Consider the following 60948-nt stretch of genomic DNA (forward strand, 5'->3'; position numbering starts at 1 on the left):
AGGACAGCTTTGCACAAGAATCCCTGGCCTGACCCTGGCCTCAATCCCCTGCAGGAGATGGGCTGCAGAAGGGAGGTTAAACGGGTTTTGACAGATGTGTCAGTTCCAGCTGGTTGCCAAGGCTCTCTGGAGCTGTGTTGAGAAGGTTTCTGAGCTGTATCCCTCCAGGCTCAGCAGGAAGTGCTGTGATCAGTTAGCAACATCAGCCTTGAGCCCATCAGAGGTGGGCACAGTAACCCACCTCCAGATTTGCCACCCTCTCACCTCTCCTTGGCTTTCAGCACAGAGTAGAGATTAAATAAAGCTTTGCGAGTTCTTTGTTGATTACCAACAAGGTCAATGCAGAAGTCATTTGGAGTTTCCATCTACGGAGATGAGAAATATGAACACCTGCCTCTTTACTATGGTAATCTGCAAGAGCCAGAAAGGGAATGGGGAGAAGAGAATGGGAGAGAAGCACAGACCGAAAGTGAGAAGTGAGATGTCCATAAGAACCTTCTGGTGGTGTGGACTGAGACCTGGGACAAGGGCAGCCACATCTTTGGCCTCATCAGTCATCAGGAACCAGGAGTTTTCCAAGGCAAATTCCCCAGATAAATTTTGGCAAGGGCCCGGGCGCTGGCACCTTGTGCTGCAGGAGGCTGGGCCCAAGCCTTCTCTGCCCAGAAGACTCAGATATCCTCAGTGGGCCCAGGGCAGTGCAGTGGGCACAGAGGAGTCCTGGGTGGAGCTTCTCATGGGCTTCTGCCCTCACATGGCTTCTGTGGGGAGAGAATCTTGTGGGGACCAGAGCAGGCCGGGATGGGCAGGATGCTCCCTCTGGGCTGAGGAAATCTGGAAAGGACATGGGGGAGGCAGCCAGACACCATGTCTCCCCCCATGTCCTTACCGCCCTGTGGCTACCCAACAGTAAGGCCACGCAGGCAGGTTTTGCACAAGCTTCACAGTTGGGAAACACGCCTCTGGAAGGGGAACTTTGTCCTTCATCTGCCAGTTGCTGACACCTTGTACCCATCACTTGTCTGACTCCACCCAGGCCAGTAACCAGCTGTCCCACCCTTGCTCCTGTGGCTTTAGGGGAAGCTTGGTCTAGTGACAGTGACCTCTGGCCTGGAATTCATAGCACTCTGAGGTGTGAGGCTCAGTTTGACCACTTTCCTGCCATATGACAATGGGCGTGTCATTCAGTCACCATGGGCTCAGTTTACCTTCCTGTAAAATGTTGCTAATGATGGTACCCACATTGTAGGGGCTCTGTAGGGAGCTTGTGAGTGCTTGATATGTGTGGGCTGGAATTACTGTCCTTATTATGATTCTAATCTAAGACTGAGTTCATGCATTCTTCATCCTCTGTAGAGTCCATATTTCACCCAGACTCCCAGGGATCCCTTCTAAGACTGGTAGGCATGTAGGCTGGTGGAGGGCCCTGGAGCAGGGGACTTGAGATACTCTGATTCAAGGGCCTGAGACAGAGCAAGATGGGGAGGGCAGGGGCCCCCTGCAGCCCTGTGGATCCTGGACCCGCTGAGCTCTGGGCTGTGGGCAGAGTCGGCCATCCCAGGCCACCTATAATTACCTTCCGGCAGTACTCTGTGGCACTGGGTGGAGGTAGCAATTGTCAGGTTTTATTTTGATACCCAGACAGTGCCCTTGGGCAGCCCTGTACCAGCTGGCCACTACCAGACATGGACAAAGGTTGAGTTCTTTGAGGTTGACCTCTGAGTTCAAGGTTCAAGGGTGCAGGATATCATGGTCTCCACGGACCTACCTCTGCCAGGCACTGTAGGCAGAGACTGCTCTCAGGAGCCTGAGGCAGCTGGGAAAGCTGATGGGGAGAACTTCAGAGCCTCTTGGACACAGTGTGGAGCTGGAATGTGAAGCAGGCAGGAGGACCCAGGAGACCTGGAGTGGGCTCTCCATCCTCGTCTTCTTCCCCTCTGCCCCCTTCCTTTTTCCCCTCGTCACCCAGACCTTGTTCTTATGTGAGAAGGTGCTGCATGACTTCCACTGGAGTGGCTGGAGCAAAGGTGTCTCAAGGGCAAACCCTGAGCCTGAGCCTGAGTCCATGCACCTTTGCTTGGTCACTCCTGGCCCTTCTCTTACCCTCCCAGGGACCTTGCACACTCATGCTCTCCCACCCTGCTGCCCCGACCCTAGGCTCTCTCACACAAAAGAATGCATTCACATGCTGGCACACTCATTCATGTCCGGGACTGCCAAGGTGATGATGAAGGAAATGTTGACTTTCTCCCCCAAACTCTGCCATCCTGAAGAGGGGCGAAGGCAGGAGTTTGGGAGTCAGCCTTTAGGTGAGTAGAGAATGTCGTTTGCATCTGTGTGTTCATGGACACTCTCAGGCATTAGCATGGGTGGGCCTGCCCCCAAGATGCTTAATCATGTGCTGCTGCTCCCAACTGGGCTCCCTTTGGGCACATGCCCACTTACTGCATCTGAGTCCCAGGGCAGGGCTAGGTGTCTCTGGATCACCAGAGGGTTTTGCAGAGCAGGGCTTGCCAGGGGCATGGTGCAGTGCAGTGCTGAGAGCCCAGAGGCTCAGACAACCCCAGCCAGCTTGACCTCTGTGGATGTGGCACTTTTTGGCCTTTGCCACCTGAAGATCCCAGGGTGCTGGGGAAGCCAATACACGTGTAGTTGACAAATACTGTTGAGCATAATCTCTGGGCACAGGGGTGCCACCATTGGGAAGCCAGTTTTTACATCTGCCCACAGTGTAACTGGTCTCCACAGGGTGGGGGCCACGTGGGAGGTGGCACAGGAATTGATCAGGAGAGGGCATGGCCCTTAAGGGGGTGACCCCACAGCTCGATAAAGAACAAAGACATACAGGGTCTAACACTCAACCTTACAGACCCCAAGAAGGACACATGCCAGAGCAATGGTACCAGGAGGCCCAGAGACCTATAAGCAAAAGTTCCAGAATCTACAGTAAAGGAAACAGAAAGTCTTTGAAGTGGTCCAGGAGCCCCCTACACACACCCACATTCTCACCCATAAGTCTGCTGGTCAGAGTCCCTGAAACCCAATGTTAGGGCTGAACTGCCGAGCTCACAGAAGGGCAAAGATTGGTGAAGTTGCCCTGGTCTCCCACCCTTGCGTACCTTCTCCTGTGCGCAAACCTTGTGGTCAAGGAGTAGGCTGTAACCAGCCCCGGGCACTGCCTTGGGGAAGGAAGCTGGGTATGTGGGCAGGTGGAGCTCTTTGGCTCTGCCTCTCCACACCTGCACTGCCTGCCCGGTTGGCCCCAGGAAATCTAGGCAGCATTACTACAAATAATAAGGGCCATGCTTTCATTTATCTGTTCATTTAAAGCTACTTGTTGCAGTTTTTCCTGCCTCCAGGCCTTTGTTCTTGCTATTTCCTATGCCTAGAATGCCTGTCCTCCTGATCTTTTTCCCTCCAGTTTTTGCCTGGAAACAGCCCTTTCCAAGGCTTCATTTCTTCTCATCACAAGCCCAAATGCAGGCCCAGGCCTTTGCATGACATCCAAGTCCACTGAGAATGTGAACCCCCCGCTGGTCCCTGGGTTCCGCTGTGCACCCATGTTCCAGCCCCACAGGCTTATCTTGCTGTTCCCCTAGAATTGGCCTTGGAGAGTTCATTAGCTCCAAATCTTTGCTCAAACTGTTCCTTCTGCCTGGAATAACTTCTCTGCCTTCCCACCATTGGCCAAGAAGGAATTCCTTGTCCTTCCTGGCCCAGGCCAGGGGCACCTTTGCAGTGGAGGCCTTCCCTAGTTCCTTGGCTTTAGTATGGGATCTAGCACACAGTAAATGTTTGCAGGAAGAAAAGAACAATGAATTTCTATTTTTGGCTCTGTTGGAGTCTATGGCTGATAATCTGGGCAAGTCACTCAGCCTCTTGGGATCTTAGTCTCCCACATCTACAATGGTGAGTTAGGCAAGATGGTTTGGGCCTTACATTTTATGCAGAGCACTTCAGACCATGTAAGCTCCCTTGTCCTATCCCCAAACACGCCCTGATAATAACAAAGTTGGAATATACACCATAAATAGCAGTAATCTATTGAGAGCTCACTGTGACCCAGCCACTGCACTACACCTTCCTCTTGTCTACACTCTCCAAGTCTCTAAGGGGAGACAAGTAGTCTGGTTTATAGACAAGGGAGTTGAAGCCAGAGATGAGAGGTGACTTGCCCAAAGTCACACAGTTGAGTAGCTGAGTTCCCTACAAGAAGGCTAGCCCCAAGTGGCCCCAGGGGACTGCTGTCCTCAAGCCAGGGCCTCCTGAGATGACCACTGCCCTACAACACAGCCTGTAGGAACAGGCCTTTTGGCAGATACTCACTCCTGACTTTCAGGAAGCTCAGGCTCAGGGGCCTGGTCTGCCCTGCAGGCTGGGAACCCCACAGCCACATGGAGGAAAAGAGGGGGCCCCAGAGGGCAGGCACCCAGACATGTAGCAACAGGGAGGCTGCAACCCAGCATCTCTACCTAGATGACGAAATCAGGTGCCTGACCTCTCAAATCATGCTGGACTCTGCCCCCTCTATGACAGGTGCACAAGCCAAGGTCCAGGCTGCCATCTGGGCCCAGCCCAAGCAAGGTTTGCAAAACATCTGTCCATGTTCCAGTTTTTGGAGAAGTTGTCCTGACCATGTCCTGATTCACAAGCAGCCAAGCCAACTCCACCACAGTATCCATTCTCTGTCTAGGGACAAGTCCAGGGACCCCCTGCAGGACACATGAACAAGCCATCCTCTGGGCTCCTGCAGCAGTCTCCTCCAACAACATGTGGGGCCTCAGGGAGGGAAGCACCTAAGCCTCAGTGTCCTCATCTGCGGGATGAGGTCAGAATGCCTGCTCAACCCGGGTATAGGCAATTAAACAGCACTTAGGAGACTCTCGATGGTGACTGGGGAAGCTCTTGGCCAAGAGATAAAGGAAACAGTGTGTCTAGGTGTCAGCGCAGGACCTGACCCTGCCCGCCTCAGAGCAGCCCACTCCTGTACCTGCTCCCCTCGGACCCTCATGTATACCCAGGATGAGGGAACAATGGGATGGGGAAGGTAGTAACCCCCCTCCTTACCCTCACTCAGTCAGTTAATTTGCATGACCATGGAGACAGGGTCTCTTATCCCTTCCATTGTGTTTCAGAGAAGCTGAGCTACCTGAATGAGGTCACACAGCCAGTGAGACAGAGCTGAGAGGGGAGCCCTGTAGTCTGGGTCCCAAGCTTCATCCCTTGGTGCCCTGCCTCTGAAGCTACCAGATGTTTTTCCTGAAAGCCAGAAAGCTGCAGCCTCACACAGACCTGGGGGCCTGGCCCTGCCACCTGACCTGCCAAGTGGTCTTGGGCAATGGCCTCACCTCTCTGAGCCTCAATTTCCTTGCCTATAAATTAAGGCTTCCCTTACTTTTCAGGTTTCCCCCAGCATTAAATGAGAGGCTCACCCTGTCCCTGACAGGAGCCAGTAACATCCTAGTGATAACTTATTATGTACCATTCCGTCCCCTCCCTTGTGTAGCTAAAGCCGTGGAAGCCTGGAGGGCCAGGGGCCTGCCAGGATCTTGCAGCAAATAAGAGGGATGGCAGGGTGAAACTCTAGCTTCATGGTACTTACCCGGGCATCTTCTCAGGCATGTCCCCTGGGAACCTGTTAAGCCTTGACTCTGCCACAACCCCCACCCTGGACATAAACTCACTCACTTGTGTGTGTCAGGCACACCCCAGCCCAGTGTTTAGAACTTCTCTAGAAGTGTCACCTCATGCCTACCTCCCATCAGACAAGACCCAGGATGCCAGGCCAACTGTACCTGTTAGGCTTCCCTCCAAGCTGGGGCTCAGCTAGGGGACCTGGAGCAGTGAGGGAGCCTGAGGGCCCAGGAACCCAAGCTCTGGAAGCCCCAGGGGAAATAGGTGTGGGGGGCAGTTGGTGGTGCGAGCTCCTAGGTGAGGACCTACAGGGAGGTGGAACAGGAGACATTCTGAGGCCCCCTGGTTGTCTTCTGCCCTTGTTGCTTCCTGCCTACCCTGTTCAGAAACCTGAAGGCTGAGGTAGGGTATTGGGCTGGACAGGAACAGGTGAGGAGGCAGAAGGACCATTTCCCAAGCCCTGGGCCTGGGCGGTATTGTTCCCCAGGACAGAGGGCCCACTCTGCCCTGGGGTCTACCTAACCTGGCACATGGGCAGAGGGAAGCCTTGCTTCTGAGAAGAAGTGGTTACTAAACTCGGAGCTACCTGGAGACTAAGGAGTTAGCCAGGTGTGATGCTCCAAGCAAAGGGAACAGCATGGGCAAAGGCCCAGAGGTGAGAAATTATAGGATGTGGTCTGGTAGGAACTGAAAGAAGTTCTTCTCCCTGGAGCTGGAGGACTGGCCAGAGCAGGGGCTACGCCACACTGGGCATGATGGCCATGTACAGACTTCATCCTTTATCCTGAGAGACTGATGGTCAGCTTCGGAGCTGGGAAAGAGGTATCCCAGTGAGGTATCCAACTCTTTAGCATCTCTGGGCTGCAGTGGAAGAAGAAGAGTTGTCTGCGGCCACACATTAAATACACAAACACTAACAAAAACTGATGAGTGAAAAGAAGGTTTTAAGTAAATTTATGATTTTGTGTTGGTCCACATTCATAGCCACCCTGGGCCGCATGCAGCCTGCAGGCCACAGGTTGGACACCCCTGAAAGGACTGTGTTGCTGCCATGAAGAGAAAGAATTATTAGGGGTGAGGAGGTGAGGTCCTGAGCAGAGGAGACTGCAGATGGCCAGACAAGAAACACTAGTGGTGGCAGTGGGGACAAATGAATAAAGCCAAAATAGGGGGACTGGGGCACTGAGAGGACAAATAACTGTACAAGCTTCCACAGCCAACTGAGGCCTTGCTCAGGTGTGGGAAGTTGAACATGGGGGACAGGACAGAACACCGCCCAGTGTAGGTCTGCTTGGACCAGCCCAGTGGCTGGGAATCCTCCACCCAGCCTTGGAGCAACGCTTCTGCCTGAGGGAAAAAAAAGTTCATTTCTCTTCCTTCGTACCATGACTGTGCCCCCACAGCGCCTCCCACGGTGGCTGTGGTTGGGGGGTGGAGGTGTGAAAGCCTGGGCATGGTGGAGGCTTCCTTGGAGCCTTCTCCTCTAGATTCCAGTGGTTCCATATGGATGGTGTAGAAGGAGGAGGCTGGAGGAACAGTAGTGAAGACTTAGTGTGACTGGGCATTCCTGCCACCCCCTTCCCTCTTGTCACTCCCTCCTATACACACGAATGTGTATGTCCACCAGCTGGTACCTAGGTGCAAACACAGAAATCCAAAGTCAGATTCTGCAGAAAACTCCCACTGCAACCCCTATGGTCCAGTGCTCAAACTCATTCCCACTCCCCCCAGGTTCCCCTTCAACCTTCCAGCCTTCCCTCCAGAGAGGCACCCCCAAGGCTAGGAGTGGCCCCCACACAGAGTGGCCCTCCTACCCCAGAGGAAGGAGAAGCACGGTTGTACTGCAACATAATGGAACTAAAGCAGACATGGCATGAACATCCCAGGCTTCCAGGCTGTGAAACCCAAGGACCAGTTGAAAGTCCAGTTCATTTTCTTTACAAGGCCCCCAAGCAGGGCCCCACACCTGCACCTGGCAGCTCCTATGATCCTGGGCACAGTACCTAAAGCTGAGGCCTCAGTTTCAGTGCACATGTGGGTGAAGCCTATGCAGCTGGACTGAGTCCTCACCCCACCGGCCTAGAGTAGGGATGGAAAAATGTAAAAGAGGCCCCATGGAGAGCTTAGATTGTGTACCCAGTCCTTGACCCAAATGCTACACCCTATCCAGAAATTCCAGCCTTCTTCTTCCCCTCCTTCCACTGTCTTGGGATGACTGCCCCATACCCACAGGGCCTGAGGGGCTGGCCTGAGAACTGGCTGTGCTTCTGGCCCCAAGGGCTCACCATTCCTGCTCTCCAGCCCTGCCCAGCAGCCTGGCCACCTGCCTAGCTGCTGTGGCCATCTTGGCCACAGACTGTGGCTGCAGAAGCCTGTGGGCAGAGGCGGGGCCCAGGCGTGTGAAGGTGGTGGGGTGGGCAGTAGCTGAGGGTGAGACTCAGCTCCCTTGGGAGACTCCTCTCCTGTCAATCTCTGCCTTTGCCCATTGCAGGCTGCTAGACACTGGGGAGGAAGCATGTCTCAGCCAAGGGAGCTCACAGTCTGGGGCAGACAGACATGAGCAGCCCAGCTACCTGTTTTTAGTGCTGAACATAGGGTTGGGCCCACTGCACCTAATATTTCGATCCATCCTCAGAGCAGTCCCAAGGAGTGGGGATTTTACAGATGAGGAAAACTGAGGCTCAGAAAGGACTGGTTCTTGCTCAGGGTCACACAGCCAGTTAGTGTGGAGGCTCTTCCCATTCTGGAGCCTCTGTACCACGTGACTGGTGCCTCTGGAGAGACCCTGGGCAGTGTCTCTGGACAGTGTGAGTGGGGGTGGGTTGAGTCGAGGGGTGGATGGGCTTATAGGAAATAGAAGCCCCCCTCGTTTAGGGGAAGGCGTCTGGAAAGCTACCTGTACAAGGGGCCTTGTTAGATGGCTAAGAACTTGATGGAAATCCACTCCAGGAGCAAAGCTCAGCCTGAGCAGAGGCAAGAACTCGAAAAGCAGTGGATGGGATGATACGAGGTGGGTTGGCAGGGGTATCTCAGTGCCTCAGGGCCTCTCATATCTCTGGAGAACCTGGGATGGAGGGTGCTGGCTATGCTCAGGCTCTGCTGGTCCAACTGGCCAAACCACTTCTCTCCAGGCACTGCCCACAGCCCCTGCTCACAGCTCTGCCAAGAGTTGTTGGCAAACCCCAGGTGAAGCCTTAGTCAGGAGCCTACAATCCCCCCATTCTGGTTCCCTGGGGAAAAACGATTACAGGGTCCTGAGCCCCAGACTACGTTGCCATCTACTTCAGAAAGCCCGCCCTGATTGTGTCCCTCCAACAGAACAGCTTCTAAGATACATTAGTGCGGAGGGTAGGTGTGTTGGTGGAGATGAAATTAGTTGTGCAGTTATGGGAGATTTCTACTTTCCTGTGTAAACTTGTCTTTGTTTTCCTTATTTGCTCTGTTTTTCCTGAGAACAGTCAATGTGTGTCACTACTCTTCTAGGCTTCGGTAACTCTCCCCATCCAGCCCCACTGTCCTCATGGTTTTCTCAGAGGTTCCCAGCTACGGGGACAGGCTGTGGTGCCTCGGAAGACACTGACGCCCAGGACCTCGGTAGCGCCATTCATGAAATGGGCATGCGCAAGTCTCCCTGACTTTCTTGGACCAAGGGCACCGCCGGGAAGGGCGACGATAACGCCCGGCTGGACGCCCCAGCCCAGGTGCTGGAGCCAGTTCGCCCTCCAGGTGGCTGCCGAACCCCGGAATAGAGCTGGGCGTTTTATAGTCGGTCCTTCGTCACGGCGGGGGGGGGGGGAGCCCGNGGGGGGGGGGGTTGGGCGGGGCCTCCGCCCCCCCCCCCCGCAGTGGCGTGGTGGTGGGCGGGGCCACGGACCAGCCAGTACCGGAGTGCGGGACAGGGGACTGGGCAGGGATGGGGGTGTGTGTGCGACGTGGTGGCAGCTAGGGTGCTTGCGGTTCTCCCCCCTCTCCACGCCTGAAGAAGGGGCTGTCGTCCAGCTCAGCCCACCCCTCTCCCCCTGTTTTCCACGGGGCAAGCTGGGATTGTTGAGTTGCCGGCTCTGAAGGAAGACTGAGGCTTGCACAGGCGAGATGACGAGGGGGCTGGAGAGGCCCGCGGCCCTCCCGGCCCTGTGGGTGACTGAGCCCCTCAGTTCCCAGCTGCCAGACCTAGTGTGAGAGCTGGTAGGTCAATGAGAATGGAGGAAGTGCTGTTGCTCGGTGCTCCTCTGGGTCTGTGTGTGAGGGAATTGCTGTCCCTCAGTGACAGACCCTGACAATACAAGCCCCCAAACTGACCCCCCCTCACACTCCTTTGGGGGCAAGGGGCTTCAGAGGCAGAGGAGTAGGGGAGCCAGAAGAGGGAACTCACACTGTAGAACTGGGGCAGTCCAGAGCCCCAGCAAACCTCTGTGCCCTGCACTCCCAGAAAAAACCTTCCCTTTGTGTATTACAACTATTTCACAAGTTTCACCCAAACACAAATGTACTCAGGACAGAACCTGGGGACTGTTAGCTGGATTTCACCAACTCTTTGGTGGTTAACACCAGCATAGATTGAGCCTTTCGTCCAGTGCTTCATGAGCTTGAGCTCTTCCATCCCCTCAACAACTCACCAGGCCAGTATTACAGTTATCATCTCTACCTCACAGATGAGGAAGCTGAAACACAGTGAAGCCACAGGTCCAGGGCACAATCGGGATGTAAACCTGGACCCTGCAGCCCCCTGGCCCAACACTTCGCTACCATGTAGTACTGTCCCCAATGCCACTGCCCTTACTTGCCTCTGACCCAGCGCCTGAGGCTGAAATCGCTGCTCCTGACCACCTTGGTGGCCTGAGGCATGTCGGCAGGTTGGACTGTGTCCCAAGTGCCCATCTTCCCTGGTCTATCCCTCGTTAGACCCTCCAAGGCCCTGCCATCCCTGGTAGTTGCCTAGGTACACAATCCCTGCTGGCCTGGGCCCCCTACTTCTGAAACTTGAGCCTAGGAGATCCCCCCTGGGCCAGGACATTACTCTGGGTGTGATGGGGATGACGCTGGTAGTCGAAGCTTCTGGGACTGGGATGGTGATACAGAGAAGCAGAAACAGAACACGAGTGAGAGGAGAGAGGCTAAGACAAGGATCAACTCTTCACAGGCAACAAGTGGGAGACCCCCTCCTGCCTGTAGCTGGATGGATTTCAGGGACAGAGGGAGGTCCAGGCCTTGTCCAGTTTGTCTGGCTGTCCTTTGGAGGAGTCTGGGGGCCCCCAGGTTCATGGCCTCTGGGTGGGCTAGGGGTTCTAGAGGTCAGTTTGGCTGTATTCTGAAAAGCTCTCCAGAGAGCCTGAAGAGGAACAGCTCTGGTCGGATGCTAGGAGTAGGAGTCGGGACACTGCTCCGTGCTACCCTTGAGGGGCTCGTTTTCTTGGCTGCAAACTTGGAGGAGGAGGAGAAAGGGAAAGTCCCACTTCTGGGTGGCTGCTATGAATCCAGTTCTGCTCAGAGATTTACGTCCCATGTCACAAGAGGCTATCAAAGGCTCTTCCAAGGTTGACAGCCTGTGACTCAGCAAAGTGACCATACCTGTATCCCTGACCACTGTGAGCTGAGCCCTCACCAGGTGTTCACCCTGGGAGAACATTGTCTCATCTAACCCTTATTCACCCTTTGGCATGGGTCTGTTATCCGCCCGTTTCATGGATGAGGACTTAGGGTCAGAGACATGTGGTCACCTGCTCAGGTCATACAATTAGCATGTGACACAGCCAAAGTTTGCTCCTAGCCCTTAGCAGGCCCTTCTAAGATTGGGTCCAGGCAAGTTATGGAGGCACAGAGGCGAGCTTATCTGGACCCTGCACTGACCCACCAGTGTGGTACACAGGAGCAGCTCCAGAATGCTGTCGGGCCCAAGCTGAGCTTGGCCTGGATTCCTTGGACCCCACAAAAACCTATTCTCCCTGGGGCCCTTGGTCCAGGACCTGTCTCTGGAGGAAAGCCCATGTCCATCCCTTCTTTGCTCTGGCCACATTGTGGCTTGCATAAGCCTGATGGACAGGAAAGTGCTTCCTGGTGTCTAATCTCAATTGTTGCTCCTGAAATACCAGCCCCACTCTAAAGTAGTGGTTCTCAATAAGGGTGAATGTTGGTCCCCAGGGGACATTTGGCAGTGTCTGGAGACACTTTTATCTGTCACAGCTTGATGGAGGGAAGTGCTACCGGCATCTAGTGTAGCAGGTAGAGGCCAGAAGTGCTGCTAAACATCCTACAATGCACAGGACAGCTCCCACATCAAAGAATTATCTGGCCCAGAGGTCACAGGGCTGAGATTGAGAAACCCTAAAAGGAAACATGGCCTTTGGAGCCAGGCAGACCTTGGTTTCAATCCTGCCTCTGCCATTTACTAGCTGTATGCCCTTCACCAAGTGGCTTCACCTTCCTTGGTGACAGTCAATTTGCCATCCCCGAAAGTGGTGTGCTAATAGTGACCCTCATCTTAAGGGGACTGGAGGACTGAATAGATTGCACACATTCAGTATCCAGCACAGGGCCTGGCACTGGTGAAACTCCATCAGTGACAGCCATTAATCTTATTTCCCATTTTCCAAGGTAGATGGAGGGTATGAGAGGGAGCAAAGGTCTGCTACCCTGGAGCTCTCCACTAGTCAGCCCTCCCTCCAGTGCTGAGCCTATTGTTGATCCTGGGAGAGGCTTGGATTGGCCACTGTGGACCCAGAGGGAGCAGCCAGAAAGGAAATGTGATTCAAGGTGGGCAAAGATCACTTGAAGCTCACCTTGCTCACCCTTTCCAGGGATGCCATGGGGTGGGGGAGGCGGGGAGACCAGGACACAAAACGCACTAATGAATACACACAGAATAAGATCCCTTAGCTGAGGGAAGTTCCATGGATTCACGGCTGGGCTCAGGGAGGAGTAGCATTTTAGTGAGCACAACCCCAGACAGGAAGAGGTGTAGGGGAGGGAGGAATGGCATCCTAGTCCTGGAAACAGCATGGTCTGGTTGTAAGGAGTAAGGCATAAGACCTATTTCCCAAATGATAGTCCAGTGTGGTCAAAGGGGTCTAGTTTGCTAAAAAGAGCTTAACCTGATTGGGGGTGGGGGGGAGGACTGCATCAGGGCTAGCAACGTGGGCATTAACCATTTTCAAACTAGGTTCTCCTTCCCAGGTGTACCTGCTTCTCAGGGCACCACTGTCCCCCTCTCTCTGTGATGGGAAGAGTCTCTTTGCAGTCTAGACACTGCCTGCCAAGAATGCTCACACACTCACACACTTAAAACAGCATTTAGGGATCCACATCTCTGCCAGAGTTCTCAATCCCTGGGGGTCACACTGGACATCCCCACCCCCCATCCTCACAGTCCTGTAACCTACCCTTCTTACCAACCTAGGGCCCTCCCACCTAAACAATGTGATAGCCCTTCTGACCTTATCCAGTCTCTCCCTTCTCCTGCTCTTCTGCCTCATCCACGCACCCAGAAGCCCATTCCGCTGTAACCGCTGCCACAACCTTCTCGTTGAGAAGACCAGAGTCCTAGCCATGGCCTGTCTCAGCCGTGGCCCCCTTCATCAGCTCATGCCTCCTCAGGATTGTCCCCCCCCCACAATTTTCATCCCTCCGGCTTCAACTAAGAAGAGCTGTGTAGGCTCCCCTCATCCTCTAGGAGGCCTGGGACCTGGAACCAACTCTCTTCTTTGCCCTTGGAAAGTGACATTTTTTTGGAATGTAAAGCCAACGTCTGGGCTTTCTGAACTCTGGGAGCAGAGGAATGGACTCCCTGGGCCCCACTCCGAATTCAGACTTCAGCCCAGGAAATACTCAGAGAATGAATGAATGAATGAGTGAATGAGTTATGCCCGACAGCCAAGTTCCAAGTCTGGAAAGGATGCTAAGTTTAAGGCGCCTGCCAGGGGCGAGGGAGAGCTCTGGAAAGCCCAGCCAGGAAAGCGGAAGACTCGGGGGTTAGGGTAGAGGCTGCTCTCGAGTTTTCTGACCAGCAGTGGCAGACCAGCTCCCGCCCTAGAGTCTTCCCAGCTCGTCTACCGGCAGGGCTGAGACTAGTCGGCTTGGCGGCGGGCATCGAGCCCGGCTGTGTCCCGACTCCAGCCAACAGGAAGAAAAAGAGAGAGGCCAGACTAGGCGGGCCAGCTGGCCGGTGGGGAGTCCCAGGCGTAGGCGCCGGGATGTGGGGAACCCCAGCCGGCGCCTCCCGGCCTGGGTGGGTGAGGCTGAGGGTGGGGGCAGCGGCCCCCGTACTCCGGCCTCAGCGTCCTCTGTAAAATGGGCCCCCTTCAAAGGGTTGGTGCGCGCACTGATGGGGCGGGGAGGAGGACGCGAGGTGGCTGGGAGAGCAGGAAGGCCCAGACACTGTGACCCGCGTGCAGAGGAGGAGAAGCTGGACCCCAGCTCTGGGCGGGTGGAGGCGGGGCTTTCGGGGGGCAGGTCCTGAGCGGGGGCGGGGCCGGGGCCGGCACCTGGGTGAGGGTGCGCCGCCCCGCCCCTTTGCACTTCCGTGTGCCTCGGCGCGGGAGCGGGAGGTGGCTACCCTGGTGTCCCCCGAGCGACCACCAGCACCCGCCCGCCGCGCCTAGGCCCAGGAGATACTTCACCGGCCTCGAGGCCCATCCCGGTCGGGGTCCTCCAGACTCCCATCGGCGCGCACGCCCAGGAGCCGCGCCGGGAGCCAGACCCCGCGGCCGCGACCCCTGGTGCCTGGCCCGGCGCCTGGAGGTGAGTGAGGGTTGAGCCCCAACCTGGGATCCGGGCTACCCCCAGGGCGCGCCGCCCCTCCCTTCCCCCTCCCTCTCCGCTCCGGTTCCCGTTTTCGAAACTGAGAAACTGAGCCGCGGCCAGATAAAGTCCCGCCGCGCTCCAGGACCCACGGGTGCCTCCTTCCCCCCGTCTCTCTGTCTGCCCGCCCCTCCGTTCAACCGCAGAAGCCGAAGCCCTCTCGGCCGTCTGCTCCAGGACGCCCTACCCGCCAGAGTCCCAGCTCCTCCGAGCGTCCCCCCGTCTCTCCTAATTTCTGGGGCCCCCTCTCCGTCCATCTGTCCCTACCCCTCTGTGTTCCCCCGGCCGCCGATTCTTAGTTCCTATCTGTGGGTTCTTCGCCCTCCGCGTGCCCCATCGCCCCACCCCAAACCATCTCCCACCGCCCCCTAGATTCTGTTCTCCTGGAGTGGCGCCCCCCGCCCACGGTCACCGCCCCCAGCCTGTCCCTCCTCCTCTCTTTTCCCTCTGCAGGGCTCAGGCTAGGCCGCCCGCCGGGCCTCGCTCCCGTCCCAGAGTCCCTGCCTGGCTCGTGCGGCGCCTCCTCCTCGCTATATCTCCTTTCAGTCTTGGTGTCTCGGTCTCTCCATCTGTCCTCGGGTTGGGCGTGGCTCCAGTGCCCACCCTACCTTCCTGTTCTGCCCATCTGCTCCTCTGAGCCCCTTAGCCTGGTGGCCCCTTCCAGGACCCGTCTGCCCCAGACCTCTCCCCAATCTAGACACCACGCCCGTGGGGGCCCAGTCAGGTGAAGGAGCAGGTGGGGAGAGCCAGGGTGAAGAGGCAGTAGGTGGGTGTGGTCAGAACTTGTTCTGCTTCCCCAAATCCCACACAGAGCCCCCCACTTAAACCTATTTAGAAAGATTTACGGGGGGGGGAGGTGGAGGGTTGTCCCCTTCTCTGGCCCCTACCTTGAATGCATGGGTCATTCAAGGCATGGATCATGCCTTGAATGCATGTCTCCTTGAGTTGATTCCTCTGTAGCCGGGCTTGTAGGTACATTGTATGTCTGTGTGCTTGGGTGTTCTTTGTCACTGTCTGGAACTTGTCCCTGAGTATCTTTTCACATGTGCGACTTGCCTGTGTGTGTATATGTCTATTGGGGTGGTCTGAGGCTCTCTTCACTGTGTGTGCTGTGTCTTGGTGTGCCTTTTATCACCAGACTCCCTGCTAGGTGTTGGTGTGTGTCTTTGTGTGCCCCCGTGTGTGCATCCCTGTGTGTCTGGAGGCTTCTGTGTTGCACGCGGAGTGTATCTTGGTGACCCAGTAGCCATGAGGCTGTTAATTATTGGAGCCCATGGTGTTAGGGTGCCAGCCCATCAGGCTCATGTGTGAGTGTGTATGTACAAGTGTGTGTGTGCGCTCTCATGTTCTTTCTCTCCCTCTGCCACTGAGTCACTGTGATCAGGCTGACCTGGTCACCAAGGGAGGGGACTGGTCCCTTGGGTTTCCTCCTTCCTGCTGTGTACAGAGCTGGGGTGCAGTGGACAGTCCAGCAGAGGGCAGTGGAGTGCGTGTGTTCGTGTGTGTTCGTGTGTGTGTGTGTGTGTGTGTGTGTGTGGGAGAGAGAGAGATGTGGAGGTGTTTGGACAGCTGTATCTGGCTGTAGAGTGGTGGAGGGATTTGGTGTGTGACAGGACTGGGGCTGGGGTGAGACTGACCTGTGGGCCTATAACTGGTGGGAGACTCACAGTCTGACTGTCAGGCTGTGAGTATGTGTGCTAGCGGGGTGACTGACTGTGGGGAACCGAGAGTGCTTGGGCGTGGGTGTCAGGAGCAGGAGGGGATGAAGCAAGGTGTTTCATGCCTGTGCCCTGGGGTGACCGTGCTGGGAGGGAAGGGGAGAGCCCCATGTGGGAGGCTGAAAGGTTTGGGTGTGCATGCAGCTCCTGGGGAGGGCGGGGGAGAGGTTTTCATCTCTCACCTTCCTCTACTCCCCCAAGTTGACAAACACCAGAGGGCAAGGCTTGGGGTTTGTAGTGTGACCGAGACCTTGGACTTTGGACCCAGGAAAGACTTGGGCACAAAAATCCCTGTGCCTGTTAAGAGCAAGAGATCAGAGTTAGGCCTCTCTAAGACTGTTTCTTTATCTGCAGAAGGGAGAAAGTTGTGAGGACTGGAGGTCTGTGCCAAAAGTTCTTAAGCACAGTTTTGGCCCGTAGTGAGAATTCAGCACATGCTAAGTCTTATTTGATGATGGCTTGCTTTCCCCCAACAGTATGGTCTCCATTCTCCTGGGAGCTGGGGCTAGGAAAAGCCTAGCTAGTTCCCCAACCCAGTTTCTTGCTGGCAATGTATCTGTTGCACCCCACCCCTTTCCATCCACTTGACTAGACTCCTTGTGGGAGGCAAGACAGCTGACTGAGACCCCACTGGCGTCCAGCCCTGTTCATCCCACATGACAACTCCCTCCCACCCTCCAGTCTCAGCTGTAGTATGGTGGAGGAGAGAGCTGTGTGTGTGCTTGTGTGTGTGTGTGTGTGTGTGTGCACAGGGGAAGGGGGCAGTGATTTGGAGCTGTGACTGCAGGGCACTGACACCATTTAGCTGGCACAGCTAATTGGAATTTAAATTAAAATTAGAAATAGAGTACAGACAAAAAGATAAAGCCTGAGGATATCTAAGCCCCCAGGGAATGGTGATGGGGGTCTTCAGCTAAAAAAGGGGCTCATATCTGGGGAGGGGAATCTTGTGGAGGCCCAGCCTACTGAAAAAGCACTCAGGGCACCAAGACACCTTGCTGCCTTTGCCATTCCTTTCTTCAAGGATTTCTCTTGGCTTCAGGGTTTTGTTTTTTTTTTTTCACTGTAGAATGGGCACAGTAGTAATATGAGAATCACCTGAACTAGAATGTGCAAAACAAGGAAGAAAAAGTGTCACTATTCATTTGGTACTCCCAATTTGAGCCCAGCACAGGAGCTGGCATGCCACATCATTGGAGCCTCAGAACCACCTGGGGAGATCTATTCTTCCCATCTTAAGGATGAGACAAACTGAGGCTAGAAGGGATTGCCCCAGGCTGCAAAGCGGTGGTTGCACCCTAGTTCTCCCAGGCTCACAGGGCAGCCTCATGCTGGGGAGAGCCTGTTTGGGGACGCCTCCCAGCTCAGCTCTTTTCTCTTGTTCCTGCAGGTCCGCAGGAACTGGCCCAGGCGAGGGTAGCAGGACTACTTCTCCTGGTGGTTGTTGTGTGGTGGTGGTGGCGGCAGGAGCTGGGACTAAGGGCAAGGGGAGCCGGGAGCACCAGGTAAGACTAGATCATCTTAAACAGATGGATAGTGTACAGGGTAGACTTCTTGTTTGGGCTCCTCCCCTCCTGCCCTGGGACCCAGTTGGGGGTGGGAGAGGCAGCACCCCGAGTCCTTGGTCTGGGTGTGGGGCCTGGGTTCCCAGAGGGGCAGCAGTTGGCCCTGGGAATGAGTATTTTCTGCCTGGAACTGGCTTCTGGCCCGGCAAAGGCTTCAACCTTGGAGCTCAGAGGCCTGTGGCCCAGCAGTGATTTGGGGTAAGGAGCGGTGACGCTTTGCTGGTCAGTTAGAGAGAAAGTGGTATGTGAGCCAAGGGTTGAAGGTAGATGCATCAGCTTTCCCATGGTCCTTTATCTCTGCTTCAGGCTGTCTTCATCATCACACAGGTATGCCCTGGGTCCTACAGTAAGTGAGTTGGACACTAAGCTGGCAATGCAATAAAGACTTCCAGCTCCTGGTACAACTGAGCTCTCTTCTACACCCATTTCTACATTTCCTCAGACTCTCTGGGGCCAGAGGAGGGATTCTAAATCTCCCGCCCCAGCTTCCATATTCAGGGTGAGCTGTGCAGAGTTGTTAAGGGATGTTGAGGAAGTCTACAGTCTCTGAGGCCCCTTGCAAAGCTAAAAATTCTTTTCTTTGGGCCCAGCTTTGCCTCCTTCAATCCCCATTGAAGACAGCCTGTGAGTTACCCAATGCATGTCCAGAGCCCAGTGAGCAGGGCTGTGGGGTGCATGGCAGGAGGTGCCGAGGGCACAGAACCTAGGTGGTTACAGTGGGCAGGGGTGGCAAAGGTGGACTTTTCTCCAGGAGTCCTTCCTGATCATTCCTGTACTCTCATCCCTTTGGCTGTCTTGAGAGTGAATAGATAAATGGACCTAACTGGGGGCTGAACAAAAACAGGGTCTCCTGTTTCTGTGTCTTTTGTTTGTTCAACCTACCGACAAATCTGGTGGAGAGGAGGCTGTGTGCCCCTGGCTATCTGGGGCCTGTGCTGCCTCATGTGAGGGCCTCATCCCCTCCCAGCACTGAACCTCATTCCCTAAGAAGTTCCATTAATCAGCCTTGGAGCCAGCCCACTTTCAACTCCCAAACAGCACCTACCCAGCCAGCACAGACATATCCTTATACAGGGATACAGAAACTGAGGCTGCACTTGGCACCTCTGCCCACAGACCCATAAGTGCCTGCACACACACATGCGCATACATGCGTGCAGGTGTTCCCATGCACTCACCCACAGGCATGCTCACACACGCACACAGACACTCACCCAGTCACTGTGCACGCAGATGCCTGCCCACTCGCACCACACTGGGCCCATTCTGGGTCAGGAAGTGGGGGTCCTTGGTCAGGATCATAGCCCAGCTTGTCTGGCACTGAGGTGTGGCTGTGATCACAGGTGCTCAAGGGAGCTGGGTCGCAGTGGGAGGTGGGCTCTGCCCAGTCATTCATTAACTATGCTGCCCAGTCAACTCAGTCCTCCAGGCTGACCAGGGCTAGGCATGGAGGATTGGGGAGTAAGGGTGTGGGGGAGGGGCTGTGTCAACTGTGCTGGCACTGTTTGTAGGCTGCTGCCACTGAGGAGGAAGTAGGCCTCCCGTGGTCATTGGGCCAAGGTGCTCACAGGTTGGTGGGGGACCTGGCAGCTCTTCAGTTCCCCACAGTGTCCGTGCCAGGCAGAAGCAGAGGAATAGAAGGCAGAAGGATACTTCTGGAGTGATCCGTGTTCTTTCCAAGGCCTGAGCCCAGGGGAGAGGCCTGTCTGTCCGAGGTGTTTCCGGAGGCTCACTTCCTCTGGGCTGCCCAGGAAGTGGTTTCAGAGTGGGACTGACCAGCCCTCTGTCTGTGGCTCTCCCTGCCTGGCCTTGCCTGCAAGGGGAGCAGCATCTGGCTAGTGGCTTAGGCCAGCTGACCAGGCTTTCCACTGCCCGGGCTGGCTGGACCTCCACCATGAAGCCCTCCACAGTCCCCACAATCCTGGCTCCTCTCTAGAATCAAAGCAAGGCTCAGCGCATTAGGCCTGGCAGGCACGGCCCCACTGTATGTGAGTGGCCACCACTGGGCTGCATCTCTGGGATGAAGCAGCTCCTATGAATAAACCTGGGCAAGTGGCTCTGATTCCCTGTGACTCACTCTTTGCCTCTGACAAATGAGAGAATGATGGCATCCACCTTTATGGGGCTGTGCCAGAAACAACAGATAATGTATGCAAAGTAGCCAGCTCTGTGCCTGGCACATTTTTAGTGTTTAAGGAGTAGAAACAGTAGTTATGTAAAGCACTTAGCACCTGGTTCATGGTAACTGTTCAAAAAACAGCAAGTGGTACTGATGATACGGGGTTACTTTGTCAGATGGCCCTGATGCTGGCCCAGTGTCACAGGCCCAGGTGGCTGTAGAACCTGGCCGAGAATTCAGGTGTCTAGCTCCTTCATGCCCCCTCAATTCTGCCTTCAGAGGCAGTGCTGCTGGGGGGGAGAGTTCTGTGGGTTCAGTAAGTTCCACGTCTTCTGAGGAGAGGAGCTCTGGGGTGGAGTAGCTGTGCCCACTCAGTGGCCCAGCCCCCTCCTGCTCTTCTCCCCCTTGCTCTCTTTTAAAGGGAGAAAAATAGATCTCAGGACAAATAAAAGGGAAAGGCAATCTGCAACTTCCTGCTGCCCCCTCAGGCTTCCCTTGAGTCCCCTCCACCCCTTGCCTCCTCAACCAGAACACTGGGCTTGGAGAAACTCAGGCTGGCAATAAGGGGGTAGGTGGTGAGCTCTCCTGCCAGACTACCTATCCTTCACCCCTCGAGTCAGCCTTTGGGCTGGGGGTGGGGGTGGAGGTGGGGGTGGAGGTGGACATCTAGGACTGATGGAGGCTGGAGGAGTAGGGGTAGCTAGAAATACCCCTACACACACATCCTTGATAAATGGCAGTGGATGGCATGGAAATGCAGGTCAGCTCAGTGAGGGTTGGGCTGAGCTTTGGTCTTCACTCTCCAGCACCAAGAGGTTGGGGACCTCCAGTGTGGGAGTGGTAATGGTGGGGTAGCTGACTGGTGCTGGGAGGCTGGAGGGCTGGTGATTGGCAGTTATTCTGGCTAAGGGTGTGAGTGAGGGCATCCTGCAGGTTTAGGAGCAAGACTTCTGCAGGTAACCGACAGACCTGGGTTCAGGTTCTTGCTGGATATTTACTGGCTGTACTTTTGAGCCTGTGACGACTGCTTTGAGCCTTAGTTGCCTCATATGTGAAATGGGCAGATCAGGGAGTGTCCCTCTGAGACATGAATGCCTAGAAGCAGCCAGGGTGTGTTTCGGGGAAGGGGTCGGAAGGCGGAACAGCAAGTGCAGAGGCTCCTCAGTGGGATGGAACTTGTCTGTTCGGGGAACTGAAAGGCATCATTACGGCTGGGGTGGAAGAGTAAAGCAAGGCAGGGGCTGAGGAGGTCAGGGAGGTAGTGAGGGCAGGCTGGGGGAGGCAGGCCATGGAGCGGGGTCTGGGCTTCTCAGAGGGGAAATGGGAAACACTGGGGCTTTAAGTAGGGTGTGCTCTTAAAATACCCTCTGTCTTAAAAGGCCCATCGAGTTGCTGGGGCAGTGGGGCAGTGAGGGCCAGAGAAGAGGATGGAGAGCGGTGAGCAGGCAGGTGCAGAGCGTGGGGGTGGTGGGGGTGCCAGGATACGGGCAGCAGGTGAAGGAAGGATGTCAGAATAGACTTCAGTGGCGGAAATGATAATGTTGCTGTGTGAGGAGGGCGGGGGAGGAGGGAAACGACCCCCAGGTGTCCAGCGTGAACAACTTTGCAAGCACTGGTGATGCTAGGAAATGGGGCAACACTTGCATGGGGGGACATCAGTGGGCCTGTTCTGGATGTGTTGGACATGTTCAAGCACCTCGAGATCGTGGTGAGGTCAGGGAGGCAGGTGGGTTCAGGAGGGTCTGGGCTGAAAGTTTAGAGAGAGCATGTACTGCCCAGATTGGGGAGGAGAGTGTTCAGCGGGCCTTTGGTGGAAGCTCTGGCTACAGGTCCAGATGGCTGTCCTTTGAAGGTCCCTGCCAAGGTGCCCAGGAGGGCAGGTTTGTGGTGGCTGAGCTGCTGTTTTCACAACAGCCCCGGAAGCTTTGGATCATGTCTGTGGCTGTGTTGGCTAAACAGGGGCAGCAGAGCAGCCAGTCCCAAGGACTAGGGCTGGGTCAGATGTCGGCTTGGTACAGGCTGTGGGTGTTGGGGCTAGAAGGGAAGACAGGATTGCAAGTTCTTACAGTATCAGGGCTGGAGAAAGATGTATTGATTGTCAAGAGAGAGAAACCAAGGCCCTCACAGGGGTCTCCTAGTAGACTCAGGCTTTCTTTGCCCAGCCCAGTCTCTTCCCTGAGCAGTGGACCAAAGCAGGTCACTGCAGGGCTGGGTGGCTTGAAAGAGCCCCTTTACCCACGGAGCCAAGAGAGTTTGGAGGCCCTTGTAATTACCAAACAGAGCTAGAAATGGTGCCGGGAGCTGTGCTCAATACAGCCCTTTTACAGACAACAGCAGCACAGGCTAGCCAGGCTCACAGAGCCCCCAGGGCAGACCCGATCGGAACCAGATCTGTCCAGCCCACACCCAGCTCCCTTACCTCCAGTTCTTCTGTTCCCTCCCTGCTGTGGGTGGCACACCACACTGCTGCCTCTCTCCAGCTTTCTTCTGATTCCTGAAGTGGGGGAGCATCATCTGGGCCCATGCCCCTTGCGGGGATCCGTGGCAGAATCCTTAGGTGGCCATCTCTCTTTCTCTTGAACACAAAGATGAGTGTCAAGAATCAGGAGGCGGCTCTGTGGGTGCACAGAGAGAGGGGCTGAGGAGCAGGCTTGGGGCCATCTCCGTGGGGGTTGGTGAAGGAGCCGTCCCTTCCCTAACCACGTGCACATGCCCTTGTCTCCCACCGTAGGTCCGGTGGGCAGTTGCAGGGCTAGAACCAGAAGGTCCCTCTCTGCCTTCCCCAGGGGCTGGCCTGTTGGCTCTGGGGCTTTGGGGCTTTGAGTAAATCGCTCCACCTATCTCTGTCTGTTTCTGCCCAGTGAATCCGGAGCCCAATGGAGATCATGTGTGGCGTACTTGCTATAGCCATCCCACCTGCACAGATTCAGGCCCTCCCCCTCTCCTATGTGCCAGGCCTGCGACTGCCTCATCCTCTCAGACAGGCGGGTGGAGCAGGCATACCCAGCAGTGAGCCTGACCCACCCACTCTTTCCCTGACCTGCTCCCTCCTTCCCTGGCCCACTGGGGGCCAGGAGGGACTCTCTCCAGCTTCCCTCACTGGGAAGGCTCAGCCTGCCAGACACCCAGCTGCACACCACCCCCCACCCCCCTCCCCGCCCCACTCATCTCCCCAGCCACTGTGCCCCAGGGGATGCAGTAGGAAAAGCTACATTTGCAATTTCCTGGGCCAGATCCTGGTCAGGAATGTGTGGGTCCTTCCAGGCCTCTGTCTTTGTGCCCATGTGCACATATGTGCCGTGACACCCCATGTGCACAGGGGTCTCTGTGCTGATGAGTGCACGTGGGTGTTAATGTTCTGTGTGGTCTTTGTGGGCCTGGACATCTGCGACATGTGAGAGTCAGTGAGCCAGGGTACGTTTTTCAGTGTATGTGTCACCGAGTTGTCCTAGGAGTACGTCTGTGCCTGTGACTGCAGCAATCCCTGTGTGCATGTCTGACTGCATGTGGGCCTCCCCTGTGTAACTTTGTGTTTGGGCTGGTGGGTGTGCCATGTATGCACTTGCATGTGGTTATTCTGGGAGAGGGCTTGACATAACCCCCCACCCCTGCTGCTCACAGAGGCCCCCTTGTCCTCAGCCTTGCCATGAAGGGGCCTTTGTTCCTCCCTCAGGGGTACTCAGGGGTTTCTCCCTCTGGCTGAGCTGAGGGCTTCCCCAGTCCTACAGCTAGCTGAATGACTCAAAAACCTGTGCCTGGTGTGGGCTCTGTCCCCAAGGAGGTCCTGCCCCCACACGTGCTGGCAGGAGCAGGTGTGAGCTGATGCTAGCCAGGGTTCCTCTGGCCGAGTGAGCCCTGGCACCTCTGCTCATCCCTCAGGTTGAAACACCCCATGACCTCCCATCCAACAGAAGCTCCAGCCCTCATCCTGCCCCACCCCCTCTCCCTCCCTTCTTCCTGCCTGCTGCCTGAGCAGTGGTCCTATCCTTCTCTGTAATCACACATTTATGTGACTGTTCCCGCCAGTCTGCATTTTGTGCATCTGGTGTGTCTTGTCATGGTGGTGCCTGCAGACCGGGCTTGAGGAGTGCTGGGGGTGAGCTGGAGCTAGGCCGGGCCTTCGGAACCTGCAGCCCCCACCCTGTCATGTGCAGACATCACTTCATGTGTTTTCCTAGGAAGAGGGCCAAGGCCTTTCATTGGTTCTTAAGGTATCGTCACCTCTTTTGCAATTGCAAAAGTTTCATTCACACTGCTATGCCCCGCTCCACGACTCCCACCTGATTCCAGTGGGTTGGCCGGACCCAGCAGTGGAATTTTTTAATGTCCCCAGGACAGTCAGGTGTTGGACCAGGGCTGAGAAGGCTGAGCTGGAGGCAGAGACACTGCCCAGGCAACACACCCAAGTCCTCTGCAGGAGCAGGATCCCAGACACCTGTGGGGGGTACCCGCAGGGGCCATGGAGCCAGGAAGCAGCTGGCTACCTGGGGAGTGGGAAAGGATCCCCCGTGGCTAACCTTTAGAACTGTCTGGTAGGATACATAGGAATCCAGGAGGACATTCCTCCTGAGGGAGCTGCATATGTAAAAGTGGGGTGGCTTGAACGAGGGACAGGTACTTGGAATAGCCAGAAGTGAGATACAAGGTGGAGCACAGGCCAGGGCCAGGCTGAGGTGTGGGCTTTCTCCAAGGGCCAATGGGAGCCCCAGAGGTTCCATGTTGTGGGGAGGCTGAATGGGAAGGGACTAGGAGTGGTGACAGGTGGGAGGGGTCCGTGGGGAAAGGGAAGAGAGTCTAGGCAGTGGTTGGTGTATGGCAGGTGAGGGAGGTGACGAGAAGGATCCCCAGGGGATGAGACTCCTGTCCCAGGGAGGAGCAGGTGTGGGGAGCATCTCCTGTTCTGGGACTTGGCCAGGACCTGAGATCATAGCTGGTCCTCCTCCCTGGACAGGGCTGGATGCACATGGTGGCTGGGGCACAGGCCCTGGTTGGGGCCTTGGAAGGGTCTTGCTAGCCCTTCCCCTCCCCCACCTCCTGCTCTTCTAGTTGGGCCAATTTCCTGGGTTGTGAAACCCCTGTGGCCTCCTGACTTGCTTCTTGGGGAGGCCATCCTCTCAGCCAATCTGCTACCAGCCTGCCCGCCCAGCCTGGCAGCTTCCTCCACACCCAGCCCCCTGCCCTGTTGCAACTCTGCCAGGACCAGCCCTACTCCTTCCTGCTGATCGCACTGCCTCTCACTCTTCTTCCCTCCCAACGCCTGGGTCTCATGTGCCTCTACCCGCCTTCACTCATCCTTCATGGCCTGTGTGGGCTGGACCTTTGCAGGCCCAAGTAGGGTCTGCATCTCTAGGAGACCTAATCTCATACTACCACCACCAGTTTTGGTGGTGCCTTCCATGGGCAGGTGTGCGTGGGGCGGTGCACTGGAGGGGCACCTCTGCTCCTCAGGGGTCTATGGAAGGGAGCAGACCTCAGACCCACCAGGGGCCTCAGCTGATCTCTACTCCCCCTTGTGTGTGAGATCTCAGTCTTCCAGTTCTTGGCTGGCAGACTTTCTGAGGGACACCCTCTCCACATTCACACACACTCCAAGGGCCTGGCCAAGGCCTTTCTTTTCAGGCCCCCTTTGCTCCTCTGTCCAGCGGGCATCACCCTATGACCTGTGAGGCAGAATCAAATGCCAGGAAAGGGCTGGGGTGGAGGGGACCAGGTCAGTTTTGCAGGCCAGGGGACCCTCATTGTCCTCAGTTTCCCAATCTATAGGGGCATGTCAACCTCTGCGGGCCCATCCCTTGGAGATATTTTGGCTTGCCAGGTTTTACTTCTTCCCTCTAACAAAACTGTTGTCAAATAATTTACACGTGGTTGTAGAAACATTAGAAAATGCTTTCCCGTTGCTGGTGGTGCCACCCCTTAGGCTATGTCCCCACCCTGCCTTCTTTGCTGGAGCACACTCCTATACACCTGTGTGGCTGTGCGACATGCACACTTGTCCTCTGTGTCCTCGAGCTCCAGTCAGTGTAGTCAGTCACTCTGGTCAGCTCAATGTCAGCCTTGCCTACTGCCCCGGACTGGCTGGGAGCAGGTTTCCATCGCCGAGGAGGCACATGCATGCTCTGGCCTGGCCTCTCCTTCCCTCTGCACTGCTGGTTGAGGGCAGGGTGGGGAGCAGGGCTGGTGAGCCTTTATCCCCTGGGGCTGGAATCCAGTAAGGCCAACCCTTACCCGGGTTTTGAGAACTGGGGGCTGGCCAAGTGGCAGGGACAGGAGGAAAGGAAGCCGTTCAGAGGCCTATACCACCCACCTTTTTTATATAGAGATGGGGTGGTCCTCAAAGTCAGCCTAGGACCAGCGTGGAGGCAGGTTGGGGGGAGGATTCTGATCAAGCACAGGGTACCTGTCTCCTGGGGTCCTCACCTCTCTTTTCTTTATCCTCATGAATGTGTTGTGTGTGCTCCTTCTGGCACATTTATTTCTCTACTGCTGCCCTCTCTTTCCCTTCATCTCTTCTTCTTGGCATGATGCACTGGAAAGAATGTGGGTCAAAACATCAAGCAAGCCTGGATTCAAGTCCTTCTTCCACCACTTACTGGCTGTGTGATCTTGGGCAAATCACTTAGCCCCTCTGAGCTTGTTTTTTTTTTGTGGGTAAAACACTCATCTCCTGGACCTGCGCAAGGATGAAGTGTGCTAATGCCATTACAAGGCTAATCTAGTATGTCGTTGGCCTTAGAAAAGGAGGATTCATCTTGTAAGTGGGGGCTCTGAGATTTGTACCCAGACCTTTTGACTCCAAGTCCAATGCTCTCTGCCTCATTGGGCTGCCTTCGCTGTGGGCTGGAGAAGAAGGAATACAGACACCAGGAGCCCACAAGTGGCTGGGAAAGGCCTGGCTGGCCTCAGCTGGCTCCAAGAGCTTGTCTCTAGGGAGCCGTATGCGGGGTCCAGGCCCAGCCACCTCCATGGCACTGCAGAGCGGCGGTGAGGCTGAGCCAGTGGCTTTCCTATGGGGCCTGTGAGCCTGGGCCTATTTGCATGGGGCTATAAATAGTTGGCACACCTTGCTTTTGTGCCGTTACTTTACCGCTTGGTCTTCCCACCAGTGTTCAGATGCTCTTCAAGGTAGGTGGGCGACTCTGTCTCCACTGTGCAGTGGGGAACTTGGTGTGCCAGGACCCAGGACCTCTGAGTCACATAGTGATGGAAGAAGATGCTGGCTCCTGGTGTCTCTCTGTCCTGGGGTCCAGGCCATGTAACTGGGGTAGAGGAGGTGGTAGAGCCTGGCAGGACCCAGGCTCTAGTTTTAGCCCTAGGGAGTTGGGGCCAGGCCACCTAACCCTAGGGTTACTGCCAAAGAGCTCCAGGAGGTCCCCTTTCTTGTGGCACTGTGGCCTGGCGGTACGGGTTTGGGTCTGGGTCCCGCTGTGGTTGTGGTTTTCCCCCGGCGGCTTCTAGCTAACTGTGAGCAGCAGCTGCTCTCCGTGTGCCTGCAGAAAGCTGGAGGATAAGCCTGATGGGCAGCTGGGCTCTGCCTCACCCTCCCAGGGCTCCTCTGATACCTGCCCCCCTCCCCCACCCCACTCTCTTCTCCTCCATGTAACCTGGGTGGTTCCCATGGACAGCCTCTGCTGGGCCACCTGGAGGCAAGGGAAGTCATGGAGTGCGTGGGCTGTCTGGGTTTGGTCCCAAGGGGAGGCAGTGGGGAGAAAGGGCTGCCAGCAGGGGTTGGGAACAGGCGCTGTTTCAGGGTGAGCAGCTCTGTGTTCCTGGAGACTGGGTTGGCCTGTCTGAGAAGTGGGCTCAGTTATTAGGACTCTCTTCCCAGGCCGTTGGGTGGGTGGGAGATGTGAGTGTACTTTGTAAACTGAGAAGGGGGGTGCACAGGTGAGAGACGGCTGCTGCAAGCAAGAGGGGTAATAGCATTTAAAGGACTTCACCCTGAGACCTGCGGGGTTGATGTTGGCTCTTGTCCCTCACAAATTCTTATGACAGTCCTGCACCAAGGGACCATTTCTCATCTGGAAGCTGGGGGCTGGCTGAGACTCAGGCCGAGCTCCCCACACTGAGTCCTGTGGCCAGGGCAGCATTGGTATTGTTAGGGTGTTGCTGCCAGGCATCTTGACCATTGTTTTGCCACCAGGGCTGCCCTGACCTCCCCTGTCCCAGGAACCAAGCACCTTACAGCACAACTATTCTTTTGTCCCTGCCCACCTTTCCACTCAACCTTGATCCTCTGAGACACTGCTCAGAAAGTCTGTCATTGCCCAACCTGGGTCTTGAGGTTGTCTTGTTGGGAAGCGGGAGGCTGAGCCATGTGTACTGGGCTCAGGTCTAGGGAATGTGGATGCAGATGTGTAGCGGGTGTGTGCTGTGCAGGGGCCCTGCTGATCATTCTGGAATCCCAGGGAGCACTCACCTGGGTGCTCTATACACTGGACTCTGGGCCAGGCAAGGTGGAAGGAGGGGCACGATGTCCTTTTTGCCTGGGGGTGTGGGACATTCACCCAGACTCATACCCACTCCCAGCCAGGCCAATGCAGCTAGCTCACTCTTCACTTTAACATTACCTGAGTACCCACCACGTGCCACCCATTCCATGTTCTTGCAGGCACACACCTCTCCATAGCTGTGCAGTTACTCCCATATGCACCCTCACACACACCAGCTCACTCACTCACACATGGTCCAGCCCATGGAGGAGCCAGCAGCAGCCCACAGCTGGCTCACCCTCCCTTAACGGAGAGGTCATGGCAGCTGACCTGGTTGGGCTCAGGCTGAAGGATCTGGGGCCTGGGCTCAGATGTGAGTTTGCACACCCACTTTCACTCCCTCTGAGTAGGAGCCATGCCCAGATGGGACATGGTGGTGTCTGCCCCTCCGGAGCCCTCCCCTCTGCTCTGGCTGTCAGCCTCAGAGGACTGGCCAGGCCACTGGGCTGGGCTGCAGGCTGAGGTCAGTGTTTCCCATGAGCTCATCTGGGCTGGGAGCTCCCAACAGACACAGCTGCTGCTCTGGCTGCCTCGTGGAGAGGCCAGGGGAGCCGTCCCTGGGCAAGGTAGCCACTGCATGCACGCATATACACGTGCGTGGGTAGGGGGGCGTGTGTGAGTCCCCCTCTCCCAGCCTGTGTTCAGGATGGAGTTCGAGTACGCATGTATGTGCACATACATGAGTGTTTGTTCATCCAGGGCTGTGGCGCATCCTCCTGCGTGGGGCCCAGGGCCCTCGTCCAAGTAGATACATGAGTGTGCAAGTGTGGGTTTGCACCTGTGAGCATCTTCATGAACAATAGCCCGAAAGATGCTCAGGGTCATTTCCTGGAGTGACCCTTGATTTGAGGAACATGAGTGGGGAGTGTGGGCCAACCTGTGTGGTTTAAAAAACAAACTCAGTGTTACATGGAACATTAAAAGTTTTATATTTGGAAAATAATTTGTTTGAAAGTACAGGCAGTCTTCCAGAAAGGCAAGAGGCCCCTGACCTCAAGGGGTTCAGGTTCAGAAAGGTCGGGACACTGATGTGGGCAGGGCCTTTCACTGCCCTGGCTGCCAAATGAAGTGGGTGCTTCATCAGTGGAATCTCAGCTTCAGATTCTGGCTTGGCCTCACAGTGTTAGTTTCCCCATCTGAAAAGTGAGGTGGTCATCTTGTTTCTGCTTGTTTACCTGGGTATTTAGGAGCAAACATTTTTTCAAAATATATTTGATTGATTATGTTATTACAGTTGTCCCATTTTTTCTCCCCTTTATTCCCTTCTGCCTTGTACCCCGCCTTCCACCATCATTCCTCCAGCTTAGTTTGTGTCCATGGGACATACATATAAGTTCTTTGGCTTCTCCATTTCCCATATTATTCTTAACCTCCCCATGTCCATTTTGTATCTACCATTTATGCTACTTATTACCTGTATATTTTCCCCCATTCTTCCCCCTCTTCTCCCCCCTTTTCTCCCCACTGATAACCCTCCATGTGATCTCCATTTCTGTCATTCTGTTCCTGTTCCACTTGTTTGCTTAGTTTGGTTTTGGTTTTGGTTTTGGTTTTGGTTTTGGTTTTTTAGGTTTGTTTGTTGATAGTTGTGAGTTTGTTGTCATTTTACGGTTCGTATTTTTGATCATCTTTTTCTTAAAATAAGTCCCTTTAACATTTCATATAATAAGGACTTGATGATGATGAACTCCTTTAACTTGACCTTATCTGGGAAGCACTTATCTGCCCTTCCATTCTAAATGATAGCTTTGCTGGATAAAGTAATCTTGAATATAGGTCCTTGCCTTTCATGACTTGAAATACTTCTTTCCAACCCCTTCTTGCCTGCAAGTTTTCTTTTGAAAGGTCAGCTGACAGTCTTATGGGCACTCCTTTGTAGGTAACTGTCTCCTTTTTTCTTGCTGTTTTTAAGATTCTTTCCGTCTCTTTAATCTTGGGTAATGTAATGATGATGTGCCTTGGTGTGTGCTTCCTTGCGTCCAACTTGTTTGGGACTCTCTGAGCTTCCTGAACTTCCTGGAAGTCTATTTCCTTTGTCAGATTGGAGAAGTTCTCCTTCATTTTGTTTTCAAATAAGTTTTCAATTTCTTGCTCTTCCTCTTCTCCTTCTGGAACCCCTATGATTTGGATGTTTAAAGTTGTCCTGGAAGTTCCTGAGTCTCTCCTCATTTTTTTTTGAATTCTTGTTTATTCATTCTGTTCTGGTTGAATGTTAATTTCTTCCTTCTGCTCCAAATCGTTGATTTGAATCCCAGTTTCCTTCCCTTCACTGTTGATTGGCCTGGCTGGGAGTGGGTATGAGTCTGGGTGAATGTCCCACACCCCCAGGCAAAAAGGACATCGTGCCCCTCCTTCCACCTTGCCTGGCCCAGAGTCCAGTGTATAGAGCACCCAGGTGAGTGCTCCCTGGGATTCCAGAATGATCAGCAGGGCCCCTGCACAGCACACACCCGCTACACATCTGCATCCACATTCCCTAGACCTGAGCCCAGTACACATGGCTCAGCCTCCCGCTTCCCAACAAGACAACCTCAATTCCCTGTATATTTTTCTTTTTTTCACTTTTCATAGCCTTCACTTCTTCCTCTATTTTGAGACGATGCTCAACCATTCCTGTGAGCATCCTGATTACCAGTGTTTTGAACTGTGCATCTGATAGGTTGGCTATCTCTTCATCGCTTAGTTGTATTTTTTCTGGAGCTTTGATCTGTTCTTTCATTTGGGCCATTTTTTTTTGTCTCTGCGTGCCTGTTACACAGTAAGGGGCAGAGCCTTAGGTGTTCACCAAGGTGGGGCAACCCACGTCTGTGCGCCGTGGTGCTGTCTCGGGGGGAGGGGTGCGAGAGGGACCAACGCCACTTGCTCAGCTGTCTGCTAGCACTTCTGCTGCTACCCACAAGCAAATTGGGCCCTTCTGGTGCTGATTCCCAGGTGGGTGGGTTTGTGTGCATTCTAGAACCCTGTGGGTCTTTCCAGTGAACTCTCCTGTGAGGCTGGGAGTTTCTCCTGTTGCCGCAACCTCTGCAGGTTTTTTCAGTCAGAGGTTTTGAGGCTTTATTTTCCCGCGCTAGAATTGTGGGTTGCATGGTCTGTCTCACTTCCCAGTTGTTCTCCCAGTTTATCCCCACACAAATGTGGCACCGCCTGGTCCACTAGCCACTGCCTTGCCCGCCCTGGTATGAGCAAAAATTTTTGAAAACCAAGAGGGCTGTGTGGGGCAGAGTGTGGGAAGGAGAGGGCACTGTCCTTCACTTTGTAGCCAGCACATGCTGGGTACCAGGCACATAGTAGTTGATGTATTTAGCAGGGTATTAAAGGAGGCATTGAATGACTTTGCAAATGAACAACAGGAAGGTCACAGATTCAAATATCCCCAGGGCCCAAGTAGGTTTTGGAGAGGCATAGGGGTCCTGACCAAGGGGGCTGTGCCAGCCAGCTCTTGCCTGATGTCCGGTCATCTCGTTTTATCAGGGATGCCACAAATCTTGGCTTATATAAAACTTCTCAACTTTAGCTTTGGCAGCTAAGACTAGTACATTTGAAGCACCACGTGGGCCAAGGTCAATGCCGTGACAGCCCCGGGGGGGGGGGCGGGGGGATACCTGACCACCTCCCAGGACTGTTCCCACTGGCCCTGCCCTGCTGCCCAGCCTCACTCCTTCTATCTGTACAACCCTGCTGCAGGCCCAGCATGGCACCGTTCCTGCGCATTGCCTTCAACTCTTATGAGCTGGGCTCTCTGCAGACTGAAGATGAGGCAAGCCAGCCCTTCTGTGCTGTGAAGATGAAGGAAGCACTCAGCACAGGTAGGGGCAGCAGCCTGTGGGGCTGAGAGTTCGGGCCCAGGGGGAGGCACTGGCAGGGGCCAGGCCTTATTCCCCCAGAACGTTTGAAGTCTCCTACCCTTCCTCATCCTTGTCTTCCTGCCAGCCCAGGTGTGGATGCAAGATGGCAGAGTGCACCAGCACTGGCTGCATGCAGCCCTCACAGGGCTTCTGGCTCCTCCCTCCCTGGTTGTTTCAGCAAACAGTTTTTACACATGCCTCTGTGCCAGGCCCTGTGCTGGGCACTGAGTGCATTGCTGTGCACTGGGGATGACCTGGCCCTGCCCTCAAGAGGCTTACGATCAGGTCAGGGAGCCAGACAATGAGTCCTGTGATAGGGAAGCTGAGAGAAGGCACTGTCCCCTGCTGGGGTCAGGATCTTCTTCTTGGAAGAGGTGAATAGTTCAGGCTATTCCTTCTTGCTTCTGCCCTCTTCCGGTGAACCCTGGCTCATCCTTTAGGTATCAGCTAAGCTGTCTCTTCTTCCAGAAGCTTTCCCAACCCTTAAGCTGGGGCAGGGCCCCTGACATGGGCATGTCTAGAACCATCAACTTTGCCCACTTCGGTTTCATTACACCTATGATTTAACATTTACTGGAGGCATGAACTGGTTTGTGTCTCTGCCTAGGATTGAGGCTCTAGGAGGGCAGGCACCAGGCTTAACTTTTCTGCCATGTTCCTTGCCTCTGATACAGTGGCTGGCATGTGGGAGCTCCCAGCACACGTTCGCTGAGTGTGAATGCACAGGGAAGGGGGCATCCAAGTGGGGCTGGAGGAAGAGGGTCGCAGGAAGAAGGAGCAGCCAGGAGCATAGGCCTGGGGAGGGAGCCTGGCAGGGTGCCCTCAAGGGGACCCACGAGGAGCTGCCAGCAGCTGTGTGTTCTGGAGTGTGTTGGGAGTAAGATGAGGCTGGTGAGGTGAGCAGAGCACAGTCATGCTCCACGGGCTGAGCTGTGGAGACTCAGTCCCAAGAAAACTGGGAAGCCACGGCGGGCCCTTGGGGAGAGAGCCAGGCAGATTCTGTCAGGGCCGAAGGCTGTGGGAAGTCTGGAAAGGGAGGGCCAGAAGGGCCCTTGCCCGATGTGGTTGGCTTGGCCCCCGTTGCAGAGCGTGGGAAGACGCTGGTGCAGAAGAAGCCCACTATGTACCCCGAGTGGAAGTCCACGTTCGATGCCCACATCTACGAGGGCCGTGTCATCCAGATTGTGCTGATGCGGGCTGCAGAGGAGCCAATGTCCGAGGTGACAGTGGGCGTGTCCGTGCTGGCGGAGCGCTGCAAGAAGAATAATGGCAAGGCCGAATTCTGGGTGAGGGGCCCTCAGGCTGCGATTGTGCATGCGATTGTGTGTGCGTGTGTACACGGTGAATGAGCACAGCTGCTGGGTGCAGCTTTGCAGCCAAAACAGCTAAGTTTGAATCCCAGCTCTGCAATTCACCAAATCCTGGCCTCTGAGCCTGTTTCCAAATCTATAAAAAGGAGAAGCTGCTAAAAGACCCTGCCTTGGTGTCAGTTGTTCAGATGAAATGAGCCGCTGGATGCAAAGGGCTAATTATAGAACAAGGCACAGGGTAGGTGCTAGAGAGCCATCCTTGTTGTTACAACGACTTTTTTCCCCGTTTAATTTTACAAAAGCAGGATGTGCACACAGCAGAACATTTCAGACTGTAAGGGTGTATCTGACCCTAGCCCCAGGCTCCAGTCCTCTTCTCAGAGGCACCCATTGTTCCCAATTCTGTTTGGAACCTTTGTAGATATTCCAGGCCCTCATCAGGGCTGGCATTAGGGAACAGCAGGTATGTCCTTCAATAGCAAGGATGTGGGTGAAGGGGAAAGCTGGTGCCCATCACTCACCTGCCAAATCAGGACTCTACACGTATGTGGCCATGTGTTCCTTGTGGCCATAGGACACCAGTGCTGGCATAGCATTCCTGCCCCCCAGGGTTACCTGTGGTCTCCTGCAGCCAAAATGTCTCCACTGCAAATGACCTGTGACCATCTGGGACTCTGGTTGGCCTCCAGTGAGGGCTGGAGGGGTTGGGCCAAGAGGCGAGTTGACTCAGGGCTGCCCTGACCCTTGGCCAGTCAAGCAGAGACACTTGCTGAGCTCCTTGTCCCCAAGGGATAATGTCCATCTCCAGGCCTAGGGCCTGGGAAGGTGAGGGTCCTGCCTTCAGAACCGGCCAGTCTGTGTGAGGAGACTGGACACGCAGACCACCAGACAGAACCAGCACGGGTGTGTCAGTGTGCATGTGTCTGCATCTCTGCGTGTGGGGGGGGATGGGGCCCTCCATTCTGATACCCTGGTTAAGAGGGCAGCAGTACTGAGGGTGGGGAGTTTCCCTTCCCACTCTGTTCCCTGGCCATGTGGCTAGACTGGGTGTGGGCTGGATCCTTTCACTTCCCCTAATGTAATAATACCCCTGACAGGGGGTGGGTGGGGGTGGGGCTCAGGGGCGGGGCCTGTTCCTACACACACCAGGCAGACAGGTGTCCCCACTAGGCTGCCAGGGCTCCCTGGCCTTGGGGGACCAACTATGGGGGCGGGTTCTGAGTCTGGCTCAGCCCTGGGCCCGCCCTCATTGACCCCACACACTCACCCCTGCAGCTGGACCTGCAACCTCAGGCCAAGGTGCTGATGTCTGTGCAGTATTTCCTGGAAGACGGAGGTAAGCCCTGTCCTACCTGGGCTGGGGGTGTAGGTTCAGAGGCCAGAGCCAGGATGGAGGGTTAGAGAAGCAGTCTTTCCAGGGCCTCCCTGGGAGGGACTGTGGGGGAGCTGTCCCTTTTGTGGCTGTGGCTGACCTCACCCTCCGTGGCCTCCAGATTGCAAGCAATCTCTGCGGGGTGAAGACGAGGCCAAGTTCCCAACGATGAACCGCCGTGGAGCCATTAAACAGGCCAAAATCCACTACATCAAGAACCACGAGTTTATTGCCACCTTCTTTAGGCAGCCGACCTTCTGTTCTGTGTGCAAAGATTTTGTTTGGTGAGGTCTGGCTATACCCGCTGGCGGGTGGGGTTGAGGGAGGGCTACACCTAGTGTTTCCCCCACTAACCCTGTGGGGGGACTTGCCTTTCAGGGGTCTCAACAAGCAAGGCTACAAATGCAGGCGTAAGTGTCTCCACAATTTGGCTTGTACACAGTGTGTGTGCATGGTGCCCAGCAGTGCCTGGGCGTGTTCACGGGAGAGCCTGGGTCCCTGTGTTGGGGCTGTATGCCTGGACAAGGACTGTATGCTGGAGTGTGTGCGCGAGGTTTTCCATCCCGGAATGCCTGTGTGACAGCTGCCCTCAGCGAGTGCTGGAGCCAGGCCTGCGGGCCTCTCCCCACTCCTTGAGTTCAGTGACATCACACTGGCAGCCTGAAACAGGTCACAGTGGAGCATTCACAGGGCAGTCAGCCGGTGCTGCCTGTCAGGGCCTTTTCCCCCAGAGAGACTGTCAGACCTTGTCTGGCACACCCCTGCTGCATGTGTGCTTCTGTTAGATACGTGTGCATCTGGGTGCACATGTATGAACACGCCTTTCTCCATGAGGGGCAAACACTAGGCATTGTGAGCTGGCAGTTATGAGCACAGGCTCCGGAGCCAGACTGCCTGGAGTTGAATCCTGGCTCTACCACTTCCTAGCTGTAGGGCTGTGGGTAGAGTTACCTAACCCCTCTGTGCCTCAACTTTCTCATCTGTAGAATAGGGATAGTAGAGTCATTGTGGAGATCAAGTGGAATGAAATATGTAAAGCCTTATGTTAAGTGTGGCTGGCACATGGTAAGCGTTCTGTCAACGTGTGAGGAGCCCTGTCGTTATGTACAGCTGTGTGTATGCGTGTCCTTGAGCTGGGGCTCACCTGGCTGTGTGTGCGCGTGCTGGGAGAGAGCCTGGGAGCTGTTTGCTGCACTGGGACACAGGAGAGGGAAAGGCGGGCTCTCTTGCCTTCTCTTTTCTCCCTGCAGTACCCCACACCCCTCACTTCTGCCCTCCTTTGCCCCCACTCACCAGCACTCCTCTAGCCTAATTTCTGAGATCCACCAGACCGGCCTGTCCTCCCTGCCCCATCCTTCCCAGGCCCCTCCTTTGAGGGCTGGCAGGAGGAGAGAAAAATAAAGCTCTGGGCCCCAGGCCTCTGTGGGTGAGGGTGTGGGTGGTTGGGAGAACGGTGGCTTTGTGTAGGGGCTGGACTGGGCCAGCTCACAGACTCTGCCCTTCCCGGTGCCTTCCCATCCCCCTCCCGGGCCTGCGCCTCCTCCAGAATGCAACGCTGCCATCCATAAGAAATGCATCGACAAGATCATCGGCCGGTGCACAGGCACCGCGACCAACAGCCGGGACACCATAGTGAGGCTGGGTCCAGGGCAGGGCCCTGGGGATCTGGGGGCTTGGCCAAGTGGGAGGGATTTGGGCTCTCCCTCCCCCTTCCCTGTGGGGCTCACCCTTCCTCCCTGTTTTTCTTGGACCTTCCTTGGACCTCTATATTTTCCAGCCCCCAGTGGAACCCTGTTGGCATCTTGCCATGCATGGGGTGGGGGGAGAGCTAGGGGTTGAGGAGGGGGCGGGAGCTGCCATGTGACCTTGACAACTGTGTCCCCACTCCACCCCACCCTAGTTCCAGAAAGAGCGGTTTAACATCGACATGCCGCACCGGTTCAAGGTTTACAACTACATGAGCCCCACCTTCTGTGACCACTGTGGCAGCCTGCTCTGGGGGCTGGTGAAGCAGGGATTGAAGTGTGAAGGTGCGTGCCACCCAGACCTCAAACTCCACCTAACTGATGCTGCCTTTGCCCTCTCCCTGGGGGGTTTCACATGGGGAGGCCTTGGGGAGCCCTCCCCACTGGCTCTGCCCTTTACCTGCTATGTGAGGGCCAGACGGGAGGTGCTGCCTCTGCGCTCTGCGTCAAGTGCAGGGGTTGGCCCTGAGTAGGATCCAGAGAGTCACTGCAGCAGCTGTCCCCCAAACGCACCCCCACCCCTGCCCTGCCCCGCCCCGCTGAGAGAAGAGAAACGAGAGTCTCTTACAGGAAAAGGGACTTGTCTAGGTTGTCCCACACACCCTTTGGAGGGTTAGAGTTAGGTCCAGGATCTTCTGCTTTCTGTTTTCCTTTTTTAAAAAACGGAAGATGTGAAGTGCTCATGATGGCTTCAGATACATTTTTTCTGAAGACAGAAAACCCGGCAGACCCCACAAAGCTCCCCTTCCTCCTATTCTCTCCCCCACCCTCCCTGCCCTTGGCTGGGACTGCCGGCTGTCCTGCCTGGGCACAGGCCCTCATGGGCCTGCTTCTCCCTCACCCCAGACTGTGGCATGAACGTGCACCATAAGTGCCAGAAGAAGGTTGCCAACCTCTGCGGCATCAACCAGAAGCTTTTGGCTGAGGCACTGAACCAAGTCAGCCAGGTGGGCAGCACGTGGGGGCCCGGGACAGAGGGTTGTGGGGATGGGGCAGTCAGGGCTCACTCCCACTCCTGGGGACCACAGTGGGGAGCTTTCTGCTCAAGACCCCACTCCTGGATGACACAGTTTGAGAATTAAGCAGGAGAGGGTGGTGGGTGTATTCCCATTAGAAATGAACTGTTCTAACAGTTCCATATTGCGGGTGAAGCAGGGGTGGGGGTGCAAGGTGAAACACTTGGAACTAAAAGCCTTTTGTGTGTGTGTGCACACGCACGCATGTGTTTTTGTATGTGTTGGGTATGGTGGGGTTCAAGGGATAACACAAAATTTTTAGGTAAAACTCTAGAATCATTCACAAATGAAGGCAACACAAAAATCTGCGAAGCGGTTGGGAAGGTAGTATCTAATTTAAGAAACTTCTGTTTGTAATGCCTGCCTTCCAGACCTCCCAGGCACCCCTGTGCCACTGGAAGAGTGTGCGAGAGTGTGTGTATGTGTGTGAGTGTGTGTGCCGCAGCGCTTGGGGGTTCCAGGCCTAGCCCGTACTGCACCCCTATCGGTATCAAGGGTGAGTTACGATTGCTGGGTCGCCTCTCTGGGCTGGGAGTCCGACCATGATCTGACCGACCACCTGGCCACCTTCTCCAGAAACCCACCCGGAAGTCAGAGACGGAGCCTGTGGAGCCTGTTGGGATCTACCAGGATTTTGAGAAGAAGCCAGCGGTCTCTGGAGATGACACACGTAAATCTGGGCCTATTTCCCCAGAAAAGCCCTTAATTCCCACTAGGGCCCAGGATGGGGCCTGGCCTCCCTCCATGGTCAAGTGAGACCTGAAAGGAGGCACCAGCATGGAGAAGGAGCCCCTTCCTCTCTGAGGCCTCTCACCCCAGCTCACCACAGACCCCAGGGGAGGGGACTCTGCGGACAGAGACCCGAGTCTGAAGTACTGTCTCTCCAGCCGACAGTGGGACCTACGGCAAGATCTGGGAGGGCAGCACCAGGTGCAACATTGAGAACTTCACCTTCCACAAGGTCCTGGGCAAAGGCAGCTTCGGGAAGGTGAGGGGCCACGTGGCCCTGAGGCAGTCCAAAGGACCTGGCTGGGTGGGGCTGTGGTGCCCTGGCCTGCGGCCCGGGGCCTCTCCTGCTCAGCACCCCACTCACCCCTCAGGTGCTGCTTGCAGAGCTGAAGGGCAAAAAGCAATTCTTCGCTGTCAAGGCCCTCAAGAAGGATGTGGTTCTGATCGACGATGACGTGGAGTGCACCATGGTGGAGAAGCGGGTGCTGGCGCTCGCCTGGGAGAATCCCTTCCTCACCCACCTCTACTGCACCTTCCAGACCAAGGTGTCAGACCCTCCCACTGTCATGGCCCCAGGAGCTACAGCTCCCCTCGCCTCCCACTCCAAACTGTGTCTAACACTCAGGTCACTTGAGGCAGGGCCGTGTCCCCCTCCTCGTACTCCCTAGGGTGGGGCTGTGTCTCCTCTTATGTCCCCCAGGGCAGAGCTGTCCCCCCGCTGCAGTGGCCCTCCCGTTCCTGTGCCTCTGCTCACCACCCTCCCCTCCCCAGGATCACCTGTTCTTCGTGATGGAGTTCCTCAACGGGGGCGACCTGATGTTCCACATCCAGGACAAAGGCCGCTTCGAGCTGTACCGTGCCATGTATGTGAGGGCCCTGTCAGGAGGAGCCCACCGCCAGTCTGCCCTCCATTTTTCCTCCCCCTGGAGAGGTTACCCTGAGCTGGAGCTGGGGTTGGAGGGAACGGGGGTAGCTGGGGCTGCCCCCACTGTACTGGAAGCCTGGGTGGTGGGTGAGCTGCAGCTGGGTGCACAGCACAGGGGTGCTGGGTTCTGTTCCCTCCTTGGGCCTCAGTCAGGGCCGCCTCACACATGGTGATCGGCAGAACACAGGACCCTGGTGTGTGACCCCCAGACTAACATGCACCCCAAACTCTGTGTGTACCTACATACGTGTATCACTATAAATGCATATACTCTTGTGACAGAAAATTGTCTTATTTGGAGCTTTTCCTTTATCATTTCTTTTTTGCCTTGGCCGCTAGCCTCCCCTAGCCTGACAGAAGATGTACTTGATCGTGCCTGGGTGGTGCGTGGAGTTATTTGCAGCACTGCCCGCCCCTGGAGCTGGGGATGTGGGACCCGGGAGAAGCAAGGGCCTGTCGACAGAAACTCCAGAACACTTCACTCTCTCTCTCTCTCTCTCACATCCAGGTTTTATGCTGCTGAGATAATCTGTGGACTACAGTTTCTACACAGCAAAGGGATCATTTACAGGTACAGGTGGTGGGGAGTTGGGGTTTGGGGGAGCTTTCAGCTCCAACGCCATCATACCCTCTGAAATGCTCTGAGAGGAGCCCAGCCCAGCTCTCCCCCGTCTCCGCCCGGAGTCAGTGTTTAGTCGGGTATTTGCCGAACCCTCCCACTCCATTGCTAGAATTCCTGGTGGCCCCTCAGCCGGGGCTGGCGCAGCTCCAGGAACTGGGAACTCACGGCCCATAGTCAGCACAGCACTGATTGGTACGGTGTCTTCCTTCCTCAGTGCGGTCAGTCCCATCTGAAGCCCCATGCGCATACTCTCAGCTCCCACCAATAGGAACTGGTCCCATAAAACTCCCACCCAGTAAGTGACAGTCGCATCCAACAGTATTATGGTGCACTCATTAAAAAGGCTGAGGCCGTATTGATGCCAAGATGGGAGGTCAAGTGGCGAACCAACCCACGGGACAGTATGTATATATTAGATATTAAGGTGCACATTTTTAAAGATGAGGTGAAATGCATATTGAAATGTGCTTGTCCATACCTAGAATCACTCTAGGGAAGGCTGGCCATCGAGGTTAGTGGAAGGTGCACTTTGCAATATGCTGTTTGCCCTTTTCTAGAGCTCGTTACCATGTGCATAAATTAACCTACTCCAACAACCGACTACATAAAAACAGACATGCCCCTTACCCTTCTGGAGTTACACAAACTTAAACCGAGGGCCACTTCCACTGCTGACCGGCTACGTGTTCCTGGGCAAGTGACATCACCTCTCTGAGTCTCATTTTGGGCTCTAGAAAGTAGGACGGCATGTGTCCAGATATGACACACAGTAGGTGGCTTGCAGGAAGCACCTGTTTTGGAGCCTCCGTCCCTCCTGCTTCCTTTTGCTCCTTCCCTTGTCCCCTTGGGAAGAGGCTTACAGGGCTGAAAATGGGGGCTGGGGGACAGGGTGGACTCGGCCCCTGCTGACCCCTTCTCCTGCCCTTTCCCCTCAGGGATCTGAAGCTGGACAACGTGATGCTGGATCAGAATGGCCACATCAAGATTGCTGACTTTGGGATGTGCAAGGAGAACATATTTGGGGAGAAGCAGGCCAGCACCTTCTGCGGCACCCCTGACTACATTGCCCCCGAGGTGAGCTCCCACCCGCCCCGCCCCCAGCCCAGTCAGATACACGTCTTAACAGGGTGGAGCCAGGAAGGCATCACTTCCCCCTGGGCAGTGATGTCTGCACCAAGCCAGGAGGGCGAGGAGGACTGGCGAGGCTTGTGCTCCGGGATCCCTCTCAACTCTGGCACCTCCTGCCCCAGATCCTGCAGGGTCTGAAGTACTCGTTTTCTGTGGACTGGTGGTCCTTCGGAGTCCTTCTCTATGAGATGCTCATTGGGCAGTCCCCCTTCCACGGTGACGATGAGGACGAACTCTTCGAGTCCATCCGCGTGGACACACCGCATTATCCCCGCTGGATCACCAAGGAGTCCAAGGATATCCTGGAGAAGGTGGGAGGCCCCGGGTTAGGCTGGCTGGGGGCCAGAACCAGTAAACATGAGGTCACGGGAATGCCAGAAGCCTCTGGGACGGCAGCCTCACTGATGCTCCAGTCCTAACATGTGGGGGTATTGCTCTCTCGCCACATTCGCAGGAGGTCCTGTCTGAGTACCTGCACTGAACTGGCCTGGCACGGCGATTGGTTATGAGCTTAGGCCAGGAGACAGACCTGAGGTTAAACACTGAGTCTGTCTCCTTATCTGCACAATGTAGCTATGAAAACTGGAGTTGCTGGGGAGAAAACATAAGTGTATGAAGCTTAGGTTTGTGCCAGGCAGATAGCAAACACTCAATAAACAGCTACGGCTTTTACTCAAGCCCCAGCAGCGCCCACCCACAACTTGCTGTTTCTGGGGACCTGGGAGCCCAGCTGGCCAGAGAGGATCCCTCAGCCCCAGCGGCCCTGGGCTGCACCACTGGGCTGGGCCAGACCTCCGGGACACCCTGCATCTGCTTAGGGGGTTGCTGAGGCTCTGATTTCCTACAGTCCTTGGGTGCTAACCAGGGCCCCTGCTGGGTTGCAGCTGCTTGAAAGGGACCCAACCAAGAGACTGGGAGTGACTGGGAACATCAAAATCCACCCCTTCTTCAAGACCATTAACTGGACTCTGCTGGAGAAACGTCTGGTGGAGCCGCCCTTCAGGCCCAAAGTGGTATGTGATCCAACATTAGCAGGGCCACCCGCTCAGTGTTGTTGCCTCCACTGCCTGCCTCTCCCGCATCATTTACATGCTTTCTCTTCTCCCTCCTTTCAGCAAACCTGCCTCCTTGACCTCCCTGAATGTGACATTCAGTCACAGCCTCTACCCTGATAGTCTCACCCTCTCTCCCCTCACTCAGTCATTCAATGAACACTGGGAACTGTGGGTCTGGCCACCCCTTAACCTACATTTTCTTAGCACCTGCTATATGCTGTATGTTCTCTTTGCACATCCCAAATTCTGATTGGGAATCAGAATTTAAGGCCTTTCTCCCTTCATCCATCCAAAGCATTTTCCAATAAACACTGGAAATGCTGAGTGTGTGTTGGGTGCGGAGCACCGTGCTGAACTGCTCAGCATAGCCGGAAGCCCAGTCCCAGAGCTGGAGGAACCCCAGCTCAACAGAGATAAGAAACTGAACACAGATGCTCACTCATGATATAACACAACAGTATGAGAGCTGTCACAAGGCCACACTCGATCAGTTGTCATCCAAAGGGCCAATCAGCAGGAGCCCAGAACCATAGAACGCGGTGCATCTGAGAGGAAGTGGGGTACAGGCCGGGCTGGGAGCATCTGGGAGGCTTGTCCAGGTGGAGGAGGGATGGTTCACACGAAGGCCCAGAATCCAGGGAAGCCACCAACAGGCCAGCAGGAGAGCAGAGGCAGGTTGGGGCCAGAATTGGGAGCATCACAAACACCTCAGAAGTTGGACTTTATGGCTCTTCTCTGTTCACGGTTCCTCCTTCCCACTGCTTTTCTCTCCTCCGTTTCCCCTCCTCTCACTGGGCAGCCCGTGGGCCTAGGAGGAGGCACGGAGCACTTTTCTTGATCCAGGGACCTCAAACTTGATGCCTCCTGGGCTGGGCATGCCGCTTCAGGCCAGACCAGCTGCAGGAAAGTCACGCAGCCTGCTCTCAGTCTCAGTTGTGATAGAAAGAGTGATAGACTGAATCTCTGTACTAAGAAACACCAGGTGGGAGTGGTGATCGCCAGCCTGTCAGTGGGAAGCGGCAGGGCCTGTGGCAAGGGCCCAAGAACGCTTCAGCACCAGGAGAGGTCAGGCCAGGAAATGAGCCCAAGGCTGCTTTGCTCTGCCTGTTTTCAAAAGAAGCCAGAAATCTGGGTTTTTATGTCAAATTGCCCAATTTTAAAATATTGGCTCATATGCCATTAAAAACCACTGCTAGTCAAAATTCTGTACTTGCCAGCTCAGTCTGGCCTGAGAGCTACCAGCTTGAGCTCTCCAGTACCATTTCACTGGATCCTCAGAAGCAGAGCTGCAGGTTTTTCCTTGGGTGGCCCGATAGTGACTGGGTCAGGCTTTGCAGGCCAGAGGCTCTCAGAGAAGCCATAGATGATACATCAATCACTGGGTGTGGTCGTGTACTAATAAAACTTTATTTGTGATGCTGAAATGTGAATTTCATTTAATTTTCATGTCATGAAATAGTATTCTCCTTTCGATTTTTTTCTAAACATTGAAAAATGTAAAAACCATTCCTAGCTTATGGGAGTAACAAAGACAGATGATGGGCGGGGTTTGGCCCATGGGCCTGCTCACCTTTACTAATCCAGGCTCAGAGCTCCCTGCTGGCTTCCCTCATCCCCTTGGAAAAACCGGCACCCACCTTCTGGCTGGGCTCCCTTCAGGCTGTGGGGAAGACCCCCTTTTCTGGTCTTACTAAGGTCAGCTCTGGCCTGGCCCAGCCTGACAGAGACTCCCGAGGGGTTTGGGAGCCTGGAGAGGCTGCCCCTTGGGTCCTGCTCACCCGTTTCCACCCTGTGCCTGCAGAAGTCCGCTGGAGACTATAACAACTTTGACCAGGAGTTCCTGAATGAGAAGGCGCGCCTCTCCTACAGCGACAAGAACCTCATCGATTCCATGGACCAGACAGCATTCGCTGGTTTCTCTTTTGTGAATCCCAAATTCGAAAGGCTCCTGGAAAAGTGAGGTTCCCAGATATGCTCCCCAACCCATCACAGCCAAGGAGCCTGGGTGGGCCAGCACGGCGTGCCTGCCCAGCCCAGACAGGACGGGCTTGGCCAGCCTGCATGCGTACCTGCCTGCCCTTGTGATAAGCAACAGTGTGACTGTCGTGATTGCTGCTGCCGCCCGCCCCCATCACCCCCAGGAGGGGCCTCGGCCTCTGTCTGAAGGGGCTCTTCATGGTACTTCCTCTGTGAACTGAGTGTGAATTTGCTTTTCCTCTGCCCTCAGAGGGAAACTGTAAATCCTGTGTTTCATTACTTGAATGTAGTTATCTATTGAAAAAATGTATTATATATATGCATATATATGTATACACACACATATATAACAGGCTGTATATATTGCTCAGTAGAGGAAAAAAACATGGGGGACTGGTAATGTGTTGATCTTTTAAAATATATGTATATGACAAGAAAAAAAAAGGAGCACAAGCTGTGTGAACCACCAGGTTCTTTTATTTGTGTATCAAAATAAATGCTAAATGGTACTATCCTGGCTGTTGGGACATGTTTGTCCCAGGAAGCTGGTGGCAGCTGTGTCCCGGAAACTGACAGAGCTGTTAGCTGTAGGCACGGACCCCTGTGCTTTCATGCAAATGTGTTTGTATTTATGGGTTTCCTCTGGCTCTGAGGCCCTGGGGTTTCTCTGAGTAGCTTACAGAGCCCAGGTGAGCGGAGGTGGTTCCAGCTGCAGGCAGTGTGTCTCAGCAGAGTGAGGGGCCAGTCTGGAAAGAACAGAGAGGTGACGACCTGGCCAGAAAACATGAGCTAAGGCCTAGAGGCTGGCCCAGGCTGGAAAGAAAGAAGGGAAGAGAAAGTTAATCACAGCTCGGGCTTTGGGAAGATCTGGATTCAAACTGCAGAGGGGCCAAAAGTAGTGCTCATGTGAATTATTTTAAGTCTCTGTTCCCTCATCTGTAAAATGGGGAGAAGGCAAGTTAATGCTAGGTGTAACGCCCATCTCACTACTATTTATCCCTGTTCTTGCCACAGAGGAATCTGGGGCTGAGTTCCAGAATCTACTTCTCAGGAGCCCTTGCCTACCTGCAGAAGGGGAGGGGAACAGAGTAGGAGAAAAAGGTGAGAAAGTGCCAGGTGACAGGGTCCAGGTTGACAGCTGTGCTCCAGTGTGCCCTGAACTGTGGAGACCTCCCTCCCCCCTTCAGTGTCTCCCCGTCTCCTGCTTCCTAGTTCTTCCTCTTCACCTCTCTCCCTTCAGCTCCCTCTTTCTGTCTCTGGGGTTACAGCCCTCGTGGCAGGGCCTGCCCTCCACCCACTCTGGCCCATCTCTTAGCCCTTTGTCCTTAGAGATGGGTGAGGTGCCCCCAGCCTGGTTGGCTGGTCCTGGCAGCCAGTCAGCTGACTTTTCACTTTTCTAGGCTGAGGTGTAAGTTTCCAGCTGGAGAGAAGCAGGGTAAGGTGGGGCTGCTGCCAGCCAGGGGAGGGGATAGTGGGGATAAGGGAGCCAAACCCAGAGACCAAATGTCCACCTCCTCTCTCCACCCTCTGTCCTCCCAGGAAACATCAGTTGAATCCCTGCTCTGCGCAGAGCAGTGCAAACCCCAGGGAAGACAGACAGCATGGCATGGGCTGTGCTGGGGGCTGTGGGAGCCAAGAGGAGGTGCCTAGGGACCCCTGTCCTCTTCCTGTGCTGCAACACACAGGCCCCCCAAGCACCCCAACCTCACTGAGGCTGTCCAGAGTGAGTTCAGAACAGAAATATAGTGGGTGTTTGCATTCAGTGCCTCTCACCTGCTCCTTGCNAGCCAGGGGAGGGGATAGTGGGGATAAGGGAGCTAAACCCAGAGACCAAATGTCCACCTCCTCTCTCCACCCTCTGTCCTCCCAGGAAACATCAGTTGAATCCCTGCTCTGAGCAGAGCAGTGCAAACCCCAGGGAAGACCGACAGCATGGGCTGTGCTGGGGGCTGTGGGAGCCAAGAGGAGGTGCCTAGGGACCCCTGTCCTCTTCCTGTGCTGCAACACACAGGCCCCCCAAGCACCCCAACCTCACTGAGGCTGTCCAGAGTGAGTTCAGAACAGAAATATAGTGGGTGTTTGCATTCAGTGCCTCTCACCTGCTCCTTGCAGCTCCAAGGCAGAGCTTTGCACACAGAGCTCCAGTTTCCTCCCATGAGCAATTGGAGAATAAGTAGTTTAGCAGCTAAAGACAGTGGAGGATGGTGGGAAGATCGTTGCCTAGAATCAGGAACCTGGGGTTTGAGTTCCATTCTGACACCCACCCACTGTGGAACCTCCATGAGTTTCTTTATTGGGCCTCAGTTTCCTCATCTAAAATGGGATCATTAATCATGGCTTCCTTGTGAAGCACTCAGCTCTGGGGAGCCCCTTAAGGACTGATGCTGAGTACCCGATGGTGCTAGGCAAAGCCCAGAAAAGGACAGAGGCTGGGACTGAGGGGCCCACTTAGAGCAGCCTGGGATGGGGAAGCAGCTGTTGGAGACCCAGACAAATTGCCTGGGAGGCAGGCCTGTTCCTAGAGTTGGGTAGGCGCCAGGCCTGACCCAGCTGCCTCAGGAAATGCTTCTCGTGGCTTGGCCCAGAGCCACACTTTCACTGGGATCTGGGGGTCCGGAAAACAGGCAGGCTGCCCCACCCCACCTGCCAAGTAGTTGTGTGAACAGAGAAGTCAGCTTGGCCCACTGCAGGTCTGGTGGGAGCTATACACCCCATCTGAAATGTGTGCAGGGCCTCTTGCTCAGTACTGGGCAGAGTAACATGGACGTGTCCACTAGGCCAGCTTCTATGCAGGAGGTCTCAGCCCCGACTGCTCATGGTGAACCTGCTACCAGATTGCCCAGGTCTAATAAAATGGTGATCTCTGGAGGGGTTCAGGCGCCAGTACTTTTAAAGCTCTGAGGAGGGTCCAACCCTCGTTAGGATAGGGAGCCAGTTGAGTGAGATCTAGGAATCTGCATCTTTCCCACTTACCTAGATGAAGCCAGGAAATCCTGCTATGAGCAGGCCACAGCCTGGAAGGCGAACTCACCGTCCAGGCCCTGTGTTCCGCCTGACCCGGGCCCTGGAGGGCCCTTGCCCAACCACCAACCACTTGTCAAAGATTGGTGAGCAGGGAGAGAGGCCACCGCCTGGGTCGGGCTGCAGCGCCCTCTGGTGGTGCTCGGACGCAGACCCGGGAGGACCCGCTTTGCGCAGGTATGGCGCTGGGTTCTTTCTTAACCCACCTGTCGCCAGGGAAATTGCTGGAGGACCATTTTCAGANGGAAATCCTGCTGTGAGCAGGCCACAGCCTGGAAGGCGAACTCACCGTCCAGGCCCTGTGTTCCGCCTGATGGGGACCCTGGAGGGCCCTTGCCCAACCACCAACCACTTGTCAAAGATTGGTGAGCAGGGAGAGAGGCCACCGCCTGGGTCGGGCTGCAGCGCCCTCTGGTGGTGCTCGGACGCAGACCCGGGAGGACCCGCTTTGCACAGGTATGGCGCTGGGTTCTTTCTTAACCCACCTGTCGCCAGGGAAATTGCTGGAGGACCATTTTCAGACTCAGAGACATGAAGGTTACACATCTAGACAGTTCCCCTAAAATTTAAAAGTCTTTCTGGGATAATCTATATCTTAATCCCATTCTCTGGCATTCACCCAACATTATAGTCACATTTCCTTAATTCTTCCTTAAGATGTGAACAGAGGGTGGGGGGTAGAAAGGGACTAAATGGCAATGGAAAAATACAGTAAAAATTAAATTAAAAAAGATGTGAGTAACTGATATGAGCTGGGAGGTTCCTGTTTTCTGCAGGTTTTAATAGCAGGAAATAAGGGGGTGTGTGATATTTGCCAGGGTGGGGGGGTACTGGGCTTCAGGACTTGGAGCTGATGCTCTTGGCCTCATTCCAGCAGGCTGGGGGTTCACCCTCTGCTGCCCACCATGCCCCCACCTCCTCCTCCTTGGCCCCCTTCAAGCTGTATGGGGCCTTGGCTCCCTTCCGCATGGTGTCTGTGCCCTGCATGTGACCTCTGAGTGCTCTGTGTGAGGTTCGAGTCTGCAGAGCTGGTTTTGGTTCCTCTGAGTCCTGACCACCTTCCCAGGCCCTTTATTTCCTTGGGGCTGGGGAGGAAGGAGATCCACACAACTGAAACCACGGAACCTAGTAGCAAAGAAGGGCAAGAGGGGCAAAGGACAGCCCCCAAAATTGTGAGCCAGGCCCAGGTCAGTGTGGCCCAGGTTAGGCCAGACCCATGAGGTCTGGGACCCTGAGGCACTCCCTTAGTCTTTCCCATGATTGGATTCAACCCTCACTAGCTGTAGCCTCAACAGGGTTAATACCAGTGCCCAAATCAGGCTTCTTCAGTGGCCTTAGAAGACCCCCAACTTCTCTTTCCCTGCTGTGAAATACGTGCTCTGCAGGTCCTTGTATTTGCTGCTCAGATGGTGTTTTTTCTTCTTCTTCGGAGAGTCTACTGTTCTGTTGATTTCACCGGCGATGGCAGACACACGCGCTGTGGGTGGGGCAGCAGCGCCGGGCTCCGTCCCTGACTTCATGCGCTCCCAGATGGCACAAGTGCCTGCTCCGTGCCAGTGGTTTGACAGACGTCACTTGGAGCAGTCACTCAACGGCATGTTCTAGTGCTAAACTCACTGTGTGCAGCTCGAGAACTTATGACAGTGACATTCTGGGCCTGGCACTGTGCTTGATGCTTTCTCTGCATCGTTGACAGCAATTAACCCTCACAACAAACTTGTGAGGGAATGCCTGTTAGTCTCCCTCAGCAACCGAGTTTCTGAGAGGTTGAGGAATTGGTCCGGCAGCTCTGGGTTGGGGGCTCTGTTGTGCTGTTTCCCACACAGATGAACAGTCTCCTGGACCTGCTCAGGAGCTAGCAGAGAGAACACAGGGTCTCTTGTTCCGGTCCTCAGAGGCACCAGGAAGAAGGAAGGTGAGCCTGGTGGCAGGCAGGGACAGTGGAGGGTAGCTAGGATGAGGCAAAGGCAGGCTAACTTGGAGCTGGAAGGACCCTTGGAAATCGTGGGTATTCAGTGGGAATCTCCATGGATCCAGAGTGGAAAACTGAGGTTAGAAATGGGAAGGGTCACACAGGAAAACCTTCAGAGTAGCCAGGTGTGTTCACAGCCTTCCTCCTCCTACAGTGCAGAAGCCTGGTTCCTCCTCCTTGCTGCCCACTGCAGACTCGCACTGAGCTGGGCACACTGTGAGCGGTCAGTGAATGTTGACAAATGGGTGTAGGTGGGTGAGTGCACTCAAGTGTACACTGAGCACTTTCTACACTCCCAGCACAGCCCTGCCTCTCATTCTGCCCCCTTCCCCTGTTCTGGTATGGGGTGCGGGGCAAGGGCAAGAAGGGGCGGCTGCCAGTGCTGCCTCAGAACATTGGCAGCAGCAGGTGACCAAAAGCCAGGGACCTTAGAAATCAATGTCCACCAGCTGGTGGGGGGTGGAGGCTCAGCCCCAGCCGAGGGGTGGGACCTGGTTCAACAGCAGGGCAGATGCAGTTGGCCACAGTCCATTATAGACCTGCCATCAATTGTATTGGCAAGGCCTTGCTGAGCCATTTCCTGAGTTTAAAATCATGAGTTCAGAAACAATTAAGCCACTTAGACACACTTTGTATTAATAATTAAGTTTAAAATGCACTTTACAAAATGTTTGCATTGAATTGAAAATGGATCTTGTTAGCTTAATTGTTCTTGAATGTCCTGCTTGGACATAAGATATGTTTAAAAAATTGTCTTTAGCCCTGGCTGGTATAGCTCAGTGGATTGAGTGTCGGCCTGTGAACCAAAGGGTCACTGGTTCGATCCCCAGTCGGGGCACCTGCCTGGGTTGTGGGCCAGGTCCCCAGTAAGGGAGACTGCAACAGGCAACCATACATTGATGTTTCTCTCCCTCTCTCTTTCCCTTCCCCTCTCTCTAAACAGATAAAATCTTTAAAAGTTTTTGTCTTTAACCCCTGTCCCAGGTTTGCTATAGATGGGTATCGTATGGCCCCGTTTATACTGCATCCATACTTCCACTCAGCCCACTCTGTGCTGGGAGGTGGTAGTGCTCATGGCCAAACCGCAGGCCAAACCGCAGGACACAGGCTTGGAGACAGAGCTGAGTGTACGGCTGCCTGTCCCATCCCCAGCTGCTGCGCAGTCCCTGACCCTCTTGCCTTGCCAGTTTCCTTGCCTGTAACTTATGCAGAACGGTACCAGCTTTATAGGGTTTGTCAGGCCAAAGCATAAAATTAACTGTTGGTGCAGCCCAGCACATAGGAAGTACTTGGGAAATCTAAGACTATCATTCTTAACTCCATGAACATTTTCTTTTTTTTTAAAGATTTTATTTGCTTTGAGCAGGGGTGAAGGAAGGGAGAAAGAGAGGGAGAGAAACATCAATATGTGAGAGAAACATCCATCAGTTTGCCTCACACACACCCCCAACTGGGGACAAGGCCTGCAGCCTGGGTATCATCCCTGACTGGGAATTGAACCAGCGACCTTTTGGTTTGCAGGCCGGCTCTCAATCCACTGAGCCATACCACAGGGATCCATGAACATTCTCTATGTCTTCGTGCATATTTTCCTTAACGATGCTGTAAGTATAAGGCTTGTCTGGGCCCAGGTTGGTAGCATCAGGACGTCCTGTAGAAAGGGAAATTGTGTCCCCTTTCTCCGGGGACAGGAGTGAAGAGCCCTGGATTGTGAGTCAGGAGTAGGTTCCAGACTTGGCCGCAGCGTCCCTTCCTGCCTCCCTCACTGGGGCTTTGGGCCCTCAGCCAGCTCAACAGCAAGAAAATGAGTGTCTGAGGCTGATATGAAAGGCGAGTGGGTCTCATGCAGTTTTTATGATACAGGACATTTGAATGTCAAATGTCCCAGTTCTTGGCAATATTAAAATCAAATAATGTGAAAAGCAGTAATTACCACTGTCATAAAATTCTTTTTATTTTTTACAGTAAAAAACATATTGTCAATTTATTTATCTTTGCCACAATCCTGTGAGAGAGGTAAGGCCAGAAAAATTATTGCATTATTATAGATAATGGGCCTCATTATAATATAGATAATATTATCTATATTATATAGATAATATAATTTTATTATAGATAAAATTATTGCATTATTATAGATATTGCATTATTATAGATAAGAACACCAAGGCTCAGAAAGTTCAAGCAATTTGCCTAACATCGCACAGATTTTTAGCCGTGAAGCAAGAACCTTGACAAGGTTCATTCCATGGGCTGAAACAGAGATGATCTCATTCCATGGGCTGAAACAGAGATGCAGATTTCAAATATAAATAGGAAGTTGCCTTTAATTACTTATCCATGAGCCCTGGCTGGTGCAGCTCAGTTGGTTGGAACATCGTCCAATAAACTAAAAGCTTGCATGTGTGATTCCAGGTCAGGGCACACACCTATGTCCCAGGTTTGATCCCTGGTCGGGGTGCATATGGGAGGCAACCAGTGAATGTTTCTCTCTCACATCGATGTTTCTCTTCCTCTCCTTCTCCCTCCGTTTCCCTCTCTCTAGGATCTATGAGTATGTCCTTGAGTGAGACGTTGCAAACATTTTTAAAATAATTTATTCATGAAATTCTGTTGACAGTTGTGGCAGCGGCAGAGCTACCGATGCCCAGAGTGTGTCCCCTTCTGTCCCGTCTTGTTTGGTCTCACGGCCCACACCGCTACCTCTCCCTCAGCCCTCATGACCTCCCCAGCCTGTCCCAGGGGCAGAGCCGAGAACCTCCCTTCAGTGCCCAAGGGGAGCCCCGCTGGTGGTGTCAGGGCGGAACGTGCCGTTTGTGCCGATGTTTCTTGATCCCCTACTAAGGTCAGAGCCTGGGCTCCTCTAGGCTGGACTTCTAGTCCAGTTGTACTAGGCTTCCCTCGTACATTTGTGGTCACAACCTGGAAATGAAGGCCGGACTCCTTAATTCTCTCTGTGAGCAATTCGTGAGCACTGACTGAATGCTGGGGACTCTGCCGAATGGGGGCAACTGCTGCAAACAAGGAGTGGGCCCCATGGTCTCATGGGGGTCTGTGAGCAGACAATGTATTACAGTGCAGGGCGTGGTGGGTGCACACAGGAGGTGCTGGCTCTTCCTGGGAGAGCAGCAGAGACTGAGGAAGGCCTCCTGGAAGAGAAGACATCTAATCCTGAGGTCCAAAAAATGAGTAGGTCCCACCATCAGACCTGCAACATTTTAAAAAATATATTTTATTTTTTATAGATTTTTTAAAAGATTTTATTTATTTATCTTTAGAGGGGAAGGGAAGGAGAGAAGGAGAGAAATATCAGTGTATGGTTGCCTCTCATGAGTCCCCTGCTGGGAACTGGCCTGCAACCCAGGTATGTACCCTGACTGGGAATCAAACCGTGATCCTCTGGTTCGCAGGCCTGCGCTCAATCCACTGAGCTACACCAGTCAGGGCTAAAAATATATTTTAATGATTGTACTATTACAGTTGTCCCATTTTCCCCCCTTCATTTCGCTCCACCCTGCACATCCCCTCCCACCCACATTCCCCTCCTTTAGTTCATGTCCATGTGTCATAAGTTCTTTAGCTTCTACATTTCCCACACTACTCTTGCCCTCCCCCTGTCTATTTTCTACCTACCATTTATGCTACTCATTCTCTGTACCTTTTCCCCTTCTCTCCTCCTCCCACTCTCCTGTTGCTAACCCTCCATGTGATCTCCATTTCTGTGATTCTGTTCCTGTTCTAGTTGTTTGCTTAGTTTGTTTTATTGTTTTAGGTGTGATTGTTAATTGTGAGTTTGCTGTCATTTTACTATACATGTTTACTATACATGTTTTTTATCTTCTTTTTCTTAGATAAGTCCCTTTAACACTTCGTGTAATAAGGGCTTGGTGATGGTGAACTCCTTTAACTTGACCTTATCTGAGAAGCACTTTATCTGCCCTTCCATTCCAAATTAAAGCTTTGCTGGATAGAGCAATCTTGGATGTAGGTCCTTGCATTTCATGACTTGGAATACTTCTTTCCAGCCCCTTCTTGCCTGCAAGGTCTCTTCTGAGAAATCAGCTAACAATCTGATGGGAACTGCAGTCTCTTTATCTCTTGCTACTTCTAGGATTCTCTCCTTCATTTTCATCTTGGGTAATGTAATGATGATGTGCCTTGGTGTGTTCCTCCTTGGGTCCACCTTCTTTGAGACTCTGAGCTTCCTAGACTTCCTGGAAGTCTATTTCCTTTGACAGACTGGGGAAGTTCTTTTTTATTATTTGTTCAAATAAGTTTTCCACTTGCTGTTCTTCTTCCCCTCCTGATACCCCTATAATTTGGGTGTTGGAACATTTAAAGATGTCCTGGAGGTTCCTAAGCCTCTCCTCATTTTTTTTGGATTCTTGTTTCTTTATTCTTTTCTGTTTTGTTATTTCTTTCTTCCTCCTGGTCCACTCCATTGATTTGAGTTCCAGTTTCCTTCCCATCACCATTGGTTCCCTTGCATTTTCCTTCATTTGGCTTAGCGTAGCCTTCATTTTTCATCTAATTTGCAATGAAATTCAACCAGTTCTGTGAGCATCCTGATCACCAGTATTTTGAACTGTGCATCTGATAGGTTGGCTGTCTCTTCATCACTTAGTTGTATTTGCTATGGAGCTTTGATCTGTTCTTTTGTTTGGGCCATTTTTTTTCTCTTGTCACACCTGTTACAAATGAGAGGCAGAACCTTAGGTGTTCACCAGTGTATGACAACCCAGTTGCTGGGTTGTGATGCTGTATGTGGGGGAGGGGTCTGAGAGGGAACAATGGTGCCTGCTCAGCTCTCTGTCAGATTTCTGTCACTTCCGCCGCTTCCCCCAAGCAAACTGGGCCCTTCTGGTGCTGATTCCCATGTGGGTGGGCTTGTGTACATTCTAGGACCCTGTGGTCTCTACAGTGAACTCTCCTATGAGGAGGGGAGTCTCTCCTGCTGCCTCAACCCCCTCAGATATTTGCAATCAGTGTTTTGAGGGTTTATTTCCCTATGCTGGGGCCCTGGGTTGCATGGACTGTCTCGCTCCCCAGTTTCGCCTGGTTTATCAGCATGTGCAAATGTGGGACCATCTGGTCAGCCAGCTGCCTTGTATACAGTGCCTTGCCCTTCACAATTGCCGCCTCGCTGGGTCTTCCCATTGCCACCCTGCGCCCCGGGGTCTGCTGGCTGCCACCTGAGCACCCAGGCTCTGCCCGCTGCAGTCTTGCACACCCAGGGTGCCTTGCGCACCTGGTGCTACCGCTTTTTGTGCTGCGACCCTTCTCTACCTGCTGCCTGACTCCGTCCCACGTACTGGTCCGGATGAATGTGTCTATTCTATCTCCTTGGTTGTTGGACTTCCATACAGTTAAAATTTCTGTCAGTTCTGGTTGTTATTTTGTTTCTAAACTGTTGCTGCCCTTATTTTGGTTGTGCGAGGAGGCACAGAGTGTCTACCTACGCCTCCATCTTGGCCAGAAGTCCAGACCTGCAACATTTTTAAAGTCTGCTAGTACCAAGTATTGCTGAGAGGCAAAGCTACAGATGGAAATGTACACCTCCCCCCCTGGAGGACAATTTGGCACCCTCTGGGTGTGCTGAAGACCCACATTTTTACCGCTGGGGAAAGCCTTGGCCGTGACATTGGAAGCCACGTCCTGCAGGAGGACGCGTGCCGGCGAGGACACTGTGCAGGGCAGAGCAGGTGGGAGGTCAGGACACAGACGTCTGTGATGTGCACAGACCTCGGGGGTGAGAACACCGGCCAGGACACTGGCTTCTTCCATGGGGAGGGAGATGGGAGAGGAAGAGCTCTGGGGCCCCATCTGGAGTGATTTGCTTCTTGAAAAAATCTGAAGAATGTAAGGGAAACCATTAGAGGTCCATGGGGCTCAGTGGAAGTCCTGCAGATACTTTATTTTCATCTCTGTGTTTTATGTTCAAAATGTTTCATAATTTTTAAAAAGTGGTTTTTTAAAGGGCAGATAGGCATACTGTCTCTTGACCTGACTGCTGGGTACCCAGGCATCCCTTTAAAATGGTTTGTTACACTGTCTGTCTGTTCTGGGTGCTTTTCTTTATGGAGGTGACATTTCATGGTTTTCAAAAGTTAAAAGGAATGAGTAGGCGAGCGTCTGGCATCAGGGCAGCAGCCCCAGGCAGAGGAACCAGCAGGAACCAAGGCCCGGGAGCCCGGCAGAGCCCCGAATGTGCCAGGGCTGGGAAGCTGGGCCCAAGGATGGTGGTCCCCAAGGGGCAGCCCTGCTTGCAGGGCTGTGTGGGATCAGGCTCTCTGTCCTGCTACCTGGGGGTCAGGCCTGACCCAGTCCCAGACCTGGGTGAGGCTGGGTGGAAAGAGAGCTCTCCTGCTGGGAGAGGCACCAGGGAGAGGTGAGAGGAATGGGCTTAACCAAGTGTTGGCACCAGCACCTGGTGCGGCCTGCAGGTGGGGGCTACTGTGAGCTGGGCATTTGCTGTTGGAAGTGGCGGGGGCATCTGCGCTAAAGGGGGAATCACGGCAGCAGCAGTGTGACGGCCACAGCCTGGCTGGAGGGAGAGAGTGGAGTGAGCCTGGGCTGAGGCCCAGAGGAAGCTGCGTTCATGAGCTCAGTAGGTTTTTCGGGACTTTTGAAGATCGGGGAAGATGCAGTAGGGGCAAGGGTGATGGGAAAGTTGCATTTTTCTGGGGGAAGTAAAAAACATGCTTTGAGAAGTTGTTCCTAAAACTATGGGGTGTTCTTTCTGCATCAGTGATGGGAAGTCAGCCCCTCAGCATGGTGCTGGTGTTCTCCATGGGGTGCTGTGTGGGCACCGGGGAGGAGGGGACCCTGGCATCAGGGGAAAGGCTGAGTGATTTATATGACAAGGAATCTTATTAAGAAGACTTAGACATAAGGAAAAGTGTACAGAGGAAGGCTGCCCCAGACCAAGAAATAAAACATTAGAGATAAAATTGCCACCCTTTTATCCCCCTCCCCAACACACAGCCCTAATTTCGTCTGTGTTTTTCCAGAAGGAACCAGCCCACCTTTCAGTGCGGGGAGTACTTCTCTGTACCACAGGCCGGAGGCACCCCTGAACACATCCAGAGAAATGCTGTGCTTGTTTTAACGCTTTATGTGAACAGCTATCTGTGCTCAGAGGACCCTTCTGCCACCAGATTTCCTCCTGGTATGCTTCTGAAATTGACTTTTGCAAAACCATGTAGCTCAAATGCATTTCTTTTCTTTTTCACCCCTTTAAAGTACACAGTTCAATAGTTTTCAGTATATTCAGAGTTGTACAACCATTGCCACAGTTTTGGAACTGGTTCATCACCCAAAATGAAACCCCACTCCCTTTAGGTACCACCACCCCTCCCTGCAACACCCCTGTGGCTTCAGGTTCTGACTGTATAGATTTACCTATTCAGGACATTTGATATAAATGGAATCATGCAATATGTAGTCTTTTGTGACAGATTAAGGCATTCTTTTTCATGGTCATATGATATTTCATCACATACATGTACCATAATTTATTTTTCCAGATGGATTGTCTGGAATCCTGCTTTCAACCAAGATGGAGTAAAAGGGACTATATTTGCCTTCCTGCCTGACAGAAACTAAAAAAAGAGAGAGAGAGAGGGAGAGAGAGAGATCAAACTGATAAAACAACAGTTTTCAAGATGCTGGGCCTCAGGCAGTAAAAGGGCAGTACTCTCTGAGAGATGGGAGACGAAGGAGGTGAGCCCTCTGGCTGCCCAGCTTTACTGCCTGGAGACCGTCTCCATGCTGAGGCACAGGGCGGTGGAACCAGTGGGGCGGGAAGAGCTTGGGGAAGCCAGGTGGTTGCATTCACAATGCAGCCCATTGGAGATGACAGAGCGAGAGAGGGTCCTCCCTGAGTCCTCAGCTGAGCACTCATTAGTGCACGCATGTGATGAAGTCCAAGGCTGGGGGAAAGAACTATCTGAGTGGATGAGAGGGGACACTTTAGAACTCACAGAGTTGGGAACAGTGCCTGTTCTCAGAAGCCAGACTGGAAAACATCATGATCCAGAGTTATTGTGAAAAGTACCCAGAGGGCACTGCATCCTAGAACAAAGCCCAAGAATATTTGTGGAAAGACAAAAAATATCCAGTGCTCAGTCAGGTAAAGTTCACAATGTCTTGTATCCAATAAAAAATTACCAGGCATGACAAGAAACTGGAGAAATATCAATCAATTAAAACTGACCAAGAACCAACACAAGTATTAAAATTAGTACACAAGGATATCAAAAGTTATGATCACTGTATTCCATATGTTCAAAAAATTAAGTAGAAGGTGGCTTCCAGCCAAGATAGAGGCATAGGTAGATACATGCTACCTCTTCCAAAAGGGGGACAACAACAAATTTAAAAACAAAAAGCAACCAGAACTGCCAGAAAATTGAACTGCATGGAAGTCCAACAACCAAGTCGCTAAAGAAGAAACGTTCATCCAGACTGGTAGGCTGGGCAGAGATGGGCAGCTGGGGTGGACAGAACATGTGGCAAGGCAGCAGCTAGAGGACCAGGGCAGGTGAGGAAGTCGCTGGTGGACCTGGTGGACCCACATTTGTGTGCAGATAAACCAGGAGGAACAACTGGGGAGCAAGACAGACTGTGCAACCCAGGGTTCCAGAATGGAAGTAAAGCCTAAAACCTCTGACTGTAAAAACCTGTGGGAGTTGTGGCAGTGGGAAAAACACCCAGCCTCACAGGAGAGTTCATTAAAGAGACCCAAAGGGTACCAGAATATACACACGCCCACCTGCCTGGGAATCAGCACCAGAAGGGCCCAATTTGCTTGCGGGTAGAGGGGGAAGTGACTGAAAGTTGGCCAAGAGCCAATCAAGTGGCATTGTTCCCTCTTGGACCCCTCCCCCGCATACAGCACCACAATGCAGCCAAGTGGGTTGCCCCACCCTGGTGAACACCTAAAGGCTCTGCCCCTTGCTATGTAGTAGTGCAGTGAGATTATGTATATATATATATATATATATATATATATATATATATATATATATATCCCAAATGAAAGAACAGATCAGAGCTCCCAAAATAGGACTAAGTGATGAGGAGATAGCCAACCTATTAGATGGAGAGTTCAAAACATTGGTAATCAGGATGTTCACAGAAATGGTTGAGTATGGTCTCAAAATAGAAGAAAAAATGAAGGCTATGCAAAGTGAAATAAAGAAAAATACACAGGGAACCAACATTGAAGGGAAGGAAACTAGGACTCAGATCAATGATTTGGAGCAGAAAGAAGAAATAAATATTCAACCAGAACAGAATGAAGAAACAAGAATTCAAAAAAATGAGGAGAGCCCCAGGAACTTCCAGCACAACTTTAAACATTTCAACATCTGAATCATAGGGGTGCCAGAAGGAGAAGAAGAGCAAGAAATTGAAAACTTATTTGAAAACATAATGAAGGAGAACTCCCCTAATCTGGCAAAGGAAATAGATTTCTAAGAAGTCCAGAAAGCTCAGAGAGTCCTAAAGACATTGGACCCAAGAAAGCACACACCAAGGCACATCATAATTCCATTAGCGAAGATTAAGGAGAGGGAGAGAATCTTAAAAGCAGCAAGAGAAAAGGAGACAGTTACCTACAGAGGAGTGCCCATAAGACTGTCAACTGATTTCTCTAAAGAAAACTCGCAGGCAAGAAGGGGCTGGAAAGAAGTATTCCAAGTCATGAAAGGCAAGGATCAACATCCAAGATTACTCTGTCCAGCAAAGCTATCATTCAGAATGAAAGGTCAGATAAAGTGCTTCCCAGATAAGGTCAAGGTCAAGGAGTTCATCATCACCAAGCCCTTATTATATGAACATTAAAGGGATTTATCTAAGAAAAAGAAGATCAAAACTTTGAACAGTAAAATGACAACAAATTCACAACTATCAATAACTGAACTTAAAAAACAAAAACAAAAGCAAAAACGAACTAAGCAAACAACTAGAACAGGAACAGAATCACAGAAATGGAGATCACATGGAGGGTTATCAGTAGAGAGGGGGAGTGGGAGACTAGGGGGAAAGGCACAGGGAATAAGAAGCATAAATGGTAGGTACAAAATAGACAGGGGGAGGGTAAGAATAGTATAGGAAATGGAGAGGACAAAGAACTTATATGTACAAACCTCGGACATGAACTAAGGTGGAGGAATGCTGGCGGGGGTCGGGGGTGCAGGGTGAAGAAAAAAGTAAAGGGGAGAAAAAATGGCACAACTGCAATAGCATAATTAATAAAATATATTTTTAAAAAGTTAGGTAGAGGATGACTAAGTGGAACACAGGATTTTTAGAGTAGTGAAGTTATTCTGTATCATACAGAATATATAACTCTGTATCATGCAGTAGGAATATAATTATGAATACATAGTATTATATATTTGTTTAAATTCAGAGAATGTAGGACACTAAGAGTCAGCTTGCTAGGAGAGCTCAAGAGACAAAGATTCTAGCCTTAGTGATAGTTGATAGGCTTAAGTAATTAATGCCCGTGGAAAGCAGTTATTCCGGGAATTAGAATTAATGGCTCCAGGAGGCAGGCATTCAGTTTAAACTTTGTGCTCCAGGGATCTGCTGAGCGATTGTGTTCCAGGGAGGAAATGCAGATAAACAACTGTTGATCAATAGATAAAAAGTACTAGGAAAAATCACCCTGATTGCACCTCTCATCTGATTAATCTTTTCCCCCCAAACCCCTTACCTACCCTTCTCCTTATAGAAAGGTCACCTTGAGAGATGTAAGCTGGTGTTTGAGATACATAACCTGCTGCCCCCTCAGATCACTGGCACCTGAACAAAGGGCCCATAGAGGTTCAGTCCTTGTCTCTACTGACCGGTTCTGGCAGTGACAGGCAGCACGAATGGTGGCTCTTCCAGCTCCAAACTCCACTGTGAGCTGCGGACTTGGAGTGATGACGATGTGTCCGTGCAGGTTCATCAACTGGAACAAGCACACCACTCCGGTGGGGGGCGCTGATGGTGGGGATGCCCTGCATGTGGGGGCAGGGTGTATAAAGGAACTACCTTTCTCTCAGTTTGCTGTGAACCTAAAACTGCTCTAAGAGGTAGAGCCTATTTTTTAAAAAGTGAAGCAGAGGTATGGAGATAGAAAATAAAAATCCCAATCACACTTTTTTTGGTAGGAAGTAAATTTTTTTTAAGATTATTTATTTATTTATTTTTAGACAGAGGAGAAGGGAGAAGTGAGGGAGAGAAGATCAATGTGTGGTTGCCCCTCACACACCCCCTCATCAGGGACCTGGCTCAAAACCCAGGCATGCGCTCTGATTGGGAATCAGACTGGAGACCCTCTGGCTTGCAGGCCAGCTCTCAATCCACTGAGCCAGACCAGCCAGGGCGAAAGTAAAGTTTCTATTTGCTCTCCAAGAAAGGAGAGGGGCATGGTGTGGAGAGATATAGCAGCATTGAAGGGTGGGGGCTTTGAGCTTTTATTGATTGATATTGGATTAAGAAAGAGTGGGGGTTGCTGTTGTGTGGCCCCTGGACTGTTGGGCGTTGTAACACGAGGCTGCAGTTTGTTCCAGTGTCATCTTCTGCTTGCGGCTGCAGGGAGCGGTTAATCACGTTCTGTTCTTGTTTTCTGGTAATTTCCTGTCAAATTGTTCTAAGGAAAAAACTAATTTTCTTATATCGAACATCATGAAGATGGGTGAGGAGGAGGCTGTCTGCAGAGTCTGGAGAGATAGAGAAGAATTAGAATCTGCTCTCCAAACCTCACAGAGCCAGGGGTGGGGGTTAACCCTGGTTGAGCTTCCGTTGCCCACTGCTCCCCTAGTCTCAAGTCTCAGGAGGCCTGAGGGAGAGAGAGAGAGAAAGAGAGAATGTCCCTGTACAGGCCACCAAAATGTTAGGGTGGTTGGTGATGTGGGC

At 53.5% G+C, this 60948-nt stretch overlaps 1 protein-coding gene across 4 annotated transcripts; it reads left to right on the plus strand.

Moving 5' to 3' along the window:
• The first annotated feature begins 14138 nt into the window (after positions 1-14138).
• PRKCD (protein kinase C delta) lies at positions 14139-44556 on the plus strand. Of its 4 annotated transcripts, XM_037040674.1 has the most exons (19): positions 14233-14367; positions 17536-17650; positions 32003-32124; positions 33250-33449; positions 34749-34809; positions 34967-35129; positions 35224-35255; positions 36392-36477; positions 36746-36875; positions 37437-37537; positions 38183-38276; positions 38494-38594; positions 38707-38880; positions 39107-39198; positions 39769-39831; positions 40818-40956; positions 41133-41321; positions 41895-42023; positions 43867-44556. In XM_037040674.1, the coding sequence occupies exons 3-19, from the start codon at positions 32010-32012 to the stop codon at positions 44023-44025; spliced, it is 2028 nt and encodes a 675-aa protein (XP_036896569.1). In that variant the 5' UTR covers positions 14233-14367; positions 17536-17650; positions 32003-32009; the 3' UTR covers positions 44026-44556. The 4 variants fall into 4 exon arrangements, with proteins under 4 accessions (XP_036896570.1, XP_036896569.1, XP_036896568.1 ...); XM_037040675.1 differs by lacking the exon at positions 17536-17650 and having other exon boundaries at positions 14139-14367; XM_037040672.1 differs by lacking the exons at positions 14233-14367; positions 17536-17650 and adding an exon at positions 26929-26951.
• The last annotated feature ends 16392 nt before the right edge of the window (positions 44557-60948 follow it).

This window comes from Sturnira hondurensis, unplaced genomic scaffold, assembly GCF_014824575.4.
Source record: "Sturnira hondurensis isolate 20B ecotype Veracruz unplaced genomic scaffold, ASM1482457v3 Scaffold0002840, whole genome shotgun sequence".
In the NCBI taxonomy this organism is placed as follows: Eukaryota; Metazoa; Chordata; class Mammalia; order Chiroptera; family Phyllostomidae; genus Sturnira; species Sturnira hondurensis.

What these genes read in the sequence shown, in the direction of transcription:
- PRKCD (XM_037040675.1), top strand. Translation starts at nt 32,010, where the DNA reads ATGGCACCGTTCCTGCGCATTGCCTTCAACTCTTATGAGCTGGGCTCT. An exon ending in GAAGGAAGCACTCAGCACAG is followed by an intron (nt 32,125 to 33,249) that starts GTAGGGGCAGCA and finishes CCCCCGTTGCAG; the next exon opens with AGCGTGGGAAGACGCTGGTG. An exon ending in GCAGGGATTGAAGTGTGAAG is followed by an intron (nt 36,876 to 37,436) that starts GTGCGTGCCACC and finishes CCCTCACCCCAG; the next exon opens with ACTGTGGCATGAACGTGCAC.